Source organism: Dermacentor variabilis, chromosome 7, assembly GCF_050947875.1.
Source record: "Dermacentor variabilis isolate Ectoservices chromosome 7, ASM5094787v1, whole genome shotgun sequence".
NCBI classification, from domain to species: Eukaryota; Metazoa; Arthropoda; class Arachnida; order Ixodida; family Ixodidae; genus Dermacentor; species Dermacentor variabilis.
In genome coordinates this window covers 104847047-104919135 of record NC_134574.1, presented here as the reverse complement: position 1 = coordinate 104919135, position 72089 = coordinate 104847047, and positions in this window count along the sequence as shown.

The following is a 72089-nucleotide window of genomic DNA, read 5'->3' as shown; positions in this document are numbered from 1 at the left end:
AGGACGTAATGCCCCATTCAACTTGCGCTCTCCATCAAGCCCAGTTGGGACCGACTGGCTCTATTGCGATTGGCTACCGATTTGGCTTCGCCGCGATGGAAAGTGCCCCTAGAAGGGTATTTTTTAAGAGCCCACCTAGTGGAGTGTTCAATTCGGCCACTGGTGATGCGCTGATTGAATGGAGCTGTGCTAGGGAGCAGGAGACGAGCGGCCCCAGCCAATCAGCGGTGGTTGAAATGGACAGCTCACTATGTGTGTGTGTGTGTGTGTGTGTGCGTGTGTGTGTGTGTGTGTGCGCGCGTGTGTGTGTGTGTGTGTGTGAAAACTTTTAGTCCAGAGGCTCGACTTTTTAAGCCAAGGCTCCCACGTTGGCAATATCAGGCCAAGGCCCTTCACAGACATCATGGGCCCTCTGGACAGCTCTTAGTTAGTCTTGAAACAATGGCCCTTGAATCCCTTTTTCCCATTGTGTCCATTCTTCAACGGGGTTGGGGAGAGTCGCCGGACACCCCGCCAGCATACAACATAGAACATGGAACTAAAACTGAGTTATAAAAATTTACCCCCTAAAGATTTCCTGGTTGTCTATGATTTATTGCGTACACTTTCTGCCTTTTTGGAAACCTCTTGGAGACCGGAAATTACTCTATAGCCGTCAGCGATCATCGAAATTTAGTTCAAAGAAAGAAAAAAAAAAGTACATGCTACTGGGTTAGTAAGGCATGCCAGCTGATTCACAGTTTAAGTGTCACGGCACAGAACTAACCTGAATTGTGAAATGACAAGGAAGTATGCAATATTTAAGCAGTATCTTAATACTGTATTAGACTTTATAAGGCTCAGTATTGTATGCAAAAACCTTTTTTATAGTTACACTTTTTGAAGCAGCCGTTGAGCGTGGTGTCGGAACATTAAAGTGAATATCAGGTAGGGACCAGATCCAATTATTGAGGTTGAAATTAGGATAAAGAAGTGCTCAACCATGAATTCACATGCATAGGGTAAGTAGCACGTACTGCTTAAGCTATCGTATCTGTAGGAGAAAAGAATCATCAGAAATACATGAAAGGGGCACTGCTACATTAAAATAGCTCTCTTTTTTCCGGATAACAAATCAAAAGAATGAAAAAGAAAGGAAATGTTAAATATGTAGTTACACTTGCTTAAAATTTTGCTTGTTTTGTAGTCGGTACATACATATGTTGCATGCTGTCTTCGGCCAGCCGCTGCGAAGTTTCAAGCAACGACGCGCACCCATTCGCATAAAATTTGTATCAGGTGCAACAAGCGCTGAGCGTTCTGCGAAAGTGTCTATTATCTGGACGGCACTTACCCCCAGGTACTCATCGTTTATAGAAATAGGCTCAACGCGTTCTGAACCTCGGGGATTCATCAAAAGGAACCCCGCACTGGAATGCAAAGGAATTTGGTTTTCATTATTTACCATTCATAAAGTTGTCTTGTTACAACTAATGTTATCCCCATTGTTGCCTCCGTTTCTTTTCTTATTGAAAAAACAAAAGAAACATCGATCTATCTACGGAAGTTGTCGTTTAGCAATTGGATGTGAGCGGAGCAGCTGAAGAACACCCAAAGCTGAATTGCCTGTCGCCATCACCGTCGTCATCAGACTGCATACTTGCTCATATACATCACTCCCCTTCGCAAAAGGCCAGGCCTTCAGGAAAGTGCTTAACAAGAGCATGTATTTGAAAGGCATTCAATCAAGATTTTATATTATTGCCACCCGTATGAACTGGCACACCTCACAAAAGAAGGAGAGATTGAGTACCTCTTTTATTGAAGCTTGCTCATTCTTTTCCCAAGTGTTGAGTCGTGTCGGCTATATAGTGGTATTTTTACTCGCATTGTCGTTTCCAGACAGAATGATTATTTCCCTCTTATTTCCTCGCGCCACTGAAACGTTCGATATTTTAAGAATTTTGATGAAGGGCTGCGAATTTACCGTGGATAACACGACGCTCTCTTGCAGCGACGTGCGGGTATTGATTCGCATTTACGCACGACTGGTGCGGGCGATTTCAAGCGAAAAAACCCGGCAATCGAACTGTAGCGTCGGTGTGGGAGCAGTCGGAAGCCCGGGATTGAAATAGCAGTCGCTTCTCACGCGGTGTTTCCACAAAATCAGAAGAAATGACAAACGTTTGACAGCCCAGTAAGCAACAGCCCATTTTAATGTGAGGGGTTTTTATGCTTAACTTCATGTTTCGTTTTCACGAACGGGAAGGAGCCTGTCGCACGATGAAACGCTTTAGAAGCTGCACGCTTCCTACGCCTTGTTTTGAACGTTTTTAGTGCTCCTATTTCAAGACAAAACTTAGACCTAGTCGTTCTATTTCGGGCGACTGACTTCAGGAAAGATCCTCCGAACGGCGAATTTTCCCCCCTTTGCAACTTTCGCGCGAGGAACTGCTCGGGAGTGATGTGACCGCCTCATGAGGCACCGAGGTGAGAGATGAGACGAAGCTGAAATATTTGTCTATAGCCGATTGTCTCTTTCCTGCAAGGCTACCATGTCGTATACGATGACTCCAGCCTATCAAAAAGTCTAAAGCAATCAAAATTTATAACTCCCTCTTGAGCGTATTATTAGTTCAAAAGAGTCCCATTTCGTAACTCTCTTTTGTCTATGTTTTGATGTGATTAGCGTTGTTAGCCTGTTTAAAGCACTTTGCCCCTATCTACTGTGTAGCCCATTTATGGCACTTTTCAATAACAAGAACACGAACACCAACAACAACATCAAAACTTTAGAAATTATCTGGTGCTGTGGCAGAACTGAACCAGTGGTGCACGGTTTCCTCAAGCACAGCAGTCCGGCGCGCTCTAACATCCTGCGCAGTAATCCTACGCATTAACACTGTGATTAACACTGTGATTAATTAATCCTGCGCATTATTTCTGCGCATTAATCTTCAGCGTTAGTAAGCCCCGGCGTGCCGCCGGTGCAACCTTGCCTGCCACGGGAACTTCACGCCAGTTCCGCTAGATGGCGCAGCATATCCAGAGGGAAGCGCGCAAGAGGAGCCTAGCGGCAGCCCACAGCTCAAACATGACGCGTTTTAGATGCGGCAATCGGGTGTGCCGCTAACTTGCTTGAATGATAAGGTCATGTTCGACGCCGACAGTCATCGTGAGATGAGTGGTGCCGGAATTTTCTTTTCGTCCACTATGTCTCCATGTTGGATCAGCTTACGGCGTTTAAAAGCGTCGTTTGGAAAGTGTTATTGATGGAGGGGGGGAGGGCTGCGGGTGTTAGCCGTGCTAAATATTTGAGACACCGATCCAGCTAAAATATGTGATGAGTGTCATGAACTGTTCTTTCCGTCTTTCGTTTCCCTTTACGCTTCATCCAGTGCAGGATAACACACCAGAATCTATCCGGTTAAGCTCCCTTCTTTTCCCATCGTGTTTATCTGTCTTTGTCTGTCTTATGATGAGGGAATAAAACCGGCTTTGTTGCGTTTACGTGCATATGTGTAGCTATTCGTCATGCTTTGGTTGTTTAACCGCATTGAAATTATTGTATTTTAAGTAAACACTAAAGGGGGTATTTGTTCAAAGTTTTACCTTTTGTTGCTTTCTGGTATAATTATCGAGCAGAATCAAGGGAACCAAGGTGCTAGATTTTTATGGGTTGCAATCATAAGAAGCTAACAGAAAATAAATTCGAGTCAAATGTACCGGAAATCACTTGTGTTCATTAATGGATATGTCCAAACAAACAGTAAGGAGAAAGGGGTGTGAAAGAAAAAGAAATCAGTCCCAGTTTCGACCTAAAGGTGATGCATCGACTGCGACAGCAAATTAGTAGACAGCTATACGAAGTAAGGATAGGAGTTTTACTGGCTGTATAAACTTGGAAACATTCGCTTGCTAACTGAATTAACAAGCATGGTTAACTAACTAAGGTATTAGCCGTCTGCAAATAATTTTCAATATATGGCTCAGACAAAACACGCACTTGGTGGTGGAGTCGCAGCCGCCCCCTTGCCTCACGCACTGCCTCCCCGCTTTCCTCGCGCGAGATGGAGCCGCGATCGTCAATTCCCCTTGAACCCGGTCGCGAAACTCGCAGTTGCTGCTGGAACGCACCGCCACCCCCGCTCCCTCCCCCCCCCCCCCCATATCCCCACGACCTTTCGCGTCACCGAAGACGACGCGTTTGCTCTACGATTTCAACGATTTCTCATTCGCGCGCGCCAGATTGAGGCGCGATCGTAGGCTTCCCTGGCGTGCATGCACTAGCACGTTGAGCAGACGACGTGCGGCGACGATGTTATAGCCCTTGGACTTTATACTGAACATCACGCGACAGCAAAAATGTGCCCGGCGTGACCATTTCATAGCTGTCGCAATAAAAACTTGCCGCTGGTGATAGTTTAAACGTATCCTCAGCACGGCGCTTGAGGTGCTCTACCAATTGAGCTATGGTGGTAGCTGTATACACCCGTGCACCTACATTGCGAAGAGCAGGTAGAAGATATCAATGAGCACTTCCCTTTGGCAATGAAAGACATGCATACAAAGCTTACGGCAGTGTACGTCGGAAACTAGAAAAACGAGGCAGAGAGTACTGGCGTGGGTTTCGTTCCTCAATATCGCCGATTACGCCACAGCCCATATTTTGGAGGGGTATAGCTCTTTCAGTGGCGGAGAAGGCTCTGCAGCAGCTATCCATGGCACTAGCGCTATCCCAAATGATCTCCGAGATAACCATTGCCAATCAGTTTGAATGTTGATTACACGACCTTGTACGCCAATGAACACAGTGTAGTTCCAAAACTCTGGTCAGGAAACTAAATCAATAGACTCAACTGTCATGGCGAGCCATGCATATTTTTATCCACCTTTTTTTCCTCTTGTTGAACTAAACAGCGCTCTTTCATTGTGCTGTTGCAAGACAGCTGCAGGATCTGACGGGGTGGCTTATTGTGGTTTGAGTAACCTCGGCCCTGCAGGAACCAACGCGCTGTAGAAGGTACTTATTGATATATGGATTTCAGAGTACCTAACGATTTGCGAGAGTAGTTCAGGGACAGGAACCACTGGCAGGACACCACTTTTCTTAGACCGCTTTCACCCCCTCTGAGCCTTATGAGCTGCCTGTGGAAACTAATGAAAAAAATGGTCGCGGCTGGATTGCAATGGCGGTCGCAATACAGTCAGGTGGTACCCCACAACATGGCAGGCTTCGGCAGGCGTTAACCAACTATAGAGGTGGCTTTTAATATGGTGACATGTGTGGAGCATGTATGCAGCCGCGGTAGAATAACCGTTCCTGTATTCCTGGACATTAGGCAGGCGTTCGACAAAGCCAGTCACACGCACGCGGGTTTCTTCAAACGGGTATATGTGGTAGAACTGTTGGGCGCATTACAAAGTTCTTGAGCAGCCTTATAATACTTATAGAAGCTGCTTAGTAAAGCAATGAGTTCCACAATATAGCGCGCTTATTCCACTCCTATTTAATAGTGTAATGACCTAGTTGTGATCATCTCCAGATCATCTCGAGCTGTGATCATCCAGATGATCATACATGTGATCATCAGGAACTAGCGTACAACTAATTCAGCAAAACCTTCATCGAGAATAATACACAGTGAATACGTTTCAGAAAGCCAGACATATGATACTGTCTCTGAAAACAAAGAACTGCTGCCCTCCCTGTTACTAGAGAATGTTTAAAACTCCTCAAGCTATCATTATATTCGAGGCATGTACAACTGGCTCTACCGTTCAGGTGATTTTGCGTTGGCTCTTGACATACTGTTGTCATGAAGCCCACCAGTGTAAGGGATTGAAGAACAAGTCAGTTCTCCTAATAACGACCTCCGCAGAAATGCAGGTATCAGATGGAGAAGCAGGACACCATTGTGCGTACAGTTCGCCCTCAGTAAGCAGTGGATTGCATAATGGGCCCCATGCTCCAGCCCTTCACGACCCCTTTCAAGCGCCTCAGAAGCAACCCATCTTTAAACGATTCCCAGCCAGCAGCCTCCGTGCATGTTTAGGCGTTTCTCAGGCATCCCGCAGTTCATTACTTAATGCCGAGTCTCGCCAACTATCTGTCAACGCATTGAGGCTTGCGGAGACATGTCGCAAGTATTTTCATATATCCGCTCAACATTACAATCACCCTTTTTACGAAGCGCTTAACAGCAAAGATAGGGCAATAGTGTGCGAAATTATAGAACAGTACAGTAGGGACCTACCGGCGCAGCCCTATTGGCAAGTAGAAGTCTTTCATCTTCCCCGGCTTCTCGACATTCCAAATATTTACCCTTTCAAGGGCCCCTCAAGAGGCCACATAGCAAACTTTTGTTATACGCTGTGAGTTGTTACGTGCCTTCAAGGGAGAGTTCTGCCGCAACAATTTTTCAACATGATTCTTTAATAGTCTCTGCATAGCAATCTTTCAGCGCCGCGAACCCACGATTTCAGAAGACGAGGGCCAGTACCAAAACGCTCTCTCCCTTTGCGCCGTCTAGCTGCCGCAAGCGAAATTCCGTCCGTCTGTTCTCCTATACCGGAGCTCCAGGATCGCGTGAGACACACGTCATGGGCCCCGCCTTCATTTCTTCCCCTAACTCATTGGTGCGCCGCGCATTTCCGCTGTATGTGTCGAGCCCGAGCTGTCCCGTTTGTCTCGTTTCGTGCAGCAAAGGATTTTGCGCGCTGTATGCGAGAAAACAGGACTACGCTCTTAAAAAAAATCATTTTTGGGGCTTATCTTGTCCCACATGAATAATGGTCATCAGTCTTGCCCGTATTTTCATTTTTTAATGCTGTGAGCCCAGTACTTCCAAGTCAGGAACGGCTTGCCCGTTATCAGCGTGGCGCGGCGTTCTGGACAGGAAAGTAGCGAGCGCAGCGTTTTCAAGAAATGCAAGCGAGGCAGATGACGATTATTCTTGTGGGACAACCACACACCCCAATCGCTGCAATTTTTTCAAGAGTGTAGCGGTGTAAGTCATTGCTAGGCGAATACTCAGGCAGACAGAAGTGGTTGACAGAGCATGATTACGCACTAGAACACGCTAGAAAATCACAAACTTTCGTTGTCTGCGCGCGCGACTGCACGACGTGGGAAGAAGCAGACAGAACGGTAGGACATATCTCTTGCTGTGATGCAAAACAAAATAAGAACCCAAAGACATTCAGTTGGTCTCTTTTTTATTATTCCTCGAAAGTTTATTTTGTTTATTGAAGCAATAGAATATAGAAATACGAGATGTTACCTTGAATAATTCTCGAAGTCACATGTCACTACGAGCGACGCCGCAGCAGTGCGATGTACGTAGGCGCACCTGTGCGATATACGTTGGCTTTTCGGCTAGGAGTGAGGTGGCCGTGAGGTGAAGGGTAAACGGCGTTCGGTTTGAAATTTCAGATCTTTCTGCGGCGTGTAGCGATGTTATACTTAGAAGACACGATTATTAGCGCGCCTTATGTGCAAGGTGCTTGTCAGCTCAAAATGGCCAGACCAGGGGAGGGGCCCTTTAAACAAGGAATTGCGTACACAACTAAGTTGCTGGTAATAGAAACAAAATATCTAACATTGTCACAAAATTGCACTGGATATCAAGACCGCATTCAAGTATATACAGACAGATCACGCATTGATCAAAGTTCTAACGCAGCATTCTTGATTCCAATTTACGTAGAACGTGCAGAATACAAACTGTGTCACAGTACTCCGTCAGCCAGTGCCGAACGTTACGCAAGTCCCTTTGCAGCGGAATTTATATATTTCCGAAGACAGCTACGACAATGGGCTGTTTTAAGCGATTTTCAAGCATCGCTATCATCTGTACGAAGCACAAACTTTGACTCAACGAATGATGCTTTAATATACGAGATGCAAAAGACTTACGCCATGTCATAAGAAGAACAGCATGGCATATAGTATTCTAACGGGTACCTAGTCATTGCGGAATTGGGGGGAATGATACCGCTGGAATTGTCTAATAGCTTGGGCGCAACGTTACTAGACTAGCTTCAGTTGTAAAACTCTCCGCGGGCGTGCCTACAGCCGCTGTCGCCACTTCTGTGACAGCCGCGAGGTGACAGCGCCGTTCTATCGAGCTCCACTGCAGACGCCTCGCCGCAGCCTTGGGTTCGTGCGGACGGGCAGTTTGCGCGTGTTCTACGCTCGCTGCTATTCTCCCTTGTCCGTATTAGTGATACCATGAGAAAGAGGTACCCACTTACATCAATAAGATTTATCGGGTCAGTTGGTTCATACTGAAAGAAGGGTAAACTGCACGAAAGCAAGAAACGCATACAGCGAAATGCACAAGCTGTTTCTTCCTGTCGTCTTAACGTTTCGCGCAGTTTAGGCTCAGGAGCCTGAAGACCTGGTCAAAGTGCGTGGCTGTAGGATGATCTTCATCCCCACCGAAGCTTCTCACCACGCCAAAGATGTGCTACAAAAAGAAATATGAGATCAGTGTTTGAACACACAAACCACACACACAAAAAAAAGAAAAAAAAATCGTCGGCTCTTTCACTCCGTGAAGATGGTTAACCAGCGAATCCGAAACCTGCGGCCCCTGTGTTTATCACAGGGTTAATCGCGAGGGTTCATTAAAGTATTTCTCAATTAAGAGGTTACACACACAATCGGCTGCGACAGAGGGAATGACGTCACTGACGGTATGCCCGCAGTCCGCCGTTGTCGCTTGCGTTCGATATCTCGAGTTTGCTCGGCGGCGTGGTTAGCAGCCTTCGCCTGCCATTAGCCGCTTGTGATTCTTCGAAAATAATTTCTTCAAAATTAAATATGTCCGTTATGTAAGACTTGGAGGCTCATACTCCCTTAAGCACTGGCTCATACCCCCGTACAAGCGGCCTCCCCAGTACGACGGCAGAAGTGAAATTCTACTCTGGAATGATAAACGGCAACGCCGCCTGCTGTGGAAGACGGCGACGTTCGCGGGAGCAGTACACGAGCGCGTGCCGTGGATTTCGCAGAAACCTCGCGGTCGGCACGAGGAAACGCTCTGTTCCACGCCGAGCGAAGCGTCGCATTGCTGCGAACACAGAAAAAGTGTCGGGAACACTGAACGATGTCGAACTGTCGACATTGTTCCCATAGCCGCCTGTGCAGCCAGTTACGCAGCACGTCGGCATCGTCTGCTAATATTCTTAACAAACTCGGCGAAGGCTACAGTTTCGAGGATGGCATGCTTGCTGAAATTCGCAGAAAACAACGAACCAAAGAACACACCAACGCTGCACCACGTGCTTAGTCCAGCCTGCCAGCGTAGCCGGCTAGTGATGAAGTGAAGCTGGGCGCGACTGCAGCCCCACGAAGACGCGGGCGGCTGGCGGTTCCGCGCAACGGCGCCGAGTTTTAAAACTGAAGCTAGTGTAGTAAATTTGCTTGGGCGAGTATGTGTGAGCTCGAGGTCGTGATGACGTCGTGTTCGTCGCGTCACTGCCATTCCTTCTTTGTCATCCGACACTCGCAAGGTCCTCGTCGTCACGCCTTCGTCGTCACAAGGTCCTCATGCATTTGTCGTCACACAGACATAGCAATACCATCGTAGTTGTTCAATCATCGTCCTTCAAGCTTCGTGATCTGACTCGTCATGTTGTGTGCGTCCAACTTTCTATTCCGACCCAGTGGACCATAGCATGTGTCACTAGGTTCATATTCACGGTCGTGATGCAGTCATGGTCACGCTGTCATTTTATCATTGTTATCACTTCATTGCCAGGACCCCATTATTGTAATGCCGCCGCCGTTGTCGTCCCATCGACATCAATCATTGTTCTTGATTGAATTTTTGTAATATTGACTTCATTCGATCGTGATTATGCCTGCCGCCCTAGTAATGTCATCGTCAGTCGCTATCATGCCTCCATTGTCACACCACCATCGTAGTGCTGTCGTGGTCGTGGCATCATCCTCCTTGCAGCGTCGTCATCCGACTTTCGTCATGTCATTGTCGTCGGGCCAATGTGATTATATAGGTTTCGTGATAGTCACAGTCACGCCACTGTCTTCATACAGTCGGCGTCAACCTATTCTTCTTATGCCGTTGTCATGAAATCGTCCTCACTGCATCGCCGTCATACAGTCGTCATCATGTATTCGTCGCAATATCATCGTCGGGATGACGTCGCGGTTCTTGCATCGTCATCAATAAAACTTCGTCATTTGAATATTGTTATGCCATCGTCGTCACGCTGTCGATTCACCATCGTCATCAGTTCGGTATCGTCAGTCCTTGTTAGTGATTCTATTGTAATCATGCCGTTTTAATTGAATCATGATTACGCAGCCGTAATCTATATACTGCAAAAAAGGACATTGATACCAAGAAGTGGCTACATGAGTACCGATGTAGCAGGAACGCCACTGAGAGCTAGTCATCTGTGAGTCAAATACGATAATTGAGTGAGCACTAAGAAAGGAAAATAATGAACCGGGAAGGCAAAAAAGGAGAACGAAGACGTCTGCTGTTAGCTGCAGACGGAAATTTCCGTGTAAGTCGGTCATCAATGGGTTCGTTCAAAAGATGTGCATCATGCAAGGTAAAGTGTGAACCCCATCGATGTACATAGTTGTCAGGCTAACGGCGAGTGCGGCGTTGATCTGGGCGAAAGAGGTGTCGCGCCGCCGTAGCAGCAACAGTGCAATGTGATTTAAAGCACGGACTAGCAGCCTGTGCACCCTGCCACTTCAAACAGTCCTCAGTATTTGAATTTTTTAAAGATAGCTGTTAAATGCAGATGATGTGGGATTAGTGACTCACATATCAGGGATTCTCGTCAATTTACACTCTTGAATATTTCTTGGACGATGTCGCCAGAAGGGAGAGCTCTTCTTCAAAGCGAACCTTTCTTTGCAACTTTCCCTTGGGTTGGGGTTCGTCGTTGGTTTTCTGGCCGGATATGTTCGTGAGCATATATAAACAACTTGGGCCTCTCGGCATATGCAGACTTTGTTGCCGAGGGCACAACGTGGATAAAATGGCTGTTTGCCCGAAAAAACAACAACTTGCTGCTGGCGGCTGTCTCGTCCAGCAGAAAGCTCGGGCCACTAGTTATGGTTCACTGTGTTTGTGCCGAAGGAAGAAAGTGGGCACTAGGTATCGCAAATCCACCGGAATCAATGAATCACCGAAATTCAACAGGTCTGATGGTCTAAATATATTTTGCATAGAAGTGCCGTACATTGTACGTACACGTACCATTAACATTCTTTCCTCAACGAACAGGAGAAGAAAAAAGGAAGAAAGCAAGTGAAAAGCGACAAGGTTTACAGATTTCCTGCGTCGTCCTGACGCACATAGCTAACACATAAAGACAAGGAGGCTGTGGAAGTGTCATCTGCTACAGCAGCTACCTCGCTAACTAAAGCACTGAGCTTCGCTTCCTTTTGAGGGAAACATGCCCATAGACCTGCCTGTTTTTCTTTTCACCATTAAGACTTTTCTCGCGGGCACGGGCCATTGTCGTTGGGGTCCTTATCATCGTATCATCTTTGTCGTCCACCTTGTTTTCATCGTGGTGGTATTGGCAGAAATCTTGGTCCCTATCATAATGGTCATCGTCGTCGCCCGAGTCGTACTGTCGCAGTCAATGTCACAGAACCTTTGGCGTCGTTAAAGCTGTTATATTTGTCAGTATCGTCTTTGTTTTGATGCTGAGCGTTACTGTCGTTGTCCTCCACAAGCATCCTTCTTGCTGCGCCCGTCGTGATGTTGCTATCGCACTCGCACCTTATTTCCTTAGTTGCCGTACTCGTCCGGCCAACTGTCACTAAGTTTTCTCGCTTAACGCCGATTGCCTGGCGCGGCCCATCAACAAGACTTATTCGAGCTTTCTTGCCTGTCCCCTTTTGGTGAATGTAAAACCCGACGAGGCTTGCTGCGCAATTTCGCTAAGCCAGACGGTAACGCTTACGCAAGAAGACATGTGTACGTTGCATTCACGCAGTGGGGCTAGAAGTGAAATTGTCTGGCAGGGTGCCACTTAAAAAGCTGCGCGAACGAATTTTTCGTTCTATTTTGAACTCCCCGATGCAGATTTGCATATGTTATGCACGCCATTATTTCGCGCACCATTAGCGAGAAAACATCGCAGCCACGGCTCGTAAAAGAAGACCCTGTCTCGGCAAATCATTTGCGTGGAGCAAACTAAGCGATTCGAGACACAAGTAAACCCGCAGAAGACAGCTGCGGCATGCATAATAATCTTGTGACTAAGCATGCTGCAGGCTGCGGATGGCTTTCATAAATCACCGTGTAATGGCGCAAGCAAAACGATTTGCACAGCTCTTGCCGCTGCCCCGGGGAAAGAGAACCATGTTTGGTTGGAAGAAAGGAGGGGAGAAGGAATCGCTGCAAATCCTGCACAAGGAAGACTTCTTAAGCAGCTGACGCTGCAAGAGCTGTCGGTGCATGCAGACGGCGAATGTCTGCTTACTAACGCGCATACCATAAATCTGCATATTTTTCTTTGACGCCATGCATTCACAAAGCTTTCTATGGGATATCTGTCGGCCATGAAAAGTAAATTAAATTCTTCCACGTAGTTCGCAGAGGTACACCTTAAACTGAACATTTTGAATGGAACTGCTTGCGAAGTCCCGGCGGTAGTTATTAAGAAATGATGAAATTGCTGCTAATAATCTGGCTCTCCCCGGAATGAAATTGCATGGTTTTGCTTCTAAGAGAGTGCCGCTTGTTTATTTTTCTATGCCTTCATTTTGCTTCACAAAGATCTAGCAATGGAGTGGAGACTGAGAGAAAAAATAATGCAGAGAAAGGCAGGGAGGTTAACCAGAGGTAGTTCCGGCTGGCTACCCGGCGCAGGGGGAAGGGTTGAGGGTCAAGCCAACCAGGAGCGCGATCTCGTGATTGCGAGTGTACATGCACCACGGGCCACTCTTGCGGAGCCGTAAGCCGTGCCTCGAACAGAGTTTGAAGCGTGGTGCCAAACTGAACAGCATGCGCTCGTAGCTTCCCGCACAAATTATCGCGAAACGGTACACTGACGTACGTGTCACGGCGCTCTAGACATCGCAGAGTTTGGCTGCTGAACATTGAGACATCCGTAAGTGCGGGTGGCACGACTATGAGATGTACCATTCTAAAGAAAGACATGAAGTTAGACGTCATTGAGTTAGTCTTCAACCACTGCAATTACTTGCAGTGGTTCATGTATTGCCTGAGGCTGAGGCGAGTGAACTGAGCAGCCTGATTTCTTAAGGGTCCCTAGTCTGACTCAAGAAGGAAACCCTTTTCAATGCCGGGGCATGATTGGACCTTTGTCGGCTTTTGTTTTAGACAGTATACTCGAGCGCCAACCTCACTGCTCTTTGGCTTGGAGGTAATGAAGGCCCTCTTGTGCAGTTTGGAAACTGGCGTCTGTTAGCGTCTTCGAATGCAGGGTGGTGTCGGCGCGCGTGAGCGCATTATTACCTCGTATTACACTTCCACCTCCCTACGTGATTTCGACTTCCAGGCTGGATATTCTCCTCACCTTGCCTGCGCATGAAGTAGTAGCCAACCAGGAAATTCTCTCGTTTTTCTCTTTTTCTATCTCTCTTTCTCTCTCTTGGTCACTTAATGTGGTGTGGCGCAAAACTTGCCCGAACCTGAGGTCGACCTGTCGAGCCCTAGTAAAAGAGACAACATACAAGGGCAAGATCCAACGCAAACGATAGGTCGCGAACCCGAAGCTTCTACTCGAACGTTCCGAGAAAGAGAAAACCGAGCAAACCAAAACAGGACAGTAAACCAAGCAATTCAACCCATAAATGCGGAACTGATCCACTATCTATGAACGAATGCTATTATAAAGTAAACACGGAAGCTTATACATATCGTTGAATGTAAAAATATCAATCATTTTGTTAATAAAATACAATTGACAGGTATGCGCGGCACGCGCAGTCCCGTCAAAGCGTAAGCTGGAGCAGAAGGCTGCATAGGAGCTTCATTTTCGACACTGCGCACTACACGTCTTCGCGGCGAAGTAGCTTCGTGTAGTTTCCACGAGAACGATCTGAACTGTCTGCATGGCGTCAACGGCGAGCTGCGGCTTGTCGTACTCTCTGCACTGCGGCTTGCTGAGCCCGACATTGCCTGGTTACAGCCGCGCGCAAAGCTCTATGAATGGCTTCTTCAGGTGTGTAACTTGCGAGGAAGCGCCATAATGTGAACCGAAGAGTAAACACAGGTATCCAGGCTAGGTGGCGCAGATGTCACGTCCCTTGACCCGTGGCAGAGTACGTTGCTGTTTATGATGGTGATGATAACGAAGGCATCACCTTTGAAACGGGATGGTCACCCAGCCTGCTACATCCAGTGTCAGGTATACCTGCAGCATGCGAGTGTTATATGCAACTGCTGCATGTCGGGACAGCTTGTTTAATATAACAAAATTGCAATGCAAAGTTTGTACGCATCGACGCTACGTGGCACGCATGTCAAATAGCGTGTCAAATGGAACGATACAATGGTAATGATGACGATGGCGATTTAGTGTCGTTCCCTTTAAAACGGTTTGGTTAAAAACAGTCGCTTAGCCTGCTTCAATTAATCAGGTCTATCATACATGTTTTTTCATTACATCAATGTCTATAGATCTCCATAATCTTTATTTCCCTCCTCAAGACTTCGCCATCCACTTTGTAGCGCTACCAATGCAGCTTCTGCATGGCGTGCCACCTAATAATATGCAACTTCAATGCCATGGGCGCACGTATAGACGCTCCTCGGCGCGAATCTCACATTGCAACACAATTGGCACGATACGATGCTAATGACGATCGCGATTAATTGGCATCCCTTTTTAAACGCGGCGGTGACATAGTCGCATAGCCAGCTTGATTTAATCAGGTGCACAATGTATATCTTTCTCTAGAATTTTTGTATACATGCCGCTAAATTTCTATTTCTTCCTTAAACCTTCTTTGACTGCCTTGTACCGCTACATGTGCATCAGCTACATGGTGTTCTACCTGGTGTAGTAATATGCAAGTAAAACACAAAATGTGTACGTACCCACGCAACGCAGCCCGCATGTCACGTCACGTGTCTCCTCGCGCACTAGGACGCGTTTATGGGTAATTTTCTCGCTGCATGCTACTAAGACGCCGAATGATCGGCAGACACGCCGAGCCACCTCGCTCGATAAGGCCTACCTATTGAGAAGAGACTGCTCAAATGTGTAGTGTGGTTGCTACCTTTGATCCCGTGCATGAATGGATTTCGCTTATGGACGCTTGTGTTTGTTTGCCCGAATTTTGAACTTTCATTGGACTGCGTACCATGTGTGAATTTGTTTCTCATGTATGTGCGAATGAAACTGAACAACATTGGTTTGAAACTACTCATAATTCCATGCATTAAAGAAAAAAAAAGCGGTGGCGTGGCTCAGTGGTAGAATAGCTGAGTCCCACACAGGGGACCCGGACTTGATGCCGGCGGGAACTGGGTCTTTTTTTTTGTTATCCTTCCCGGCGATAGCTACTACGGACGCCGGCGGCGGCGGCAGAGACCATCGCTACCTGAAACGGCTGTTGGATTGAGCTCATAACAGCTTACGCTGTAGAAGAAAACGGCTATGCTGGCTGCACAAATGCTGCTCACGCAGGTCGCTTGCGCATATTGGCGGAAAGAAGTTTCTAGAACAAATACAGCCAATAAATGTATTAATTAGCAATAAATTGTTAATTAACATTCATGATTACACGATTGTCAGCTGCACTAAGTTTTGTAAAGATTGCAGGTAGCGCAATTCGAACCCTTCATCTTAATTACTCCTTGAGGTGGCCATTCATTCTACTAGAACTCAAAATGTCGAACTGTATAATAAATTTATTGGAATACCAACAAGGCTGCTCTCGCACATTGCCGAGATTTTAATTTTCAAAATGTCCGACGAAATGCGTTGGCGTCACAGTTCCTTTTTTAAGGAACCAACGTTTCGTGCACTGAAACACAAAAGTAACTAGAACACCAATGCATTTCGACGGACACAGTGAAAATTAGTATCTCGGAACTGGGGCTGTCCAGAGAATTCGTTCCAAGTGGATACGCCGTGCGAAATCGGGGGATATAATTCGTAGATTACGACATCTGGCGTAAGCTAATAAACTAACAACGTTAATTAGCGTAATTACGTTAACTAGTCAATTGAATACTGTGATTTATTGTAAAAGTAATGGTCACCTCATCGAGTAATCGAGTAATTCATATCAAGGGTTAGAATTGTGCCATCAGCCATTCGCACTCTTTAAGAAAAAAATTGGCGCAGCCAAAAGAACAAAAGACACCCTGTGTATATTAGACGCCTACTTACAATCGTATTCGAAGACAACTTCATTTTGTTTGGTACTTCCAGACCGCTTTTTGCTGAGATATTCTTAATCAGATTCACATTGAGAGCGCGAACTTCACATTTAGATGCGGAAGTCTGTATCTGCGGCGTAGCTCATTCTTCATGCGATGCTGGTGTAAAAGGCGGGTTGGGGAAAGAAAAGGGGCTCGACTGCATTTTGCTGATCTCAAAGAAGACCAGCCTCCCCCTCACCCTCGCAATGAGCTACATCGCGATGAAAGTTGTCACTGCGTAGCCACTGCTACTTCTGTGAGCTCAATTATCACTACAATCTGTCAAATTGATTTTCCCATATTTCAGATACCGGCCTGCTACCTGTCGTGATCTCGCACTGGATGTTGCACTGCCCTGATAATTCTGAGGGTGCGGGATCAAATCCCGGCCCACAGGCAGCCACATTTCGATGCAGCTGAAATGCAAGAACGCCCATGCACACCGCATTGGTTGCACGTCAAAGAACCCCAGGTTGCCTAAATTATTCGGAAGTCCCTTACTACGGCATGCCTCGTGGTTAAACCGGGGTGGTGGCACGTATTACTTCATGATGTATTTTAATTTTGGAACCTACCTGCTCTGGCAGTGTCAAAGAAGATGTAATTCCCGTCGAATATATATGTCTTCAAGTTTCGTCTTCAAGCCTATACGACAAGCTGTGCGCGTGAAAAGTAAATAAGCAGTAAGGTTACATTTATTTATTTGTTGACTCCAACTTGTTCATGACAACTGGGTGTCCACCCAAGCGCATAAAACACCTGCGGAAGCAGAATTGGTGCCACCAGTATGGCCATTGTAATAAAGGGACTCAGGAGGGTCCTATAACATTATGCAAAAAAGCGGTGAGAACACAAGAGTAGAGAAGTGGACAACACGAACGCCGAATGCCCCTTCTCTAGTCTTGTCTACACACCCCTACTCTACACGCCTCACCTCTATTTTTGCACAATGAATCCTTACCAACTAGCTCAGCTTTCTGTCGCTCTAAGATCCTATAACATCACTGTTGAAAACACCACAGGCAATGACACTAATAATACAATTGACAAACTCTCATTATTAAGGCAAGCAGCGAGTAGTTATTGTAGCAAATACCTGATGGAGACTGTCGAAGTATCTCGAAGTATTTATGACCCATCATTATCATCATCAGCAACACCAGCCGTAGCTGCAGCAGTGCTTTAATGCGACAGCAAATATATGGACACTCCAGGTGCATCTCTGCCCTCGCCGTCGCCGTCATGTTCCATATAAAGTCAAAGGCGATAAAATCGTCGCCGCGTAGTGTATGCTGTATGTGCGAGTGAAAGCGTGCGACGGTGGGCCGGCGAACGCGGCTCAATCTCGCGTGCGCTAGCGAGGAAGTTGGGCCGGAAGCGGGCGTCCTCTCCAGTCGCGCGCGTGGACTGCGTTGTTTGCCGAGCGCGCTTTGTGCCGGTAGCTTCGTATGAGCTGTGCTTTCGACGTTTCGTTCGCGTTGAAGCGAGAGACACGCGAAATCGATCGCTGCTGCTGCCGCTGGCATTCCTCACCCGAGTATTTTGACAGCGAGTTTCCGCGCTCATCGAGCGACATGTGTTCATGTTTACCTCTGCGCGCGTGACACTGTGCTTGTTAATTTAGTTAAAACGCGATGGCGGGCTACTTGGTTTGAATGCACGATAGAATGTGTAAGCGCGACCGAACGAAGAGGTCGAAAGAAACTGACACGCAGAGACAGCGCTGTCTGGGTGTGTGTGTGTTTCTTTTACGTCCTCGTTCAGTCGCGCTTACTCATTATATCGTTGCCAATTAGAAAGCGAACATATACAAGTTCATACGGCCAACCAAACTACTACCCTTACTTCGTATAGCTGTCTACTAATTTGCTATCAAACTCGGTGCTTCGCCTTTCAAGCGAAACTGTGACTTTCTTTAAGGTCCACTGCAGGGCGAGCACCTTACCCAGAGATCACCAGTTACCCCTGCCTGCATTATCCGATCCCTACTTGCGGCCGCACATTTTCTAATTTCATCACTCCAGCTAATTTTATGCTGCTCTCGACTGCACATCATATGATGTGCAGCCGAATTAGACACCCCGTTTATGTGCCCTGCGCAATACGTGGCCTGCCTGGCCACATTTTTTTTCTCCTAATGTCAACCAGAATATGACCATTTGCTCTTCCATCCACGGCGCTCCCTTCCCGCCTCTTAGCGTTACGCGTAAGAATTTGGAGCACAGCTGCCGCTCCTGGGTCCCTCGGTGTAATCGCGTGAACGCACTTGTGTCAATGTTTTCGCGTTCGTTGTCTTCTTCCTACAATGCCGCTCATCATGTCAGCGTTCCCATAGTACCCCTTCCTCTGCGAAGGTACTGAAAACAGTGGCCCACTGCCAGTCGGTGCGATGATCTCAAACTCAAATCCTTTGCCTCAATATATCGCGAACGGAAAGCACCAATCTAGCTGCGTTCAGATTTCACATTAGGTAGTATCGTAATCGTCGAGCGCATTTTCATCCCATTGCTCCTTGCGCGGTCCTTACAACTTGTTCTCGAGCTTCATTGCTAACCTCTAAGTTTTGGCCTGATATAATAGCGCTGGTCGAATACTAGGATAGCGCACTTTCATTTTACAGGACAGTGATAAGCGCCCAGTCAGGATTTGTGAACGCCATCTGTATGCATTCCAACCAATTTTTATTCATTTGTAAATTTTGTTCTCATGATCAGGGTCCCGGTGAGTAATTCACCTAGATAAGCGTACTCCTTTACAAACTCTAGGCTCACTGCCAATCATTAATTTCTTTCCCTTGACAGGCTATTGAACATTACCTTTGCCTTCTGCATATTAATTGTCAACCCTACACCTACACACCGTCAGTAAAGGTACGCGATTATTTGGTTCGATTTATACCCCGTGTTATAGCGCCTAATGAAAGACAAATGGAAGAGAGAAACGCCACGCACAGCGCTAACGTGCAATCGATCTGATTATTCATATTAATAATATTACGCACTGACTATGCAATGAAGACGCCAAAAACAAGCAACATTGACAGTTGAGAGTCACCGTTCTTTCTTTTCTATTAGGCCTCTTGTCCGTTTCGGCCGATACCATGCCACGCTGTGTCAAGTTCGCATTATCCGTAATTTACACTACCGAAATCCAACAGTCAATGCTATAAAGCTATATAAAGCGGTTTTCAAAGTGACGTTGAATCACATTGTGATTCTCAACTAGTTTCTAACATCTATACCGTTGTACTGTGGAACCGCAATATATATTTACGAAACAGGAGCATAATTGGTTCTAATCCAATTAGCAACGTTGCCCTGAAATTATATACTAGCATTTGGATGCTTTAATAGTATGCTATGTTTCGGGATGTCAGTTAATTTTAGAAGCAGACTAACTAAAATAAATACCGGCTGCAATACATGCGTACCTTGCTATCGACTGACTCCGTACGGGGTTTTACGGCAGTATGATCTTAGGTAATATTGAAAATTCCTTAAGAAAAGGCACCATACGCCAATAACGCAACTCTTGAACACCTATCCAAATTTACATTGCTATTTCATAATAAAATAACCAATAAGTTTAATAACTTTCTGCGGTCGAGCCTACTGCCTATAAAATATCTATACAATAACGATGAACAGTTGCAACCGCGCCTCAAAACTATGCTGCATCAACAGCGACAAGATAACTGCGAAGATTCGGAGTGGCTCCTGCAGTCAGGCTTTTTTTTTTCATTGGTTGTGTCTTAACTTTTTTCTCAACTAAAGCAAAAGTAATTGTCGCAGACACTAAGAAGGCTGCGTTCACAGCACAGCCGGAAGAATTCAAAAGGAAAAACGAAAAAAGTCCAGCCCATTACTAGCACGTCCGGTGAACGCCACTCTCATCGGTTTCTCTCAATGGACGACTAAAGTGGAAAGCTCTGTCATGCCCGATCGATCTACCTCAAACTTGAAACTGACATAACCGAGCGCTTTCAGTCTGGCTTTGAACTGGCCGGCTGCTTGTATTACAGTGATTTTATTTTCTCCGAAACTTTTCGTCCCTTTAGGTGTTCCAGGAAGACCACTTCCAACCTCTTTGGTGGTCTTCCAAGAATAATAAAAAAAGAACGCTAGCCCTAAAGCTGTCAAACAGTTACATAGAAAGTCGCTAGGCGTAGCTGACGGTTCATGTACAGTAAATCAAAACAAGCCAGAAACATGGGAACAATATTAAAAATGCTTATATTTTGCTCTGTAGACGTCTGAAATTAGGTGCGAAGTTTCCACGTGCGCGTTTCCACGAAACTTAGTGCGGGGACGAGGTTGAGAAAGAAAAAAAATCTGCAAATAGTCGTTGGAGTTACTTGCTAAGTCTCTCACTGCTATACGACTATAGTATATATAAACGATTGAGCCCCAAAGTGGACGGGTCGGTTACTGTTGCCGTATAGACCGATTCATAGAACATTGCAGTCATATTTCGGAAGAGGTGGGGTCGGCTACCGCCGACGTCACGCTGTCCTTTCGCACAGGTTTATCTTCAGTTTTCTCATTACTTCTTCACTTACAATAGAAAGATAAACAAATTTATATTACGAATTTCTTGCCTCTACAGTTTCGGCTGCCATGTTGGTGTAAATAAAAAAATGCCCACCTAAGGTTGCCTTATATTTGGTAGTACTTTATAACTTTCCTGCTTTCACTTTGTGCGTGCGTCTACGTTTCTGTTCGTGTCCTGTCTTCGTCGCGCAGTTTAAATTTTTCACAACCTATGAACTGACTTGCCCAACAACATGCCTTACTTCAGGTCCTAGAGGTTGTGGTGAGGTGAGTGCTTTTCTGAAGGGCTTCTGTGCATCTATTTTTATTACCTAAGGGCTAATTGCTTTTTATGTGCATTGTGCAGAGAAACTTCGAAAGGCCACAGTGCGTGAGGAGGAGTTTTGAGTAAACTTCGGGAATGGTGCAGTTCTCTCTTTGTCGCTCTCTCTCTTCCCATATATATATATATATATATATATATATATATATATATATATATAGTATACGTGTTCCAAAAATGGTATTTCAATAGTGCTCGTTTCTTTCCCTGTCTAGAACCTGAAACAACATGGCCTCTGGAATAATATCCGCAAGGCTTGCTTGTCGGCAGTAATGCGAATAGCAATCAAACAATGCAGCGACAGTCTGTATGTCTTAAGTGACGTTCATTTAACACGCGTAGTGGTAATGTTTCGACTTTCGTTGTTTCGGCTGTAAGCCTCATACACCGTCCCACATTCCTGAGACACTGGCTAAGGTCTTTCATCAGCATGGAGGCATGAATTCAACTGTATGACGCCGGCGCAGTGACAGTAAAATGACAAAGATGGAATCATACCGATGCAGCGAAGTAGGCATATGACGTCGATTGCATGACGACAACCAGATGCCAATAAATTATGACCATGGTGTAGTGACGAAAGCGTGACGACGTCGACATGTCGACACTGAGATGACGACGACCATATGACGAAGATGCCGCGATGACAGCGGCACCAGAACAAACGGATGTAGAAGCGTTAATAAGGACGATAGCACGACCAAGATAACATGACGACGACGATAAGACAACAGATGCATGATACTCTCGAAGTGATCGCCACGCAATGAGAACGATGGCATGACAATGGCGGCAGAATCACGATTTATGAAGAAAGCATGATTGCGTTGGGGAGTGATAAGGAACGACGTCGATAAATCGATGGATGCGGTATCGCGACGATATGACAATGGGATGACCATACTGAAATAATGACAATGGGCAACGGCAGCGTGACGATAATAGCATGACGACAACAGTATGTATGACTTGCGATGGCATGACTTGAGTTGGATGGCGAAGTTAAAGCGAATGCATGACGACAACTGTATGACGATGATGCAGTGCGGTGATGGTGGGACAACGGCATGAGGACAATGGGATGATGACGACTGGATTATGATAATGGCGTCATAATGAGAGTATGACGATAGTGGCGGGTCGATGACAAAATGACGACCGTGGAATGACTTACTGGAGTGAGGATAACGGCACTACCGCGATGGCATTACAACGAACCGCCTTACACTGGAGTCATGATAGCGACTCTCTGACGATGACGATATCACAACGGTGGCATAATCTGACGATTGATCGGTGACAGTATGATTGCAACACAGTGGCGAAGAAACACTGACGTCGATGGAACGACGAACCCGGTATGACAACGATGGTATGACGACAATGGGATGACAGTGACGTCGATGGCGCAGTTACGACGGCCTGACGAGAGTCGGATGACAAAGCTGGATTGACGACTATGCAACAACGATGACTGCATCATGACCCCTAATACATACCTAGCGACTCAATTTAATACGCAAGTGGAACCACTGGGTTAATATAGAAGGCGTGACAACGGCCGCATGACGAGAGCCAGATCAGGAGGCTAGAATGGCGGCTATTGAAGAAACCCGACGACGTGAATATGACAGTATGACAACGAACACATGATGACGGTGAGACGAGGATGGCTTGAAGACGACGGCATTACGAGTGTCGGATGACAAAGCTGAAATGACGGCCAAGCAACGGCCACAACGGCATCAGGACCACGAATCCGTACTTAGTGGCCCAAGCTATTGGACAACTTGGGCCAGTGGGTCATGGTAGAAAACGTCACGACGACGGCGTAATGAGAGTAAGGTATCACGAAGCTGGAATGAAGACAATGGAACGACCACGACGGTATCGCTACCAAGAGCTCATACCTGATGGCCCAAGTAAACGACAACTAGTGCCACTGGGTTGCCGATTGGAGAACTTACGCCATTGGGTAGGTCTGAGAGTTTAGATAGATAGATAGATAGATAGATAGATAGATAGATAGATAGATAGATAGATAGATAGATAGATAGATAGATAGATAGATAGATAGATAGATAGATAGATAGATAGATAGATAGATAGATAGATAGATAGATAGATAGATAGATAGATAGATAGATAGATAGATAGATAGATAGATAGATAGATAGATAGATAGATAGATAGATAGATAGATAGATAGATAGATAGATAGATAGATAGATAGATAGATAGATAGATAGATAGATAGATAGATAGATAGATAGATAGATAGATAGACAGACAGACAGATAGATAGATTCAAAACTGACAATCACTGCATGGTTATCCGCAATCTGTGGTTGTTGTCTCGACAGTTTCGTGTTCTACGTTAGCCTTTGGTTACGAGCGAAGGTTTGACAACGGTTTCAAGTGTTGTTTTCGATTGTTTCAATTAGTTGCACTTAGTGTCTGCGCTAACAGCTCGACATTTACGGCAAGCTGCAGGAGTTACCCGATCGTAAGGCAATCACACATGTAATGAGCACGTACCAATGCTGCTTTAACTACAAGCCGCTGTTTATAAGCGGCCATATTTTCCTACACAAGATTTTGTATATATGTTATTAAACGAACTCATTCAATGCAGTATAATATCGCCATGGGTAATCTACTTATATACATCTGAGCCAGAACACCGAAAACTGGACAGCCGGAATATTGTCATATTTGGCGTATGTATGTGTCTTCTTTTTTTTCTGTGTGACGCTGCCGCCCTGAACACAAAACATTCTTATGTTTTCATTCTGCGGATAGTGAACGTAAATAGCTGTGTAGGGCTGGGAGTGGGACATGGGCACTTCGCTTGGCCCAGAGGGCGAAACGACGGGTTCGCAATACAAAAGCGCTGGGATTTAAATCGGATGGAAGCATTAGGTGGTCTAAAGACGAGAGAGCAAAATTCATTTATAGTAATAGTAAGTAAAAAAAATCAAGAAGAAAATTCATATATCTAAACTCAATATTGACTTGGGTGACCGTACAAGGTGGGTATCTATCTTTTAAAGAAGAGTGATAAAACTAAGGAGACATTGGCAGAATCCTAGACGGAAAAGCATGCATAGATTACCTGATTAGTTCAAGCATACTACGTAACTATTTCTCCCGACGCCTTTTTTAAGGAGATGCCAATAAATCGCAATCATCATCATTATTCTTCCTATGTTACCGACGTCAACAGCTAGAGAACTATTTCAGATAAGAACGATCCATTCTTCATCGCTCGTCTGAGTATTACGCTCCCAGCTTTGTTGAATTGTTTGCGGGGGGGGGGGGGGGGAGCGCTTCGCTTGTCGTTAGCAAATTTGCCTGGTCACCCCATTCACGGGAACACCGAACCTTTGCGATCTGGGACACTCGTGAATTGAGATTTATGACGGAGAGTGTCACGGCGAATGTGTATTCCGCCCCCTACCTCATTTCTTTCCACCGCTCGCTATGCTTTATGATCTGCTGCTGTTGTCACTGGGATAAGCTTTGGCACAAGCTAAACATTGGGCTGTGGTCATATGTAAGACAAGCGTTTCCAAGAGTTCGGACTGCATTGGGGCTCGTGTGTTGGTGCCGCTGAGGCAAATGAATTCTCGGACCGGTATGGCTGACTGTTAAGGTAGCTAAAAGCTATGTCCGAGCTCTGTGCCTCACACTTTCTTTTCCTGTCTTACTCCCTCGCTATATACCCCCACATGTCTCACCAAGCCAGAGTACGCCACACTTCACTGCAACTGCTCTTCATTACACTAAAACCGCCCCGTCAGCCGCTTCGCGTCATTCCTTTAAACCTGCTGATTCGCAAATTTTTGGCTTACATCTCATTATGCCCAGCGGATACCAAACGAAGGGAAGGAACACGTTTGCTTTTCTTCCACTAGGAGCGTCATCGCGCAGTGAGCCGGAAGCGAATTTCAGCGAAGTGGTCCGGTCTCTGGAGCGCCTCATGCAGGCGGCAGATGTGGTTATTCAATGAACGGCCGTCGTTCCGAAAGAGGAAAACGAAATTAGGCTCGCGCGCGATCACCGGAATTAAATTTTGCTCGAAGGGCTAGGTAGGCGCCGGAGGCGCAGGCAGACGGGTTTGAGCCGGAGACGCGTTGCGCGTGTCACTGCACAAATCCAACCCACTGCATGAAGATGCCGCGTATTCTTTCTGTCTTAGAAAAGCTATGTGCACCACTGCGCGATTTCAGGACAAACCACAAGTTCGCTGCTGAAACTGCATGCGTATGTAATAAACGTGCCGAAATGTCGCTATTCTTTCATTGGTACTCGGTATTTGCGCCGTATGGCGGATACTCAGCTCGTGAGTGAAAAATACTCGTGCTGAACACTCCTCCAGTCAACACGATGGTTTCGGCTTCAGCGAGCAACGATGAAAACTGATTGATGCTGACAGCGGCGGACAAACGCGAAGACGGATTATTTTAAAGCCGCATATCTCATTAAACAGTTAAGAAACTGTTCACCGTAGCAATCTAAGAATTCAGTACAAGCTCCTCCCACAATACTGCACTGCCCTTGGCCATATTTATGCGCACAGTTCCCAATGCACGCAGATATCGAAACTTTCGCATCTTTAGTTACACCACAGAAATTAGTGGCACGTATTGTTGGCTAGCACGCTTGCTACAGCCACTGGCACAGTTGAGCGTATATCACGTAGACAGTTCACGGCCATCACCGCGTCTCTCCCATAAAGATCGTCGATATGCCGTATTACCAATAAAGGAAAAAAAATATTGCATTTTCATTTGTATTATGACGGAGGGTCCCTTCCGTGTGCAGCATACGAACACCTGCTGCTTCAACATCTTTTTTGTATATCTGGACTATCATGCCTTCTTCGTGGTTTCTCCATGCCACGCCGCAAGGCGTTATTTTGAAAGCAAGCTTCCACTGCGTTGTTGGACGGCTTTTTTATGTTTGTCTTAAGAATATTTACTTAAGTATAAACTCGTGTTAGCGTTGCAGTTTTTTTTCTCACAATTTTGGCGATGTGCTGCCCCTATGCAGGACCGAACGTTTTCGTCAAAATGGCGCTGACGCAACCTGGACTCGTGCAAGCACCGGATTGCATCAGAGGTCAATGCGCAGCTGTCGCCATCTAGAAGCGGCATGCGGGGGGGGGGGGGGAGGTGGCCCATACTTGGGCGCGGCCCTTATACGCCTCTATAGGGTACATTTGAATTATGATTTTGCTTACATTGTTATTTTCCTTGCTTTTGTATTCGCACTTTCTCTGGACCTTAGTTCATAACTTTTTGTGTCCCCTTACCTGCTTTACCTGCCGCTGTCACCCAGTGACGACGGTGTGGTGAGTTCCACCCCAGCTGCGACGGCTGCGTTTAGATGGGGGCGAGATGGAAAAATGTTCCTGTGATTCATGTTTAGGGGGCACATGTACATTCTGGGGCACTGCAATGGCGACTCTAAATTGAAGACGATGGTGCAATGACGACACTGGGTCGTAGGAGCTGTCTCGATTTGTGTCAGATGCCAAGAGGCCGACGAAATATGAAAACTGCAAGCCGCTACCCACACCTTAAGTCTCGGGTGTCGCCTAAGTACACCGCTCGTCCTTGAATCCGGAGAATCATCAAGATGGGCACAGTGAAGACTTCATCAAGTCGTTCATCCTGAACCACTTCCCGACAACGGTGGTCGTCTTTATTTCAAAACATGCCTGAACACAAACCGAATAAACTAGGCCCAGCCTCCGTGGAACGAGTTGGAATCAAAACACAGCTGATTCAGCAGGAATTTGTCAGCTGTCTGGGCCATCACCTCCTGCATGTCTTGCCCCAATCATGCTATGTCCGAAGTACCTCTCGTCTCTGAGTGTACAGTTACGTATGTCTCACTCAGTTTGTCAGCTTGCTGTGCTTTATATCGTGCAATTTATTGTATTGTTTCGTAAGGACTTAAACACGTGCACCGATGTGATTTTTTGTTTTGCACAGTGCAAACGCGTGTGCACTGCACAACCTACTCTGCATGTGGGTAAATTTCCCAAGCAAGGGGTCATGTTATGGTGTTGATTGTGCGGCTGTGGAAAGAAGGGGCAGAATCGGCTGGCCACGGGATATACGATGATCACGAGGAAAGTAGTTTTACAAGTATTCCAAAACCTTATCCTGAATTTGGCTCCACCGGTTATTCTTTCTGTCGGGGCTACCATACTATTAGGTTACAGCCGCTAGAACTTACGTGAAGCCATCTGTAACTTTTTGTGCAAGATGAAATAAAGTGCATACTAAAATTGTTTTTTTTTTAGAGCGAGAACTCTTCTACGCCATGTCTCGCACGATCATTCATCGCGTCGTGAAGACCTTCAGCCGTCGGAGCGCAAGTGTAGCAGGTGTGACGTCATGCCATGTGACCCGCTGCGGAGAGGCGTCGCAGCTGCGCTTGTTCGAACCATCGCCACTGCGGTACCTTGTGACTAGGCTAGGGCCGGTTCTTGGTCAGTCTATCACGGCTAGGTCAGCTCATATACCCCTCAGGTAAACAGGAATTGCGCCACGAGCCCCAATTTCTCCCCTGGTGCTTGGTAGGCCAAACTTCGAGAGGAAAAAACGAAGAAAAATTTAAGCCTGCTTCCATGGCAACAGTTTTGCTGATGTGCGACGGGGAAACGCCATCCCTCTTGTCGTCTGCTACGCCCTCGGAGCAAACGACTTTCTCTGTAGGCGCCAACGGAAACCAACACCACTGGCATTATTTTTTTCAGATGATTTTCCTCTTTCAGATGTTGTTTTCGACACCCTTCGGCTTCTAATTTTCTTTTCTGGCGCACAACGTGCAACCCATCTGTGTAATAATATTTTTGTTTCTGTTCAAGATGCGCGAGCCAGCATGCCATGCCACGTGGCTATTTCGTTTCAGCAAAACATAAGTAGGCAGGAAAATGTCATTTATTCACTTTTTATTGGAAACCTATAGCGCTGCAAGGCATGCAATACACAATACAATAATGTAGAGCTGAGTATCTCATTAGTCAATACAAATAGGCGTATTCCGTACTGCGATAATACGTACATAAGTCAGATTCCTACAATTACTCACGGACAGAAAATTGCTACACAGGTCATGTTTGTTTGCTGTGCACAACAGAACTCTACCAAAAAAATTTTTGTCACAACAGTGCATAATAAAATGATCATCAAGAGGAACAGATCCATATTTTTCGCATACCAGTAACAGAAACTTCCTTTTTTTCATTCTATACAACAGGTGTACTTGCTAGTCCAAGGAGCATGCTATACCTAGTCAATTGTATGCATAGCTGTCCTTGTGCTAATGTGGCGATAAATATCTATCCAGCAAATTGTATTGAAAATGTCTATAGTCCTTTTTTTTCATATGTGGTTTTGTACGACAAGTAAGAGTACTAGACTTTCATTCAGATCTGTAACATTGCGAAAAGAGTATTAATACGAAATTCCTCGCGCGCATTTGGAGGTATCTTTTTTTTAAGTATGTAATGCACTTTGATGTATCACCATCTAGACATAAATGGCACAGTTGCAAGACAATAACAGCAAATAGCGCTAAGCTTTTTGTTGAGAAATAGTAAATGCAGGAGCAGCATGTGTAAACGGCGGTTGATCGTCAGTATAGAGGTTGGGCAAGGACATAGTGATGCACAAAGGTATTATTGAATGCGTAGCTTCGGAACATGGACAAATATTCTGTAAAAGCAACGCAAGTCGGCTGCATTCAGTGCATCAGGGCAACCTGCTCAGGACAATTATGTTTTGAATGGTTTTTCAAGACGTTCCTCTATTATGCTGAATGTACACGGCCACTTCTGAGACTCTGATTGACTTATGCCTCACAAATCTTGGTGAAAACGATAATAATGCTGGTGTAGATACTACTGCTATCAGTGACCATATGTCTCTTTATTGTTTTGCTCCGAAACGCTCGGTGCATAGGGTGACACCCATAGCAACAAGCATTACTTTTAGGCCTATAACATCGAGTTGTATTGATAATTTTCGACAACTTGTATCGTTGATAGGCTGGGGTAGATTAATGCAATAGACTAATCCAAATGACCTCTATGATGGATTTCTTGAAAAAAATTATTGAAGCATGTGATTGTGCGTTTCCGATCAAAATAATTAAGAAGTGTAAGAAAGCAAGAAAATCTTGGATAACCCGAGAGCTATTGCGTCGAATAATAGAAAAAAGCTCTTCCATAAGTTTATAAAACACAGAGACTTAGTAATGCGTATAGAATTTAAAAAGATCAGAAATAAGCTGAGCTCGGATATTAAGAAGCCCCGAATTTATTATTATGCTAGTAAAAGTGCCGCAATATATTATGAACCTCAGAAAACCAGGCGCACTTTCAAATACTTACTACGGAAAACAGGAAGTGACGTCCCTCAAGAAATGAAAATATATGGGCAGAGATTAACTGGTAAGGCTCTCGCTAATAAGTTTAACCACCACTTTTTGACTTTTGGAGCGTTTTGAAACGTATATAAAACACAATTTGCCACAAACATTATTTCTTTACCCGGTTGCCGAAGTTGAAATTGCTGGTATAATTAACAGTCTTAAAAGCAATGTTTCGTGTGGTTTCGACGGCATTAAAGCAGCCCCAACGAAATCGGTCTCAGATTTGCTATCGGACGTAGTTTGCCACTTAATGAATACTATTTTGTTGACAGGAATATTTCCGGATAAAATGAAAGTTGCTAGGGTTTCAGTTCTGCATAAAGGTGGTCCTCTTGACTGTATTTCTAACAACAGACCAATATCAGTACTTCCGCTATATTCCAAAATAGCAGAGAAAGTTATATATCCTGGGATTTCTCAGCATTTATGTAAGCACAACCTAATATCGGAATATCAGTACGGACTTCAGCAAGGCAAATCGACTGAGGCAGCATTATTAAACATCTTAGAAAAAATTGTAACTAATATAGAAAATCATCGGTACACAATAGGCATTTTCTTAGATTTTAACAAAGCCTTCGATTCTATTAAACATCTCATACTGTTTGTAAAGTTACCGTATTATGGAATAAGAGGACTTCCACTTAAGTTACAGCGTAGTTACCTGACTAACCGTACTCAGTTCGTTGTAATTAATAATGTACAGTCGGATACGGAATTCATAAGTTACGGAGTTCCGCAAGGATCTATAATAGGACCAAAAATATTCTTGCTGTATATAAACGATATTGTCAACATCCCTCTGACCACAGACATTGTCCTTTACGCAGATGATACAAATGTTTTTTTCACATCTAATAACCTTTCGTCTATCACTCGTACTGTTAATTTATGGCTTCAAAATTTGTCCTGCTGATTAGATTCAAATAAACTCTTATTGAATGTCAGGAAAACCAAACACATTGTCTCCTCATGCGTTAATAAACCAGTTCACCTCGATAGCTCTATAACGTTTAAATCATGTCCATTAGAGCAGGCTTCAGAATATAAGTGTTTAGGGGTACTATTTCATGAAAATCTTCGATGGACAAGTCACGTGAATTTTATAAAAGGTATCATTGCTAAATCAATTCAGATGCTAAACAGATTTCGGACGTTGCTGCCAATAAGATTAAAACGGCAACTTTATTGTAGTACGCTATGGTGTTGGGCTGCTGAGCACGAGGTCGCGGGATCGAATCCCGGCCACGGCGGCAGCATTTCGATGGGGGCGAAATGCGAAAACATCCGTGTGCTTAGATTTAGGTGCACGTTAAAGAACCTCAGGTGGTCAAAATTTCCGGAGTCCTCCACTACGGCGTGCCTCATAATCAGAAAGTGGTTTTGGCACGTAAAACCCCAAATATTATTATTAATTTATTTTAGTACTGTACATTGCCCGTATACAATATTGTCTACTAGCTTGGGGGGTTACATCAAAGTATAATTTGGAGCGACTATACATAATGCAGAAGAGAAGTATACGATTCATTCAAAACCTATCTAGTCGTGATCATACGTTCCCATACTTTGCCTACAACCGGATACTTCATATAAAAATGTTATATAAACAGCGTTTCTTGGAATTGATATTTCTCGATTAAAAGCAAATCGTGAGCTGTTTGTTCATGCATATACAAACACGAAGACACCATATTATTTCAAAAATAAAAACTTTGTAAAGATTAAAACGAGAACTAGATACGGTGTGCAATTATTAAAATGGCAAATTCTGAACCTTCTTAGTTGTTATCCATCGTTTTTAGATACAATGGATTGTTCTCCCTCTTTGCTTGCCTTCAGAAAACTAACTAAAATGTATTTCCTCCAACAGTCGTAATTTGTTGTACATTTGGTTTGTTCTCTTCAATCCAATTGTACTCCATTGGCCTTAAGAGTTATGTGTCTTGTTGATGATGAATGTGTTGACGATTAATTCTGTCATTCTTCCTTATCTTGCTTCATCGTGTTTGATACTCTGTACGTGCATTTTTATTTGTATGTGTTTGACATTTTGCAGTGTGTTTTGAAGCATGTTGCGCTCATGTTGTATGCGGCGCGTGCTGTCTGGTGTCAAAGGCCTAGTCAGGTGGCTTTTAGTGCCGCCTTTGCCTTGGCACCAAGAAACACCGCTCTTGAGCGTTGTTTTCTCAATAAACTAATAAACAAACAAACAAACAAACATTACGCACTTCCTTTAACACAGCGCATAGGCTCAGTTTTGTGTGAATCGTTTGAATCGTAGGACAGGTGTTAGAGCAATTTTATGAGTTTCATCATTGGCTAGAGGTCATCCGTCGGGAGAACTTCGGTGTATACAGAATAAGCAGGCGAAAACATTTAAACGTTTCTATAACACTAGTTACTGGTACAGCATGCTTTCTCTGATATAACGATTATTCGTGACTTTGCCGAAAGAAGCCGCCGCCCCTCTTCTTCTCCCACTTTTGCCATAATAATGAAACCACTTAGGTCAATAGAGCCGAGCAACATTACTACTTGCACAAGTTCACTGAAGTAAGCTCAAGAAGCTTCTAGCATCCCAAGATCCATGTATGGTAGCTATGTAATAATATTTTAATAGGAGGCTGCAAGGGTGGCAGCAATGACTGTCTGCACAAAAAACACGTTGCGCAATGTTTATGCAAATGCTGAAGTATGCCGAAATATTTTCCAAAGATATGCTAATCAGGAGATTGCCCTGAGAGCTATCGGAATTACAAAAAATGAAAATGTCAGTAAAAAATGTTTCGTAGTTTTCAAGTTTTGGAGCTTTCTTTTTGCAGCGGGCATTCTTTCACGCTGTTTTCAAGATCCGGATTGATGTCATTTATGTGCAACACAAGCGACACATAGCATAGCTTTTGCCGCAAGTCTATGAGACACTTACTAGAGCAAAAGAGGGCTTATATTAGACTGCTGTTTGGCCTATCTTTAAGTATAGTGGACCCACCGCACAGCTGCGCGACCACACCAACATGCCCCGGAAAACATTTCGCCATGTCATTCTCTTTCTCTTGCGATAATAGAGCGTCACCTGGCACTGCAAGAGTTGGTAGAACTCTAAGCTCACATGATGCATCAGTTTTCTGGTGCTTCCCTTGTGGTAATCTTTCGGCAGCTCTTTACCTTCGCTGACTTGCGACACCTTTGCACATCATTCCCTAGTCGGCTCATGATGCCTGCGGTCTCTGGTGAGTATATTTCCCGCTTTTGGCCTGGGTGTGGTGGTGTAGAACATATAAAGAAAGATACATCATTATAACAGTTTGTTCGTCCAGTTGGCAAATTTTCGGAAGAGTTACAGGTTGTGTAAAGCAACATTACACACAGGCACACAGGAAAAGCGCAGTGCCCTGTCTATGCTTGAATGTAATGTTTCATTGTAAAGCGAATTCCATCGGCGATAAACCCGTACTATATGACAGCACTTCACATTTATAAAAAACGCGACATGAAAATCCCGTTAATCATCAAATTTCTAGTGCACGAGACAAAAAAGATAACTATTTTCGTAAAATAGTAGTTTTAATCTATGCGGGTTAGTTCTGATTATATTTGGTTACAGGATTTCATATAGGAATACGCCCCCAGAATTTAATATGCAATGTCCCAAGTTTCAGTCCTGCTATATATTCATGTAACATTTTAAGCAGTGCTGGTTTCTCAATAGCTGGCTGAGAATACTGGGCATCAGTTTTTAGAGCTGTTTTCTGATCGATGAAAGTTTTGATTAATCTTGTTAAGGATTACATCAATGAGCGTCATATTTACTTTAGGTTGATTTTTCTGCTAAATAGCCATAAGAGCAAAAGTTCCTGTAGTTTAGAGCTGCTGGGCAACTGGGCATTGGAACTTCCGCTGCGGAAGAATTTCTGCTATAAAGCAGCAAGCCAAGCTTAGGAAGAAGGCGGCAGCGCGGGGAAAGAACTAGCTTCGCCTTGTCGTGTGCTGTAGCGCCAAGCGAGGCGCGACTTTTCACGAACGTAAATTCGCTGATTGTCAGCGAAAACTGCTCAGCTCTTTAGTTTAGCCCATTATCGCGAACATCGCGCACCGCAGAGGAGCAAGCGATAACTAGAAGCTGGCAAGTACGCGGTTTCTTCGCGCACGCGGAGCAAATTTCGCTGCGGAACGTGACAGGGCACCTGGCGCCGTAGCAACCGACGAAGAGAGTGCTGGTCGTTCTCAGGACACTTGGGCCATCGCCTGTAAAATGGTCTTTGTACGAAAATAAAAACGGCCGTGGCTTAGCTTGGTTAAGCCTGGTGATTACGAAGCAATAGTGACCGTAGCGCCCCTGGTGAGAGGAGCGGGAGTTAGGCCGCCGTTGGTGGCTACCGCCTCGGCTCGCGACGGCGTGAGATGGGGCCCCGTTTTTACACAGCTGGTGTGACGTCACACCGACCGTAGCGCCCCTGGTGAGAGGAGCGGGAGTTAGGCCGCCGTTGGTGGCTATCGCCTCGCCTCGCGACGGCGTGAGATGGGGCCCCGTTTTTACACAGCTGGTGTGACGTCACACCGAAAGTAGCGCCCCTGGTGAGAGGAGCGGGAGTTAGGCCGCCGTTGGTGGCTACCGCCTCGCCTCGCGACGGCGTGAGATGGGGCCCTGTTTTTACACAGCTGGTGTGACGTCACACCGAAAGTAGCACCCCTGGTGAGAGGAGCGGGAGTTAGGCCGCCGTTGGTGGCTACCGCCTCGCCTCGCCACGGCGTGAGATGGGGCCCCGTTTTTACACAGCTGGTGCGACGTCACTCTAGGTAACGTGGTGTGACGTCATGCTAAAGCTCAATGGTGCCTACCACCGCCTCGCCACGGAACGGGCTGAAGTGCGACCTAAAGTAGTATTGCTTTGCAATAATATACGGAAGGACAGATCGGTAAACACATATAATTTGTTTTCCTTCGTCCATCCCCCCCAGTGACTGCACTTCCACTCCAACAGTCGGTACAGCCGACCACGACAGGGTCGGCGTAGTCCCCTCCTCTGATGCTATCCGAGAAGAGGCCGTAGCCGTTATACATCTGCTACCATGTCTGCCCCGCCAGGATTTCCTATTCAGCGTAATTTCGCCATATGTCACATCTGAAAAATGGGCAAAATACAGCGTGTCATGATCAAAGAGCACTTCAAGGAAACTAAAGTTCATAGTATGATGAAGCGACTAATAAATTTTGCCCTTTTGAGCACTGGTTGAAAAGTGAAGCGAACCTATGTCGTCACATAGGTAGCTCGAACTTGCTGTAATTCGTAACGCAAACGGTGACTGCCGTTTCCTTATTTCTTAATTCTACTAACTGCCGTTTCTTAATATTCATAATTCTACCGTGTTCATGACCTTGGAAAGGTGTAATGTGATAAAAAAAAACAGGCCACTGGAATGCTCTCCAAAGTAAGCCGTTTGTGCCTCGAGTATTCAAATACCTTCGGCAGATATAACTCGCAAGTTTTCTAGTCGTGTAAAAAATGAAGCGCAACCGCTAACATAACAACTGGAGAAAAAGTGTGCTTACTTTTCGGCCGCTGCGAAACGGAAAAAATTCTTCCTTGTGTTGCTCCCGGAGTTGCCACATCATACAGCCACGCAGCAAGCCTTATATCCTTTCCTCAATTTTTCTGACATTGCCAGAACATCGCAGGCACAGAAAAAAAATTTTAAACATAAACTGCAGAGCATACGAAAAAAACGTGCACGTGCATAAACAGCGTCGGGAGCCGACGAAGAGAATGGCAGCCTAAGCGGTAAGAGCAAAAGCGCCGCCCGTGGCGCAACTAATGAAGCAAATGAAGCGACTAAATAAAGATATAGGGCGCTAAAAAAGAAAACAGCCGAAAACACATTTTATTTCTACGCAAAATTGCATTACCTTACTTTATTGCTATGCAGATTGAAAAGATACAGCCCCATATGCAAAAGTTACTGAAGTTTTCATTGGCTACCAGTGTCCTGGCGGCGTTTTATATACCGATAACGAAACTAACCCCACTGTCCACCCACTGGCTCAGTCTCGCCATGGATGACGCCGGCTCGGCCGTCCGTGCGTGCGCTTCAGCGCAAGCGACATGCTGGATATAATCGTCCAGTCGATATAGCTAGGCGGCAAACTGCGAAATACCAAGTAAAGCAAAGTTGCCTGCTGAAACACCGCAGCAAAGGGAGGCCGCCTTAGCGCGTTATAGAAAAGCTTGCCAAACGCGGAAGCATGCCAAGATCGAAGCTACTGCAACCGCCGCCGTCGTTCAGCATCACGAACAAGAACAAGCGGAAGGAGATGAAGCCGTGAATGCAACCAACGACACCTGCAACGATCGTCTGACGAACAACTCTTCGGCTGGCAGCAAGCTCGACTACGACGGCTAGGTTTCACCGCGACTTCATCGACAACCCGTTGTAACGTGTGTGAAAAACTGTGGCCTAACTTTAATGAAACACTGTGTGCACAGCTTTTACGAAACCAAGTCAAGAATCCTTTCACTCGCGATAACTAGGTTTACATGAGTTAAACGCATCATGTAACCGCACAAAAACAAGGGACAAAAAAGGAACACACAGGACAGGCGCGCTTGTCCTCTGTGTTCCTTCTTTGTCCCTTGTTTTTGTGCGGTTACATGATGCATTCCAATAACGACCACCAACTAGCCCGCTTATCCCTGTTAAAAATGAGTTAAACCGAAGCCATACTTTCTTTTGCTTCTTCTGCTCACATATGTTTAGCACAATGATTAGGTATTTGATCTTTCAAACCTGTAACAGTGGGCGTTTTATTTCACATTTGCAAGACGCTTGTTTCGTTGTAAATTATTAAAAAAAAAAGGAAACCCTATAAAAGTTTTTTCAGCGCCCGATTCATGGCGGATCTCCCAGAGCAGGTTGCGCCATTTCGCTAAGAAACAAGAACATCAAGAACATCACGAGAGATAGCTGCGTCCCTCGTAAAAGAACGAGCGTCGGAACCTGAAACAGATTTCCTGAGCACCACAGGACTGCTGAGCTCTTCCCGCAACTGTTTTCGGACCAGACTTATCCATTAGGTGTGCTCACGCTGGCATGCAATGTGGAATCCATCCTTCACGGCACTTGGACAATGCGCTGCACTTGTGAAGCTCAACATTACTGAGGCTTACGATAGCGTCGAACGTACAATTTTATTGGACATAATCAATGTTGTAACCCTTCCTAGGTAATTTGTGAACTGGACGGCTGAGTTTTTGAGAGAACGAGAATTTTTTTTTGTTTTTGCATCATGAATGACATCGTCTTAGAAAGGCTTAAGCAGACGCAGGGCGTTCCTCAAGGTGGCAGTTGTGTCTCCAGTGTTCTTTTAATACGTCACACTGTGGTACAACTTGTCATCCTCACGTGAACACACAGAAGTGCTGTTTCTTGGGCGAGTCGGAATTGCATTCTGGAAAAGTTTACGCTCTCTAAATACGGACGCTCCCGTTTCTCTATCCGTGTGCCTTCCTTTTGTCCGCGTTTAGAAAGCGCAAACCTTTCCAGAAAGGAAACACATTAGCCTGCGCTGATAACATTCCATTCTTTGCTTGTGCGGATCATGATCAATTTGTTTACTAGAGGTTGAATGATTACCTGATCGCCCTTTAAACAATGGCCCTCGGAGGTGTTCATTCACCTTTCTCTCAATGTCAGCAAAAGTGCCTTTGTGGTCTTTCTCCTAAAATGCGTAGTGTATCTATATCGCTCTCTAATGAGAACAAATTCATCCATCAACTTGAAAATAACAAGTACCTTGTGGTGATCTGATGAACTCCGTACACTCTGCAGACTGCGGGGAAAGAAAGCTCTGCTTTTGGAATATTACGACGGCTGAGGAATATTGGTTCAAAAATGCGGTGACACACGCTGCTAATAAAATACTGCATGTATGTGTGGCGAGCATTAGAATTGGAGAGAGTTCTATTTTTCTTATTGCATCCATCTTCGTTTTCAACACTCTTATTACAGAGCCTACTGAAGTGGCACAGACTAAAGGCTTAAAATGCTTCGCAAAGGCCTCTGACCCTTTACAGTTTGGTAAGCGGTTTAAGGAAGCTAATATGAACAGTGATGCTTTCATCACATGAAAAATGCAGTAAAACACAGAGAACATGATTATTTTATACTTTCATACGAATCAAAAAACAGTATCACTGTGCATGTCTATATATTATTGACATACTGTATAGAATATATAAATATATATATACGAGGTGTTTTTCTTTTTAGCTGCACCAAATTTTGTAAACATTGCCTATGACAGGGAGAGAGAGAGAATACAGAAAAGGTAGGGAGGTTAACCAGAGGTAGTTCCCGTTGGCGGCTACCCTATACGGGGGGAAGGGCTAAGCGGGATAAAAAGAGAAAGATAGTGGAAGGGGGGGTGGAAAGTGAGACGAGCCCTAACAAAGCACGTACATTATAGAGCGGCAGGGGGCGGCGTTCTTAATGTCTATCGTGAAGCCCCGTAGACCGCGGGAACCTTAATAACGCCATTAAGGCCTTCAATGCGGGTGTTCTTTCAAAGCACTGACCTAAAGCTTTCAGTTCTGATAGTGGATGATTGTCCAACTGGTCCAGTGCTCTGCACATCACTTCTCTTTGGACACCATATCGCGGGCAGACACAGATTATATGTGTGAGCGTCTCTTCGTTGTTGCATGTGTCGCACGTGGGGCTATTGGCCATTCCAATAAGGAAGGCATATGAGTACGTAAAGGCAACGCATAGCCACAGACGGTAAAGCATGGTATATTCACGTCGTGGTTATTCAGGCAGGAGGTGCATCCATATGTCCGGATAAAACGAACGCGGATGACACATGGTGAAAACGTTCGAGTTCCACGTGGGCATGTACAATCATGGGACATCAATCGCAGCCCAGCCGCAGCGTCCGTTCGCGAAAGCAGAATGAAGACTCGTTGACCACTTTCATGCGCAGACTGGGTGGCTTCGTCCGCGTGGTCGTTGCCACCGAGGTTGCAATGTCCTGGCAGCCATTGAAAGATTATGTTGTGTCCCTTGTCATGGCTGTGATGACATATGTGTCGAATTTCTGAGGGCAGTTGTTGATTGGGTCCGTGGCGCATACAAATCCTATGGCAGATAACTCCATTGTAACCCTTGATCTACATTACTGGATGAAGTGGCCACTAATTCTACTAGAAATAAAAAAGTTCAAATCTATAGGTAAATAATTGCGCTAATTAACATTTTATTTAATATTCTGTTCAACGTAGCGCCAAATACAGCCTCCTTGACGAAAGCAATTGTTGCTCAGTTTGCTGCAAGCCACAGCAACTTTCACAACAGTCCACAAGGGTTTCGAAAACATGACAGAAGTGTGAAGGAGATCTGAAGGCGTGGCGCAAGTCGATGTGGGAGCTTTGAGTAGCTGCCCGCGAAGCTTTCAACTATCAAAAGTTTGCTTTTATAGGCCCCCGCGCAAGGAATCCGGGTTCTGCGTTTACGCGATAGGATCAAATATACGTACAACCACAAACTTGCGTGTGACCCTTTCCTTGGTAAACATCATATAGGCTGCTTTTTCCCGGGCTGCCAACTAATTCATTCCGTTGGCCGGAGCAGACCGTGATGCAGGGAGACTCAACAAGTGCACCTCAGGGACTTCCGAGCTTGGCGAGCTCGGCAAACACAGAAACGAGTGCAAGGGTCCGTGCACGCATGGAAGCAAACAGGACAACACACACATAGACGTGGGTAAACACACACGTGAGTTGAAGCAAGCACGCTTGCCAGAGGAGACTGCAAACCCATTTCCTGCCCCCTATAACTTTCCAGCCTGTCAGTGCGCTCCCGCCTCATCATCCGGAAGCTCTGCTTCCGTATTCTGGAACGGGTTTTCATTTCCATGGAAACGGTGCGATGTTTTCCCTCCGACTGTATCACTTCCGAGCGTGGTTTGAATAATTACTGCACTAAGCGGAGTGTTAGCGTGGAATTGGTGTTGCCCAGTCAACTTAATTGCATACCGCTTTTGTGCCTGGCACTTCTTTCTCGCTTCTTGCGTGTTTACCTAGGTATCAGGTATTTGGTTCACTCATGTGTTATTCGTGAAGGTATCGGGCATGAAGTCACGCAAAGGGGGGAAGAAAAATTGATTTTCGCAATCGCGACTGCTAGGCATCCACAATCTTTGTTCTAGTTCCGTGAGAACGTCGTTGCTGAAGATGGCGCTTTGTCACCTAATTGCTTTGATAGAGAGACTGTCGAAATACGAGGGAAAAGCGTTACAAATGAGGAAGTCTCTGCGGCAAAATACCATTTACTGGAACTGAGCTAGCCTCAAAGGCGCATTCTTACAGTCGGTTTCTCCTAGTTGGTAGACGCCGGCTCCACGTGAAACGGAGAAACAAAACAAAACAATGTACGCTAATCTTGCGCACATGTTAGAATCTATATGAAGCGGAGCTTTATTGAACCTGATAATTACATAATATATCGCTAAATTCAATACAGGCAATTGCCTTTGTTTTCACAATACAGGCTGTTTCCGCGAACACTCAAAAAAGATTAACGGTTGCTTGTGGAAGATCGAAAATTTTCATGTTCATGAGGCGCTTTAGTCGAAGCGGCGGATACTATTTGCAAAAAAATGAAATTCATAATCGACGAATTAACAAAAACTGATTAGTTGACTTTTTAACAAATAACATTATGGTCCATATTGCAATGCAGAAATTCTAGCCATGGAGATCGGAAGGCGAATCCGCTGGGAACGGATTCTGAGGATGACACCAGTTTCGACATATTAATTCCGTAACTTTCCGGGGCTGCGTCCCGGGACAGACAGACAAATGCATTTGTCTGTCTCTCTGTCTATCTGTCTATCTTTCTTTCTTTCTTTCCTTCTTTCTTTCTTTCTTTCTTTCTTTTTTTCTTTCTTTCTTTCTTTCTGTCTGTCTGTCTGTCTGTCTGTCTGTCTGTCTGTCTGTCTGTCTGTCTGTCTGTCTGTCTGTGCTCTTACTCTGACACAGCGGTCCCAGCTGTCTGCTAGCCTGGGTCACTAAGCATGTGGTCGTCATGCCGTCTTGGTCACTCCGTCGTCGTCATTCCAACTTCGTTATTTAACTCGTCTTGCCGGCGTTGTCGCGCCGTCTACGGCGACCCAGTGGCCCTAATTGTATAATAACCTGGGCACTAGCTATCCGCTCGTGGTAATGGTCGTTGTTTCGTCCTTTTTGCAGCTTTGTCATCCGCCTGTTTTCCGGCCGTTGTCGTCACCTCATTGTCGCCGCACAGTCACCACGCACTCGTTGTCAGACCACCGTCAGGATGTCTTAGTGGTTATTTCATCGTCGTCAATCTAACTTCATCATCCTACTTTCATTATGCGGTGGCCGTTAGGCCATCGTCCACATTCAGGCTTCGTGATACAGTCGTCATGCGCCAATGTCCGCATACATTAGCCGCCATGCAATTGTTGTCATACCATCGTTATGATGTCGTCGAGGCCGTTTCATGGTCTTCATTTTAAGTTCATCCCACTCTCATCACGCCATCGTGGTCACACTGTTGTCGTCATACCGCTATCATCATGACATAGTTCTCACCCGGTCGTTCCACAATCGTTATCACTTGATGATCGTCTTTGCACTGTCTTCATGCCGTTGTCGTCATACAATCTTCGTCGTTCCATAGACGTCAGTTTTTCTTCATCATTCTATTTTCCGTAATCATGCTATCGTCTCTGAATCGTAATTATGCCGCCGTTGTCGTCCCATCGTGTTCAATACGTTGTAGCCAGTCGCTATCATGCGTCTGCTGTAGTATCATCGGCCTGATGCCGTGGTGCTCGTGCCATTGCCGTCATTTCAGCTTCGTCATTCGATTCTCTTCATGCCATCGTCGTCATAGAGGCTTCGCAATACGGTCGTTATCCCACCATTGCCATCAATTCAGCGTCTTCCCATTGTGCTAATGCCGTTGTGATGCCATCGTCGTCATTGTGTCGTCATAAAACTTTCGTCATCAAGCGTTCGTTGAGATACTATCGTCCTTATGCCATCGCAATCAGTCCATTTTTGTAATTCTAACTTCGTCATCCAATGTCGTCCTACCGTCGTCATGAGGCCATCATCGTCACGGATTCATCGCGATAAAACTATTTTCATTCGTTTCCCGTCACCCCATAATTTTACCATTGACATCATTCAAGTAACGTTTCCGATTGTTGCCATGTCATCTGCATGTATCGCTCGATGTCTATCATTCTTCGTCATACTAATGTAGTTATGCTGTCGTCATTCTAAAGTGATTACGCCGTAGTTGTTCCGCCATTGTCGCCATTATGCCTTCATATTACAGTTCTTAAATGCGTCCATTGTCATACCGTCATCAGCATGCCATTGTGGTCATGCTTTCCCCGTCATTCCAGCTTTTTTGCCCGGTTGCCTTTGCTAACGACATACCGCATTCCATGTTGCATTCAACGTCATTCATTATTGTTACTGCGCCGGCATTATACATTTGTTGTAGTGTCGTCATGCGCAATGGCGACCTTTACAAGCGAGTGTCATAGCAAAGTTGGACGATAATAGAGTGTGTTGTGCAAAGCTGAAGCAACTGAAGTCTCCCTATGAGCACCGCAGATGTTAAGTAAACGTGACTACAGTAGTTCAGTGTATCTGCACAAATCGTATGCTAATCGCGTTGACTTTTACAGTCCTCTTGAGATGAGTTCTGCTGTAATTTTATTTCAATAGGAATAATGTGTACACTCCAGGAACATTTCTCCCGTCGCCGTCGCCGTGAGGGTCCGTATAAAGTGCAATGGCGACATTGTCGTCACCGCACACCGTATACCTGCATGGGCGAGTAAAGGCATGCGAGGGCGTGTCGGCACACGCGACGCTCGTCCTCATACGCGGCTCAATCTCGCGTGTGCGAGTGAGAAGGCGAGCCGGAAGCGCGCCCTATCCTGTCGCGCGCTAAGCACGGGTGTGAGGGGAGGGAGCGGTGCGTGGCCGTGCGGGCTATTCTCGTACCTCTGCGTGGGTGTATACAAGACTGGCCTGGCGTTATCGCCATTATGTTCAACGTGTGGTGTGTGCGGTGACATAGAACATTACATAATCTGCGGTACTGTGTATAACGCGGAAAGGAGGGTGTTATTCGGGTCCCTCAAGAAGACAGGAGTTCCTCACAGTTCTCTTCAGGACATAGTTTTCCCGCGCGGGAACCGGTTGTGTAGGAAGGAGGTATCTCGCCTTCTTTTAAGTTACCTACAGGACACGGATTTGGCCTCCACGTGGTGAACTTAGGAGTGACGATTTTTATTTGTGAGGTCTGTGTCTGATTATGTGATTTATTTATTTGAAGTGTCGCTACGGTGGAGCAATTGCCGGCAGCAACTGCAAGGCTAATCCCACCAGTAGCCTACAACAACTCAACTCAACTGGCCATGCGGGAGCCGTATCTCGAAAGCGATCTGCGACGCGGCCAAAGTGGGCGCCCGCGCGGGCCTCATCTTCGAAATAATCTGCGATGTTTGTGGAGTGCTCGTTTAGCCGGTAGCTTCGTATGCTCTGTGCTTTCAACGTTTCGCTCGCGTTGAAGCGAGCGATAAACGCTGCTCCAGCCACGATTCCTCACTCCAACATTTTTACAGCGAGTTTCCGCGTGCATGGAGCGACATGTGTTCATGTTAACATGTGCGCGCGTGACACCGTGCTTGTAAATTTACTTAGAACACGTTGGCGGGCCAGTTCGTTTGAGGCCAGTTGGTTTGAGGACTACGACGACATTACGTGGAGTGGCTGACAATCCAGGCCTGATAGCTACTCTGATGATAACGGCATCAAGGGTGGCATAATTGCGCTTTTTTTAAACTGCGAGGTTTAATGCTTCAGCGCATACAGGGAGGGGTATGAGATGCAGGGGAATAAGGATGAATAAATGAAAAAACAAGATTTCTAAGAAGCGTGATTATAAAATACTTTATAATCACGCTTGAATGGTGATGAACTATGAAGAAATATTTACCTTGATGGAACGACGAAGATGTGCTGACGACTACATGACGACAACGGAAGGACGTTACTGAAGTGAGGACAATGCTGAACGGCAGCATGAACGGCCCAAGCTATTAGATAGCTTGGACCACTGGGTCGGAGCAGAACTCGTGACGATGACAGCATAACGAGAGTAAGATGTCACGTACGTAGAGTGAAGACAATGGAACGTCCACGACGGCATCCCGATGAGGAGCCCATTCCTTGTGGCCCAAGCATGTAGACAACTTGGCCAGTATGTCGCCGTAAAAGGATAGATAGATAGATAGATAGATAGATAGATAGATAGATAGATAGATAGATAGATAGATAGATAGATAGATAGATAGATAGATAGATAGATAGATAGATAGATAGATAGATAGATAGATAGATAGATAGATAGATAGATAGATAGATAGATAGATAGATAGATAGATAGATAGATAGATAGATAGATAGATAGATAGATAGATAGATAGATAGATAGATAGATATGGTCAAAGCTGCTGAAGTAGGTAAAGAATGGTATTCGCATAAGTAGCAACTATAGGAAAGTTCAATTCAGGATACTTTACCATTGCGTGAAAGTGTCACATACTCTTTCCGGAGGTTCGGCAAAGAAAGAGACAAAAGCAAAGGAAAGACAGGCAGGTTCACAAGACGGTGTCTCTAGTTTTATGCCCTGTACAAAGGAAGGACGAAAGGGTTGCGAAAAACGAGTGTAAAGAAAGGCAATATCAATGCAGAAATGTCTTGGCGGGTGTTGCCACACAGGGTGCAAAGGTGCCACATACTCACACACAGTGTCAACGTTCCACTATTGCTTTCCACGTTACACGGTGAACAGTCACAATCCTCACACGGTCTATTATCATTCAAGTAATGCAGCAGTGCCGTTGTAGCGGCTCACGCTGATTTCCGTGTGGGTCCGTGTCCAAGAATTCCGCTTGCCATCAGTGGGTGCTTGTCCACCTGATCTAGCGTGTTTGTGAGCAGGCTGCTCGTGGCGGGTGGAAAGGAGGCAAATCGAAAATATGATTGGTTCACTGCATGCGAAAAAAGTCTCATAGTGGGCTATTGGCCAGTCCAATCATAAAGGAATGCGCACTGGTAAATTCCATAGGCGGTCTAGAAGGTTACAGTCACGCCGTGTAGCACGACCTGGCGCTCATTTGTTCATATGAGTGTTCAACTCGAAAGCGGGTCTTTCAGAGATTCGCAAAGAGCATCTGGGCGCCCCTTGTCTCACTGCAACTTTGGTGGAACAGGCGCAACCCCGCCGCTGCTGTAGGAGGCAAACGATTGCTGCCGCCTGTACTTCCCGGTGAAATAGGTACTAGCTAGGTCCCGGTGCGGTGCTCGGCAAGCACAGTAGTTATAGACGCTTGGAACGACACCCGCCTGGTGGGAATTTGGCGGCATTACACCGCCAAACTCATTCTCAGCCAACCGGACAGTGGGAAAATTAACAGATTGATATCTTTTCCCTCGATTTTGTGGGTGGTGGTACATAGCCGTTCTTAGTTGGTAAGCGATTTATCTGGGTAATTTCGATAACAAACGAGTCTCTAGCTAATTAAATACGCGCGGGGTTCCTCACAACCTTCTTAGAGGGACAAGTGGCACCTAGTCGCCCAAAACAGTGCCATAACAAATCTGTAGTGGCCTTAGATTTCCGGGCCGCATGCGCACTACATAGAAGGTAGCCTATCTTTATCCATGCCTGAATAGACTGGGTAACCTATGGACCTTCCTTCGTGATCGGGATAGGGCCTTGCAATTGTTCCTCTTGAACGAGGGATTCCCAGTAAGGGCTCGCGTTCAATACGTTCCTGCCCTTTATGCACACCACCCGTAGCTACTACCGATTTAATAATTTATAGAGGTGCTCGCACCAATGTCCTGCGCCGCCTTTCAGTTACGCCAATTTGCTAGAAAGATTACCAAACTTGATAATTTAGAGGAAGTAAAAGGCGTACCAAGCTGGTTGAATTCCGTTGATCCCATGTTATCCTACGCAAAAGCGTGCTATATTTTCTCGCTGCATTGGTTCTCGAAAGAGGAATGACAACACAGTTGACGCCGTCATGGGTAGACCCGGCAGCAGCGTCTGGTCGTTACAATGCATGCCGCAGTGACTAGGCAACATTTGAAATATTATATTTCTCCATGGTCATATACACGATGTTGGACATGTCTGATTTGATGTATCGGACGAGCTACTCATGTGATCGATGACGTAGCGCGAAGAGGACACTTTGCTGGACTGTCTTGTAATCACAGAATATTGGCCGGGGGTGGGTTAGCTTCCCTGAATGAAATAAAGAGCTGCGCGGAAGGCTACAACTTCAGCAGCTGTTGCTTATGATGCATGTGCCCTTTTAAGTGGTATTTTGACAGATATTGCTCAAAACACAACCGCGGCAGCTGAAATAGTAAGCGTGAAGGAGGCATTGGTGTAAACATGCAGGTGGCCACTGTGAACTTCATGTAAATGTAATATGGCCTGGGTTTGGCCAAGAATGGAAGCATACCGAGTGGGCTACAGATGGGTAGTCTCAAAAGTAAGAAACTTGAGTAAATTAATTAAGCTGTTTGGACATAATACACTTCGTCATTAGGAAAAATATTTAGCGATTAAGTGAGTGAGTGAGTGAGTGAGTGAGTGAGTGAGTGAGTGAGTGAGTGAGTGAGTGAGTGAGTGAAAACTTTATTGAGCTCTAGAAATTCTATTCTGCGGCTGGGGCGGATTCTTGAGGGGAGTCTACCTGCTTGTGTCTTCCCCGGAGGTCTTCACCTGCTGCTTCGTCCGTCCTCTATCGCAATAGTCGGCTGCCCTCACTCCAAGGCTCCCCTGGTTTCTGCTGTCCGTCGTGCTAGCTGGTCTTCAGCAGTTCCTTCCCATTGCTCCGCACTTGGGTGTGATATGATTGCGAATACGTCAGTTTGTTGACATGCCCATGTTATGTGGTATAATTTGGTTTTCTCACTGCACCATGGGCATTTGTCCTTATATAATGTGGGGGGCACTTTGCTGAGCACGTTAAGATTAGGGTACCTCCCCTTTTGTAGTTGTCTCATTATGGCAGCATCTGCCCTGCTAAGGGGCTTGTGCGGCTGGGGGTACCGCTTCCTGCTGCCTCGGTAACTGTCTAAAATGACCGAGTATTGTCGGGGTACAGGCGTAGGTTTCTCGAGGCTGTGGAGGTTGGACGCTAGGTACTTAGTGTACTCTCGAGCTATCCCGTCCGCCTCTTGGTTCCCTGCCACACCCGCGTGTCCCGGTACCCATACGAGCTTGTGTGTGATCACTTCATGTGGTTCAGTGCCTGTTGGTTGTTGTGTTTCACAGTCTACTGAGCGGCATATTCGGAATGCTCGGCGATTGATTCTTCCATGCAAGTAGTTGCGGCAGGCTGTTTGCGTTTCCGAGAGTTTTGTAGCCCTCCGCTGCCGCTAGAGCTACGGCCACTTCTTCAGCCTCGACTACGGTGCAGTCTTGTAGCGAAACGCTGGTTCTCTCTTATATGGCCGAGTCGGCCATAGTTGCTACAGCATTCTTGGTTACCCTTTCTCGGATCTATATGGCTGCGTCCACATATTTAGTGAGAACAGCTTCGCTTTAAAACATTACTAGCCATTCCCAAAATTGGCCAAAGTCGGTCTTCAAGTGGTCGTGGGTGCAATGTAGTGTGACTGATGCTTCAAATTTCTGTCTGGACTGAACATGGTATAACGAAATATCGAAAGAAAACAAAGACCGAGAGATAAATAAGACGCGCATCCAGTATAATGTTGGAGAGGTCTCCTGCCTACTGCGAGCAGACTAGGCAGCAATACCAAAAAGCATGGCCGATTTTTTGTTTGCATTAGTCCTTACGGCGTCGGCTTCCTCCTCTGCTCCCGACATTTACAAGGTGGGATGCATTGGGTAGGGAGGGGGGGGGGGGGGGCTTTCTTGCACACTGATACCTAATTAAGCTTAAGCCGAGCGATATGCTTATGTAATCGTGGATGCGTAACAGATCTGAGACGAGCAGCTGGCTATATCTTGCACAGAAATATTGGTTTCGTTATGAATGGTCGCCGCCAGAATTGAAAAAAGTGCGTTTTTTCCATAATAAAAGGGGCTTTTTTTTCAGCTTTGTCATTAAAATTTACCCTGGAAATATGTGGTATTCGCTATCATCGCCAGAAAACTCTTACCGTTTGCAGCACAGAACCTTTGATGCCTTTCTGTCGACACCTTCTATGACTCAAAAGCTCTCCGCGGTTTACATTTACCCCAGCCACATTGTGCACTTTTGCAGCGCCCCTTTTTGTTAGCGTAGGATCGTCAATGGTTGATATGGAATAGCTACAAATTCTCGGGTATCAAGAGGAGTGTTGAGACATATGACATTACCAAACGGAATCAAACACTGCATTTCCTGTATTTAGAGGTTGGCTACAAATATCTAGCGGCAGTTCGTCGTTCTCTCTCCCAGCGTGCTGCTCACGAGTCAAGGGGCTGTTCAATTTCCTGCGCTGTCCCATCCCAATAGGGAGCACCATGTGCCGCCTTCTTCGTTCTGTTGTGCTCAACCCCTTCGGCATAGGACCGGTCAACTTACTCTTTGTCTCCTTGCGAAAATCGAATGCATTTGGCGCTGCAACGGAAGAAACACAGACAGACAATAAGTGAATGAAACCAATCGTGCATCGATAGCCCTGGGAGGCGACATTGCAGGCGACCTTGCAAGGCGGGCGCTAGAAGTGAAAACTGTCCCCGCGTCTTGTCCTGGCGTCTGCTTTCTTTTCCTGTCGGAACGCGAATGAATGGCCGTCTGCTCGGTGGGAAGCTTAGTGGTTCGATTTTCCTTCAGAACCAGGAGGTCGAATTGGCAGACGCGCTACCTCCTATAATCACACGGACTCAGCCCGAGAAAAGTAAACAACCGAGCAGGCATGAAGCCCAAACAACTGGTGGACTGCTTCTAATTAACCCCGACCTTTCCCTATACTGTATTTTGCTTCTTCAGCAGATTTCGAATAGTGTCGAGACAAATGTTCGCCGACAGATGTGACGGCGTAACTTCTGCCTCTCTCATGGCTTGCTGCAGTGAACGATAGCCCAAGAATACATCGACAGGTGCACCGTCGATGAATTGTAATGAAGTTTGTAATGAACGCGTGCAGGCCAATTACGATTACTCGTTGCGGGGAGGTCATGGCGGGTGCAAACCTTCGTTTATTGTCGGCGTCTTTCAAGCAAATAATTTTGGACCCCGGAGACACGGGGGACAGTTGCACTTCAATTTCTACGCTGAGCTCAAACTTCTTAGTTTATCACGACATACGGATGTGTTCACATTTGCTTCTTAAATTTAGGCCAAGTTTCCTTCGGATTTCTACGATTCGCTAGGTGACTTTTCTCTATTGGGTGCCACGCACGGCTCAGGAGGAAGAAAAGAAATAGGCACTGTACAACGGGAGGCCGTTATGAAGCGGGGCTGTATTGTATTTATCGATATTAATTCGTTACAGCAAGTTTACCTAAGAACCGGTTTTTGTGAAGAATCGTGGCAACGGGAAAGCTCAGTGTTGTATAGGAGTGGGGTACTGCTCGCCTTTCCATGCAGTAAAAGCTATTGCCATCAAACGCCGTTCCCAGCGTATTCGGTATTTGCGCTTTGAGAACGTTTAACTTCGCCCTAGCATCCTACAGGCCTGGCCTTTGAGATTTGGAACCTCGCAAGCGGCACCAGACTCCTTATCTTACGTCGCCATTCTTTTTCCTTCAGTTCAGATTGCCATTTTCTGTGGGAGCGCAAGATACAAAGCAACCACAAGCAAGATACAATTGCCGGACTCACTGCGTTGAGCTTGTGAAGAACGCCCTGGGCACACGTGTGATAATTTCACTTTTACAAAATGCAGTTCATCTTAATGTTCTAGTCGGTACGATATGTAATCGTAGGAGGTAGTTGCCCGATCCCTTCTAATCAGTGCTCGAGCTCTGCGGTCGAGTAATTTTCACGGAGGTGGAGTTGGTGGTAGTATTGATCCATTTCGGAAATTCACAAGCTCATCCATCACGGGTCGTCAACAACTATTTTGGCCTACGGTAAAGTAACGCTGCCAAAGCGATACATTGCTGTAATTTTTTTTCCGGAAAAATTTGGCCCACATCTGACTGCTGCGTGGGATGCGTCGTTCATTTCGAATTTCAAATGTAATCTGCGCGCATTGTAAGCGTGCATGTCCGATTGTTGTTCGCTCTTCGCACGTCGTTGCATGGAAATACTCATGCAGGAAGAAGTGTAGCGTGAGCAACAATTTACGCGTTATTGAACCTCATTAAAAAGCACGCGCATATTACGGGCAGAAAACTGCGAGTTCGGCTACCTTGAGACTGTGGAATGCTGTACAGTTATTTGCTTTAAAGTCCCCCACGTTATTATCTATTCAAGGCTCAATTTGAAAACTTGTAATCAGGTAACCTAAATTAGCTTTTGTTCTTGAAAATAGTTTTATTTCGGTCTTTTCCCATCATACATCACCTGTGCTCAATGTCTCCCATATAGAATAAAAATTTGCGTACTAACATTAATATACTGTTTGCTGAGTGATTCCGCGTGACGTGTTTTTGTTTTTGCGCATGAATAGAACATGTGCATTTGAGAGTTTTGCTCTTTAGGTAGTTTCCTTGTAATGCGTTCGATCTACTACGTTTTTTTCTTACCCCTTGTGCATATAATCATTTAGTTGTGTACTTTAGGGTAAATATTAAGCCAATCACTTAACACGGGCCGTAAAATTAATTAGGTATTAAAAAGTTAGTTTGTCAGTTTTGTGAAAGGCTAGTGTGCCCTGGTCTTTTTCTCTTTTTTTGTAGTTGGTAATATTACGCGTATACTTTTTCCCATTCATTTCTGTTTTAGTTATTGAAATCCTGGCCTGTTGCACTCAGGTGCCACCACACACCGAATGCATCTTTCTTATGTTCCGTAATTAGTTTTCTTCTCGTATTTCTGTTACATATACAACAACACAATTACAACATATATTACAACAACAGATTCCATTGCAGTGCTTAACTAAGGACAATCTTTTGCGTATATCGTGCTTCATCTGTATTATAATGCAAGGCTATAGTCAGTAAACTCAAGTTCAAGTTCCGCTTACTCACTGCATGCACGCAGAAACGCAGGAGCTAACGTATAATATACGGTAGTGCATTCTCAAAGTGCCATAAACAGCGCATTGTTCAGGTGCCCTCCAGGCACGTAGCGAGGCTTGCGCATCTCAAGACTCCCTCCTCGCAGCCACAGTCCTGCAGTTTACCTCCATCAGTCTCCTGGCTCTTAAAGAAGCCAATCCTCGCCCCGCTGACGTTGATGTATTTGCTAGGCTGGAAAGCGACTGTGGCGCTGGCGGCGCATTGCACCTGTGCGAACGTACCAACCCTTTCGAATTGCCTATCGCTGCGTTGGCGTTTTTTGCAGAATAAACGAGGAAATTGATGTGTAACCCTCTTGCACTGGCTTGCGTAATAGGTGCGTGGCGCACGTGTGAAGTTTGTGGAAGATGTATTAGCTGCAGGAATGCTCGTAGCTGTGTTTCATGTTATATTTACTTTTTAAACCTCCTTGCACTTTTTTCCACCAATAGGCCCTAGTCAACTTGTTATTTTTAGAAAACAGCACTTATGCTATACGCTCAGTTTGAAGAATGTTGAAGAAGTGGCGGAGGAAAAAAATTACATTTTCAGAGAATCGTATACAAGTTTTCCGAGAAAATCGAAAAGGCTTGGTCTTGAAAGTCTGCTTAGGTTAATAAGTCCCTTATTGTTTTTATTTTTATGTGAAACTTTCCTTCCCTATCTGCCCAGGGTCGCTCATAAGTCGATAGGTTTAGGTATCGCAAAGGAGGTTTCGCGCGGGCTCATCGGAAGTGTTCACTCAATAAAATGTTGTAGTTTGACCCGAACGGCCAAGAATTGATAGCGATAGCAAAGTATTGGACAAGTACATGAATATCGGCGGTATAACTTTGAGCAAGCGTTCTATCCCTAATTCAATAACCAACCGTGGTGCTACGCGCAAAAGGCAAACATCAACATATCCTACTCCATGAGAGCGAAAACTCGCTGCAGCAGCAGTTGTGTGACATATATTGTCGGCTGTGGAGAGCTACCGCTTCGTGAGACCTCTCGCTTCAGAGCGTCTCCAAAACATGACATTGAATTACTTTTAATCGTAGGCTGGCGTGAATAATGCGTACATGAAGCCACCAGCCATCTCGGCTCGTCCGCACTTTGCACCCGCCACACATTACCTCCTAGGTAGGGTGAGCGGGCTGTGTATGCGAGTGACTGCCTATACATCTTGTAGGAGGCAGGCATGCATCTGACATTGTGGATGGCATATAATAAGCATTTGCGAAACTTTATTCAACGGCAAAACCTTGAAGATACAATTCGATGCAGAAACTTACAGTTCCGGGAAAGACGTGCTAGGGCGTTCATTGAAGGAGGTGAACAAACCAAATATCATGAAGGAGATTCGCTTCGCTGGTATTCGAGCCTTTCATATTATTCCTACATTTTCTTTGACAGGTAATTAGGTATTTATATTATATACAAAGGCTTTCTATAAACATGCGTACTTGGGACGAGGTATTTCCCCAATCGCATTCGCTAGACCTGACAGTGAGTACTAAAGGCCTCGCATCTGCTAGTCATCTGTAACATGTTTATTCTAGACGAGGATTGAACGGCTATATCTACATCGTTATCAACGGCAATCTTGTTGCATATGGCGCCATGTTCTACAATCAGTATCAACGCTTCGTGAGAGGCTCAGCAGTTCAGGGACTGCTGGCCAATTCGAGAGTGGCTCCTCTGCGAAAGATGCCTGTGCTTCAATTGCAGCTCCTGAGAGCCCTGGTTGCAGCTTGCAGATCGACTTACTGCAGCCATGAAACGTGCTTTAAACCTAGTGAACATTGGAACATTTTGAATGGTCTCCATGATCGTGCTACATTGGCTACGCAGCTCAACGAAATGCTGAAAACAGCTCGCGCAAAATCGGACACTTTTTCTAACTGGTTTGAACACCTCTTGAGATGACGGAAAAGCTCATTCACAATTAAAAACGCGACAAAACCTTGACTTGGGCGAGTTGTTTCATATTGACAGGTTTCATAAAGAAGCGCTAAAGACACGTCGTGTTTAGTGCTTTTTAGGAAAACTGTTTAGAAACGCGTTAACGCGTCTTCAAGGGCATCGTTGTTAACTGTCAGCACTGCCACTGTTTGTTTGTGGTGGCTTACCCAGCGTGTCAAGCTAGACGTTATAGCACGACATTGAGAGCACTGCAAGCAAAGTGCGTCGTTGGGAATAACGCTTCGTCTAAACCAAGAAAGTTCGTGAAATCTGCGTGAATTATTGAATTATTGTTAAAGTGGTGTGTGCGGTCGTGAGTGCACTAAAACGTATATGGCTGAGATGACTTATGTATATTCTAAATGTCGACACACGTTTTCCCGCTCCTAGGAGTATGTTCCGGCGTAGATATCTTGACTCAGTATCCTTTTCCAACTGAATCTCATATGTGCCTCAATTACCTTACACGTACTGCTTTTAATAAGCATGTAACCCAGTTGTCCATTTAAATTGCTGCCGCATTTTCTTTATTGTCATATGAAAATTGTCCAGTACGCTTGAATGTGCATTATTGCATAATTGCGATTACGTCAGGCCACGCATGAAGCAATCGGAGATAAATTTACTCTGACTCATCGAGCAGTGCGATTATCGTTCCTAGCGGCAACGGCCGTGGTTTAGAGGGCTCACTCAGCAACAGCATACGCGCAATCAATCAAGCTCAAACGTGTGCCCATCAGATGTCACAAACCTTACTAGAATTCGATTTGTGGTCAGAATTTGACGGCTGCTTGGCTATGGCGCCCCGACTTACTAAGTGCTGCCTTAATGCACGTTGTTTCTATGCCTCTCTTAATCAATTTAGAATGTGCGCTGTTGTAGCGCAACAAGGTTTTCTTAGATCTGGGATGGTATTCCCAGCATACATGTTCGTCCAAAAAAAAAACAGAGGTTAATATCTAGAAACTGAATACGGTTGTTAATTGGCAATTCAGTGGTTATGCTTACTTAATTGGCAATTGGAATGGCTATGGGAGTCATTTAGCCGCACACTGTAACAAGTGTCACTGCACACCCATATGTGAAAAGACGAAATTCATAGGGAAAGGAAAAGGTAAGAGGGAAAGGGAAATAGTAGAGGCTTTTTACATTAGGAAGGAAGGAGATAAATGTGTAAGCACTGCCTCTCTTGCCTTGTCGGGAAAATAAATAACATTTTTGGAAGAAAGATTATAATGTTGCTGATTTGCAGATGTTTTTGCGACTGGTGTGCGCATGCCTAGGCTGAAAAAGGTATAAATGTCCGGTGAATTTCAAATAAACTTCCACTTGGCAGTACGCGCTTGTCTGTGGTATTTGTTTCCTTGTGTCCTCGTCTTTTTCGCGCTGTTTAACCTCAGTTCTAAGTATGAACCAACTAGCCCTCATCAATATGTTACTAATACTCTTGTTGTTGGGGCGCTTCGGTCGTCGATCATCGTGTTAGGGCTCACGCGGCGGCTGCTGCGGAGCTCCGTGTTGGTACCTCGCACGCCCACCAAAGTGTTGCGAGGCGGAGACAAGCACGAATGTTGTTTATGCAAGGCCAATGCTGAAGGCACCATCTGACACTAGAACATCGCGGCCGAAGCGCCCCAGCAACAACAACACTCCTTCGTCATCGTCGCTTGTCTGCACGTCCTGTTCTGCATCGCGACAATATGGTGTTGAGTTATTGTTGAAACGATGGACTTTCAACAAAATTTCAATGTGATTGAGTTCGCTCGACACTTGAAAAGAATATTACCGTGAGTTTATCTCAATAAATAATTTAATGGGTAATTTGCGCTGATTTTTGTAGTTTTGTTGTTCTGTAGCAGTTGAGACCAGCGTATGATAATTACGACTCCCGTATGAAGACATTCCACATTTCTTTATGCGCAGCGTTGTTTGCCTCATTCTTGTAACTTTGCAGCAGGTAGGTAGGTTATTGTTTGACCTCGCTTTCATAAAAAGAAAATAATGTGTCGGCCATCGAGCCCGGTGCTCTCACAATCGGGCCACGAGCACACGCCTACTGCTCTCGTTCGAAAACCAGTAAGCTCCGAAACGCTTGGCGCGTGCGCCGCGTGCCACTTCCTCGTGCTGTGTTACAGCTCGCACTTAGAAGCGCCTATCTCCGACACCGGCCCACTTTCGTGGCTGTTTGCCCTACGTAGCAACTGCGACGTTGGACTAGTTTCATGATCGCCCAAGTTCATAATGATTTTACATTTCTTCACCATCCCACAAATGACATCGCCTTTTAACATGCAACAGATGGTGTATCCATGGGTACGATCCAAAATGAGCGCATTTCAGGGAGCAGCAGAATGCGAAATTAGCCTGCGAACACTTCAATTGCGCGCATGTCGAGTTCCGCAACAGTACACAGGCGGCAGCCTGGCCGGTGGCGAAAGGCGCCGACACGTGGGGACGCTAGCTTTGAGCATCGAACGCGCTGTGGGAACCGTGGGATGCAAGCGCGCACAAACTGGAAACATACGCGTGAGAGGTCTTCGAATTTCCTGCGGCGCACCTCCTGTCTGGAAAGCAAACATAGCTTTTCTTTTACCCAGCGGCCCCGGTACTAGAGATCAGAGAACGAACGCGCTTTGGAGATCGCAGCGCGCAGCCGCTGTAACCACTGACTTGAAAGACAATCGGATTGAGCAGCAGCCGCAAGGGTTTCACAGTTAATCGCTGTATCTGCGGCTGCTCCCGACTCTTGCCTTACAAGAAGCTCGCGATTTATTTAAGCCTCGCCGAACTGTCATCCTGTCGCCTCCCAAGCCCGCAGGTCTCGTAGTGAAATAAGAGAAGGCCAAAGGGAAATGAAAGAAATACAAGTAACGGACTGACATTATACCTTACTTGTCACCTCGTCATCTGCAAAGACGCAGCAAAAATTTTAAAGCGGGATTTTTTTTTGTAAAGGAAACGAAATTAGCAATATTCCTATTCCTAGGTAGTGCTTTAAAGGTCAAGTTGGTGCTCGGGTGTGTGTGTGTGCACGCATTGGTTTGGAGCAGACTTTTGCAACAGCACGCAGTGTACTGCTAGTTCTGTAGTCGCATTTGTTTATCGTAGTATTTATTGTTTACGCTACGAATTAGGTTGTTCTTTAAAAAGGATAAAGTGTAGTAGGCGAAAAATTGTCAGTAATTTTCAGCCTGGTTATATTGCGTTGGAAAGCTTTTATTACTCAATACGATAGTAAAGCTGTGAACCGCCTTTAAATTCAGCTACTGGGTTACAGTTGCGCGGTGGTTCGCGCCTCTCGCTTTTCGATGAATGTACTTTTCTTTTCGGATATGATGCACGTTTTAGTGAAACGCTTTAAGGTCGATAAGTAGGACGTTTACCTGTTGAAGTCGTTCGCTGACCCATCGACTGGTCTTCGACTGGTGTATGAGCCTGGCTGTTTTGCTGAGCTCCGCGGCACAATTCATGTCTATAAGAGGGAACGCACCCTGAAACAGCCGCCGCAGAACTTCGGCACATAAGTAATCTCGTTTTCTTGAGCACGGAGCCTCATTTTCTATTTTGACTTTGGCGAGCGTGAGATGTTAAGCACGCCGTTCACTTTCTTCAGGCAAACCGCGTGCCCCGGAGCGAAAGCCCGCGAAGCTAACGCTTGCTGCCGCTGCCACTTCGACTGAAACAATGGTAGGCGAAGAGGCAGCAGCGCCCCATGGGCACAAAATTGTATTGCTTCATATGTCCTTGTCTAATACCTTTAGCTTAGCAAACCTTAATTATTATGAGAGAACACACTTGGAACATAAGGATCAGCTCCTCAGCGCAGTGAAAATTTTGTAGAGTGGCCACGCCGTCTTTCATAGGGGCTCACGTGGGCGTCAGAGCGCTTGTTACCGCGTTCCGATACGTGAGAGGCGCGCTGATTTTCAAGGTATTTAGGCAGATATTAAAGAGCCCAAGAGAACCGCAACAAATAATTTTGCAGCAAGTGTGCAGCTATGTTATACTTGCACCACACTCGTACCACAATCATACCGGAAGGCAGTGCTGCACTTCACGTTTACTCACTTCGTGTATGACGGCCGCCGGGGGAGCTTAGGGCATGTTGGAAGCACTCCGCCTTTCCGGTATTCTCATGCACTTGCGATATTGAAAACCTTCACTATGGCGGCCGCATTGGTGGTTTTTGTTGCGCGGAGAAGCTGACTAGTGGCTCTGCAACTTTTTTGTTGAGTGGCCTCAAACTCATGTCAGGCATCGAGCCGAATAAATTGCACATGGAATCACTTCACATTCCTACCTTCGGGCAGCACTGTGTCACGTAAGTAATTTTGTGTGGATTGAGAGTCTTGTGAAGTGTTATGAATGATTGATAGTGTGGGTCAATGAGGGATGGGAGTTTGTTCTAAAGGTTCTCAAAATTATCCAATGATGCTTCCGCAGTCGGAGTAACAGCATCACTCCCTTATGTTGGCGTTACCTTCAGCCGCAAGTACATCGCTGTATGTTACATGGTTCGCGGCTATCTGCCACACGCTCGCACTTTGCATTTTGGAAGGCTCGGGATGGTCACGAAAGCTGCGCTTTAAAGTCATGCTTGAAACATAATATTTGAGACTCTCGTTTTTGTGGAATACGAGTTGCACATTGTGTTAAATGTGGGCTTGAACGAATTTTGCGGGCGATATACATGCGTACCTTGTATATGGCGCAATTTCCCTCGTTTCCACTTTTTGCGTTTATTAGTACACTGTCTACGACCATGTACTTGCTCGAAGAGGCTGAAAGAGCTCGAAGAAGTAAACTAAATCATTACAGTTAGTTCGAATGCGTCTTGCCGACTCATGGCAAGTGAATTTTGCTGAGTAATCCATAACTTTTCTAGTCCAAGGCATGGAGATAGGTATTATTTGTTCTTCGTATCTCTCTTAGATGTTTCATGGCCTTGAAATATACTGGTTCTTAATACTAGCAATAAAATGGGAGAATAAGACTCGTTAATACATGCCAGAATAAAATATACAAATCGTTAAAACATGGTTGGGACAAATATTGCTAACCTGGTTTCCATAGATCTTAGCGTATTGGCAGATTGCTTAATGGATACTGGCGTCTGTTGCAATATTCCGGTAGCTGTGGCAATGCGCTGCCAAGCTCAAGGTCGTGGGTTCGATTCCTGCTGTGGTCGCCGCATTCCAAAGGGCCGGAATGCAAAAACGCTTGTGGCATTGTGCATTTTGTGCACGAGTAAGATTTCCAGGAAGTCAAAGTTAATAAGGAGTCCCCCACTACGACCTGCCTTGTAATGAGATCGTGGTTTTGGCACGTGGGACACCCAGAATTATTTTTTCTTTAATCCGTAGTGGTTCATCCTATACGATACAGTTACTCTGATCACCTTTTGTGCCGCAGTGGTTATGTGCGCCCTGATTTACGTTGCGGCTAATGATGCGGTGCGTAGCAAAATATATTTCTCCTTTTCGGTATGTGCGGAGATAAGCGCAGCTTCCGCGCGGTGAGTGTACACGGATGCACATTGCAAATGCACAGCGCTGTGGCGACGATGTCGGCAAAGAACACAGCCGCCGACGGTCTCGCCTAACTACCGCAGTGCGCAAAACGGCCGCAGTAAGCATCTTTGTGGCTTGTTGCCGTTGAAGGCGTACTGTACACTTTCTATAGGCGATAACCAAAACACGCCACCGGTCTCTGCTGCCTCTTTGCGCTAGACCAATCCGAATGTGCATTGCTTGCAGAAGTGAAAGAAGCGCCAGTCGGCGCATTGGTGCCTCAAGCTAAGCGCCGCGCTCCAGCACCGTTTGCGCGGCGCAGAGAAACGCGTGCATTAAGCTCACTGCGCAGACGCTACCGCGCAATGCGCTCAAGGGAATGCACGCGACGCACTGCACACAAATCGCGCGGCATGATGGAAGCAACGCGGAAGCAGACTCTAAAACTCATATACGCTGTCCCTGTTCTCACTCGTATACAGGTACTCTCCCTCTCGCATTCCTCTCGGCCTACGTTTAGGTCTGTCCTGCTGCTGGACGTCTGCCCAAAGATTCGATATCAGGCTGTGCACTGTCCCGCGGTCTTTGGTTCTGCGAGAGAGACGAATATTTTTCATCGCTGTGAAAGAAACATCTATGTGCGTATCTTAGGTAACATTTACTGTATGAACTCGTTTCTATCTTTTCTCAACGGCCCTCGTAAAGAGACGCAAATGCTAACTCGCCCGTATAAAGTGTACTTCCATTTCTTGCGTAGTTATGTGCAGCGTGTAGCAGATTCTTAATCTGGGCAATCTCATTTTCTCTCCGCATTACCATTTCACAATTAGACATGCCGCAAATGCCTGGGTGCTAAAGTGTCGTTCGTCAAGAATAGCTTGGTGTCGTGCAAGAGACACCCGTTGATATGCGGCTGATTCACTAGGAAGCTCGCATCTTTGTTGTCATCTTTCCTTGAAGTGCCATTTTTAAATATTTTGTTGTGTTCCTCTGTGGCATAAAAAGTGCCGCATGGACGATGTGAAGGCTTAGTTTCGATTTTCCCCCCATTTTAGTTGTAAAGGATGGACTATCTTTTGAGGTGAGCTATTTCCCTTTTCTTGTGTTGATGTTTATCAGCCTAACCAAGTGATGCATGCGCGCTTGGAGCAGCAGCGCGAACAGAGGAGGGTACGACGAAATAGGTAGGAACACACACGTGTGCAGGCTCAATTATATGTTTAGTCTTCAAGACAGCGGTATTAAACGCACTGGTCAACTTGACAAATAGCTAATAGCCAATGCGCGCGTGGCAGAAGCAGCCCCGTGCGACAAAGAAAGAAAAGGGAAAAACCATGTCATGTAGAGCAAACGTGCGTCAAGAACGAAAACTTGTAAGATTTGTCCGGCAAGTGATACTGCCCAATGAGAAATACTCTTTTAAGAACTGCAAATCTTTCCTACTAAGCGCAACAGATAACTTGGTTATGCATTTGCTTCATTTAGGATCAATAAATATTGCTTCCGCAATTACTCTGGCGTTGCGGTCCTTGTGATAAAAAAAAGCTGTTGTTTTCTCTGGTGTAAAAGACAGAAAGAACGATTGTTTAATCACAAAGACCAGAACACTAGAGAAATTACGGAAACATTATTTATTGATCATGAACAAGACAAATACATAAGCAAGATTGCTGTGCCACTTCGTGGAAAAGAGCTGCTGCAGCATTTCTCGTTATGTATTATGGCTTATAGGACGAACCCTCCAGTTTTCATCTCTTTTTTTGTTTTGATGCACATGTTTATTCTGCGGGTCATGTCTTCTTTCGTTCGTTCTTTCTCGTCGTACCGAGCCGTTTCTGCCGCGCATGCATGGCTTCTTCTTTGTGAAGTTGGTCATTGTGTTTAAAATCTTTGTCTTCACGAATAAGCTTCTAGTTGAGTCAGCGTTCACGTGTGTTCCTACCTCAATTCATACTTCTCATCTCTGTTTCGGTGGTTTATCAAATATGTATGTACACCAAACTGCCGAAGTGTCCCTAGTATTGATACATGAAGTTACTTGCATTATTTATTTCTGCAAGAATGCTATAGGGTATTATATTCTTTTTGTTTTTAACATTGATGTACATTTTTCCAGTTCAACTTCAAGGAGTTCCCTGAGGCAGCAAATAAGAGGGATTGTAACTTTATTTGTCTGTAAGATTGATGAATTTCATCGATACAAGGATGATATGTCACATATCTGTTTATATATGCATGCAAGCATTAGTAGTTTTTAAACACGCTAAGGTCTACTTTTGGGATGCTGCTTTGTATTGAACTGGATTCTTCTGGCGCAGGACCCTTTTTATGCTGTAAGTACATGCGTTCGTTTGCTATATATTCGAGGAAAAAGTGTCGTGAGCTTAAATATGCATGTATATCACTTTCGTACCATTTCTTTTTCAACACTGGGTGCTGTAGCTCCCTCCGTCCTTCAGTTACTGCTTTGTCCCAGTTTTTATGCAACCTTTATGTATTTTGTGCAGAGAAATTCTGGTGGCATTTTATTTACATTTTACATGTGCAAGTGAGGTAAATGGTGTTTTCTACATGCGTTTATTTACGTTTTTCACTATCTCACCAATCTGGCTGTCCAGTCATTGGAACCTCTTCTCATTCTTTATGATGACTATTTCTGGGCTACTTGACGCTGCAAGTGCACGTGACCAGTTATTTGGCTGTTGGGAATTGTGTTAGCTGTGTGTTACTACTAGTTTTCTGTGCTAAATAACTATTTTTTCTTATGTCATTCAAATTATTAGCTTTGCGTTATCCCTTTATTGACAGAGGTACCACTTCGTTGCTGCGTATGGTGAAAAAGGCCCAAAAGAGTGCATTCATTAGCTTTGTTCGAGTGCAGTAAAATGAACTGAAAAAGAACTCACTAAATGGAGGAAATCCCGCCGATAAACTCTTCTGTACCCCAAATTAACATAAGAAATTAAATGGTATGTAGTTAGTTCTTGACTTGTGCAATGGTGATCAGCTGTATTCAGTACACAGGAGCTTTAGAAGTTTATTTCTGAAGAAGCCAAACCTGGGCCCTTCAGAAACACGTAATTCAGGTGTTCCTCACCATGCCCGACAACTTTCTAAATGATGTGTCGTCAATGAATGGCTATGTTGAATGATGTTATTTTAGGGAATAATTGGGCAACATGAATACACACATTTCGAGGACAAAAAGCTCAAACCAGCAGAGAAGTCTACTTTGGTATTTCATTGAATTTTAATTGTGCTGAAAGATATATGCTAAAGCTCGTATATATTTACGTGAAGGTCATTTGTTTCCAGTCTATCTGTTATTTTGCTTTCTCACAGGCAATCTTAATTGTTGCTGTAATGTGTTGGTGTGTGAAACGTAATAACGTAACTATTCAGATGTATATTGTGTGTTCAGACATGCAAACCAGCTTCAAGAGTTCATGCGTTCAAAATTAGTTGTTAGAAGAGCATGCTTGAGCCCTGCCTTTTGAGTCATTTTGTCTTCTAGTCATACACTGAAGTCACAAGTGAAGACTACAATAATTGATCTGATTGAGTTTAAATGTATAGCTTTTTCAGATGTCTTTTCACTCTTGAGAGTGCTGTAGGTACTAGCCACGGCTGCAGGTTCCATGCAGTTGTGAATTACGTATTGTAATAATGCTTCATGTGCAGTCATATTTAGTGCAAATCAAAATACTTGAAATAAATTAGTTCTTGTTGCTTTAATAAATAAATTAGCTCCTCTTTGCTTTAGTTTGTGTTAGGAAAAGGTATGAGCAGGCACCGGGACATGGAAGTATAAATAGCAAAGCAATTTCAAATTGAAATGAGCAAGAATGCACACGCCCAACGAAATATCAATCATATTTCAGTGGCAAGTTATGAAATTTTAATGCTATCTGAACTGGGCCACAATGTACTTTTCAGGGCTGTGGCAATAATGACACAACAGGTCAATGGAACCACCACAAAGTCACTTCAATGCAGTATCAATGACAACACAACAGCTATTCAATAAATGAAGGCAACCAAGTGTCTAAGCACAATTCACTTTCAATGGTAACTTTAAAATTCAACAATGAGACACCCAGTGGTGTTTCAATAAAATTTTGTGGGCCAATATTCAAGATCCCTCAACAATAAACCCAATGATAATCCGCATAAACTCTCAACGACTTCTTAACACGATACTAAACGTTGATCAACGGTATTTCAATGCCTTCTCAATGAATTGTTTGTACGGGATGCACGCATCCGTGAGGTGAGTGGATGCCTAGAGGCAGGATAAGATGGTTAACATACAAGAGAGCCACGTGTTCGAGGAAATTAACCAAGCAAAATGCACCGCATTCCTGAAACTACATTTAGGCACATCTCGAGTTCATTTATTATGTGGCTTATGAGGGATCTTCCTTGAGCGAAGCTATTTTTACTCTAATGCACCAATGTCATAAGAGCTGCAAATCAATGTGCACATAAAAAGTTCCCACACTAACTATCTCAGGATGACTATCGACGTTACTGCACTTGCTATTAAGGCAATGTTGCGACCCATCGTATTGCCGCTGCCAAGGTGCCTAGTGCATGAGGCGTTACTGCAGCCGGGCATCCATCTAACACTTCTCTTGGAAGAACTTCGACCTGGTTGCAATTTCCTAATTCTAGTCGCTTTAAAAGAGTTCGAATGAAAGGAATGAATTAGCTTAGTTGACATGACACGACAAAATGAATTATAGGGAAGGTGCGCGCTAAACGACTTCTTACAACTCGAACAGCCAAATCTCTTACTCGTCTTTTGCTACACAGTGTGAATAGCTAGCCACTGTTTAACTTCATTACTGCACTCCACCGAACGACGGAACTGCCAAAAGCTCTTTTTTTTTCAAAAAAGAAGTAGGGAACTTGGAGATAAAATAACAGAAACACGTGTAACCCAAACAGCTTCGCGACCCACATCTATAGCCATTCACGCGGCCTGCCCGCAGTTGTGAATGGCGTTCCGATACCGCTCCCACCAGACAAAAGGCGCCCAGTCTGGCTCTATCACTTCCCGCCTCAACCTTTTCGGAGCTCTATAAAGGAGCGCCCGGCTATTCAGCTGCCTCCGTCTAGGGAGATCCATTCTTTTGCCTTTCACATGCCTTCACCTTTGCGTGTATGTCGACGCATTCCCACTTTTTTTTAATGCACGGCACTCGGTTCTTCACGATTGCTTTTAAACCAGGTCAGACAGCTCACAGAAAAGTTCGACTCAAAGTTTTCAATACTGCCGCGTTAGACAAACACCGCAAAAAATAGAGAAATATGTGTGCGCCGGAGTTATGTGCAGCGCAGCAAAAACTGATGGGAGCACGTTCGAAGGAAATCTGACTCCATGGTGAGCGCGCAGTTTGAAGACTTGACAATAACACGTGCTATTTTGCTTTACGGCAAAGGCGTCGGAGTGAGCTTGGCAAATTTAGAGCTGTTGATTAACCTTTTCACGAAGGCTTCGCTTTGTACAGGTTTCAGGACCTGCTTTATACCTGCACAATATTATTAGTCAGCTTAACGACAGGTCTTTTGAAGTCTTACCGACTTTTTAGGGACGTTACAGAGAAGTAAATAGCCGATAAATTACTCAACATTCAAGAGACTTCAACTTGGTGAAAAGCCTCGTCCCCGTTTTATCACAGGGAAGATATACGTGCCTCCCTTTTTCACTCCTTCTGCAGGCATATCAAAGAGGTCATTCGAAAGACATAACGTTTGCATGAAACCAACATTTCTAGTAAAAGGAAAATATGGAGATCCGATATTGTTTTAGAAGTTAGAGAAAATTATCTTCTCTGTTCACATTGCGACGCCATATGGAGGATTATTTCGCATAAATGCCTAAATTCCCTGCAAGTCATCACCATCATTATATTGTTAATTTTCCTTAAAATTGTAGTGTTTTCAGACTAACTATAAGGAAAGCTACCAACTTAGACAATTAAATACATGGCCCTCCTGCCAATTCTCCCCTAGGAAGTGGCTTCTCCGTCTCGCTTGTTCTGCAGCCTGATTGAATATGCCTGCCTGTGAATGGAAGTACATTCTCGTTGAGTTTTGCAGTAAAGGTTCGTATTGAAAACAAACACACCACCATTAAGAAACCCGACTTCATGAAGGGTTCCCTCATCGTGTGCTTTTTTTTATTGAAGAAACTACCCTCAGCAGTTACTATATTGTAGGAAACGCAATTTTTTTCCCAAAATCTAACGTTTAATATATAGCACGATCTTCATGAACTTTAGTGATAAGAGACCGTAGAAAACACGGTGAAATAAGTTTATTCTATAACAGCTTTCTTCGCAAATTGTAAACTTTCCCATGATATTGTATGCCTGGCTTTGACCAATGATGCGGAGCTTCCTTAAGGCAGCGCACATGGGGCACAGGTTATAATACCCTCGCATAATTAGGTATCTAATTGGAATATTTTCCTGTCGTCTCAGTCAGGAGATAGATTGTTCTCTTTTGCTTCTCTTCATGGGCCTTTCTTGAAATGTCCCAATAAAAATGAAATAATTACTTCTTCAAAGGAACATATTAAAACAGTTCGAATGATGATGGTGCCTTGCCTTCGGAGCGATTAGCCTGCCATGCAGTCTGTCTTACCATGTTGCCCCACACGGAAGCACTAGTATTCGCGTTTGAACATTGAAGAAATATTTGCCAAGCTTGTTCAATAACGGCTTACCCGAAAGGCTGCATAGCAAGAGCACAGCCATAACGAAGGCGCTCTTGAAGAAACGCAAAATTATCTTGAACTCGTCGCGTATTCCTGAACGACAGATCGATTTCGCACGGCCTTAACGTGGCACGCGCAAGTAGAAGGGCGTCGCTGTTTGTTCATTCATCATTGAAATAGTGCAAGCGTCGTAATCAAAAAGCTAAGGTTGCCAGGACTTCTGCTGACCACCGAGATATTTCCGGTTCGTTAAAGTACGGTTGTAGGGTCCAAGATGACGCTCATGCTCTTTTCTCTTTTTTTTATTCTTCTGTCTGCGCGGAGGTAACAGAAAGCTTAGGGCTCGAGGCGTCGCCTGAAAGAAAGGCGCATGTCAGCAGTTTCCGAGCGCCAAATGCACCGGTGAAGAAACCAAGCCACCTGCCGTTCTGTACGCTCGCCATAGACTCACTTCGTCTGCTTCCGGATAGCTGGAGGCGTACCTTCGGCAGTCCGCATATACCCAAATGCGGATTCTTCGAAATTTCTTTTTCCAATCCGGTCGTCCAGACAACAGTAAAACAAATTGTTGACTCGCCGAGATAGCGTATAGTGAATAAAAAAGCTCTTTCATAGTGCTCGCTCAACGACATTTCACTGTTGACAAGGGCACTGATGTACCCTCTTGCTTGGTCACTTATGATTAATTCACGCAAGGCATTCACTTACGAGCTTTCGTTAGTTTTAGTTCACTGGCGAATCTGTTCTGCGTACCGATATATGGATGAGAGAGAGAAAAAAAAAGGATGCATAGAAAGACAGGGAGGATAACCAGAGGCAGTTCCGGTTAGACTGCAACAAAAAGGTGCGTGGTATTTAGATGTGTATGATGTTGAATTGCGCCAAGAAAAAAAATTATATTGCCTGCCGCTTACATTACGTAACATCAGTGCTATATTGCCTGCTTGGCTGTCTGACCTGGCAATTCGATGTTTTTCGCTGTGACTGAAGAGCTGACAAGAGGAGGGCCACGCAGTCAAGAGCAGCTCGGGATTGGGCGGAAATGTGAAACTGAGTAAACGGTTAAACTTGTGTGATGGTGTTTTCGTTTACTGTGTTGCAACGGAAAAACGCAGCGCATCTTTTAATCAATATCAAAATGGGAAATGAGTTGGAGCATTTTGGGGCGGTTGACGCATCATGAGGTCAAGTGCAAACCCCTCGGCGAATCCTGTGTTGTTCATTGGGTAAAAAGAAGACGATGGACATGACGATTGTGAAGGAGTAAATGCAACATGTAAATATTTTGCAGAAATATCTGCATTGTCTCGAGGGCTGAAAGTTGCTCGAGGCCGCAAATAGCTGGTCGTAGTTTCCGTTAACAAAAATAAAATACATAATGTTCACAGCAGCAGCTGCCGCGAAGCTGTTAGACAAACTTGCGAGATTTGAATAACCGATTGTATTTGCGTTGAGCAGGTTGATCTTAATTTGGAACGACAAGATTTACAAGTAAAATTGATGCATGATGAGTACACATGTCAGAAAAGAAGACTAGTGAAGGAGAAAAGAACCAGGCAGCAGAAGTAGGAACACTTTTGCTGCAATTGTAACATCAAAAAATTATTGCAACAATAATATGATACTTAAGCGCAGTTGGCGTGGAATAGACGTAATTTCTGAAAGCTCCTTGACAAATGATGGTAAGTGAAAGTTCAGCGCTTGTAGTATTGAATTGGTTAAACAGTATAGCATAGTTAGCACACTAGTCTACAGTTAAACTTGTGCGTGGCAAGTGGTGGCTGCTGTGTGTAGCTTGTTCTCGTCGCTACAAATTTTCTTTCGACCATGAATGAAAACTCATGCCAATTCAGGCCATTCAGCGGCTATTCTAACAAATGTTCCTATAATTCGCATTCATTTATGCATTCCGCAGTCTGATCAAATGGAGCAACCTTGTGCGTAGCACGCATGTAATGATCGTGCTCCGTCAGCAGAACCGCCAGTCACCCTTCGGCGCATAAGAATAGCAAAAGCGTCAACGTATTTTTCCAAAAAGTGAAAGGCGGAGAAGTTCAAGTAGTCAAGCATATAGTGAACATTTTCACTACATCGAAGACACTTAAGGTATGTTACACAGGGTATCTACCAACCGGAAAAACCGGGAATTCTCAGGGATGTTGAGTAGTGTGGAAATACTCAGGGAAAATACAGGGAATTTTCGCTTCTACCAGGGAGAATTAGCTGCTATTTTATTGAAAGGGACCGAAAGTCGCTGTAATTTTGGCTCGATTAAGAGAGAGGAATCGCAACGAATTGTCTCTGACGCCGTGTCATCAGCTGGAGCAGTTCCCAGTGTACAGTCAACGGCCAACTTTCCGGATGCTCGATAAATGCGACGGCTTCGCGGCACCACCGGGGCATCTCTGAAAACATATCTGAAATTTTGGACGCAAGAACCCTTCGCTGTCCCATTTTCCGGACTTTCTTACCGTGACCGTAGGTCCGAAACGGCATTAATCAAAGCCACCACCGCTGCCGCTTTGATTACCTCGCCGCCTCGACCCGCCGCCTCGCACGCCGATCCGCTGATCGCTGACACTACTGCGGCGATGCTAGGCCTAGCTGCTTTGACGCTCGTTATGAAGCTTCTTACCGTTCGGTGCCATGTTTTTTATTAAATTAATTGCCGCTGTCAGCAATGACAGCGACTACGCATTTGTGGTCATCGCAATTCCATGGCTGCTAAGCTCGGAAAGCACAATGCGTTGAATAATGCTGGTTTCCGAAAGTTAGCTTTGCCTTTGTACAACTTTGCAACGCGGTGAAGCTAACGCAAAAGTATTGTGGTGAAGCATAACAAGCGTGGGAATGGGCAATTGTCACGGGACACATTATGTTGAGGCAAAGCGAAAGAAAAAAAAAACTGGATGACAAGAGAAGGAAATGAAGACACAGCGCTAGTTATGCAGAACCAACTAGCCCACCAGTCTGTTCTATTGAACATAATATCTATTCATTAATTCTGCACGCGTGCACCCGTCATCTCCTGTCAAAGTACGAGGGCCGATATTTCTGATAAGTGTACTGGCAGGATTTCAGAGCTTTCTCGGGTGTCCTGGTGGCCATTTAAACACTCAAGAACCATAAAAAACATGCATTCATTTTTTAAAACGGCCATATTTCTCGGATGTCTTCGCGGCTCTTAGGGAGCTTGACAAATCGGACGTTTACTTGTACAACTGACCGAGAGGATGGCTGCTTGAAATGGTCCGTGGGGAGAACGTGTGGCGGAAGAAGCGCGAGAGCACAAAGGACCTACGCATTGAGGAATGGGTGGGAAAGGAGGCGTGCGATTGCTTCTTTCAAGCATTTCGAGCACAAAGACAAAGTGTTGGCTGACCGCCGAGATGCAGGTGATCTTCATTTAAACCAAAATAAACTCTTAAAAGCAGGGAAAGGCCACACTGAGGCTTTGTGCGCGGGCTTAGAGTATGTCAGGACAGTTGAGGTTGACTTTCCAGTTGCTGAGAGAGAAGCACACTTCTGAGAAAGTTCGGGGATCATACCAATGAGCTTGCTGTAAGTTGATAGAAATAGCTTCTATCTGAAAATATTTCCTTATGTATGCATCTCCTTTTTATTCGCATTTTAGAATGTTCGACTCGATTTGCAATGGATTTAAGCATTCTTTTTTCAACGATATTTTATTCGCTGTGCATTTTACTAACCCCTCCCTTCTGTTTTCTTTTGGAGCAAAATAAACTCTCCTCCTTACTATTCAAACTGGATTAAGTCTTGTTTTTTTTATTTTTTAACATGCTTGCTAGAGAGTGACAGCATTTGGCGACATGGTGTCATCCCGTCTTGACATAAAACAAAGTTCTGGGTCACTCAGGGAATTTTGCAAAGGCACTCGAGGAAAACATGTAAATTCAGGGAATTTTGAAATGTCAATTTGGTAGAAACCCTGTGTGTAGTAGAGCGCTAAACATCTCCCAAATTCTGCCCTTCATCTGGCTGCGATGGTATTACGACGTGTGGGATCAAGTAATCTAATTCTCTCCTTAAGAGTGTGCGCATCAACAACCGTGCTCTCTACAGGAGAAAGTAGAAGATACGACTGGGGGACGCTATGAGATCGACTAAATGTACAAGCTATGCTTCAACTGCCGCATTGTAACACACACACACACACACACACACATATATATATATATATATATATATATATATATATATATATATATATATATATATATATATATATATATATATATATATATATATATACGGCAATTTGAAAGCATGAAAAAGCTGCAACAAATTTCAAAAGTGAACCATACAGCAATTTACAGCACACTTACAATAAAGTGGATGTCACATGCGATGAAATGACTAGCGGTAGGCCGTTCGGAGGTTGCTTATAATTTTTTCTGTGTGTGTAGCTCTTGAAAGATATGGGTACCCTGCCTTAGAATATCCACGTGCATCGTCACCCTTTTTTTTCAGGCACTCTACCTTTTCCCCTCTCACTACGCCAACCTCCTGATTCTGCACGTATTGCTATATTATGCACTTCGTCTTTTAGAGTCATCAAGCAGACAGGCGAAATGTAACGCAAACACACCTTTACTGGACAGCTGTCAATACATCTTTTTTTTTATTTTGACATTATGCAAAGCATCCTGTCCTGCCTGCTGCACAGAACAAGGTCATAGTTGCCCTTGTCCTGAGTATGTGCCAGCACCCTCATAAGAAAGGTGCTCCCGCTCTATCACTCAAAGTCGTACTTGCAACAAAAGAGGCAGGATTTGCGCAGTAGGGTGAATGACATCGGAGAAAACCACCGCACCACAAGAGGACTGCTCGCTGAAACGAAATAAATATGAAGCTCTGAACGCCACTTTATTTTTTCTTATGTTTTAGTGAAGCCACCAAAAGCTCAGGCCCAGTGAATGTAAATTTCAAACATACAGAACATCGTTCGTTTTCCATACATTGCAAAACTTTTTTCCAGAGGGAGAATTTTCAAAACATGATCTCCCTTGATTGAATGAGCTCGCTTAATTAGTTCCGAACTGTTTCCTACAGCACCTGCCGCTTCAGACTATAGTTTGAAGACGTTAAGCAAAAGAGAACACTGCGCCAAGGCAATTAACACCTTCGAATGTAAGTGCGTCAAGCATGCGCTAATTGGTGCAAAATTTTGGGCATATAACTAAAGTACTTTTTCACAATGGGAATGAAGAGTGTCAAGGGAAGTAGCTGCATGCCCGATCCCACTGTTGGTGTGCAAATAGCAGCACACTACATGAAAACGTACATCAAAACATACATGACTTCGGACAACATGGCACATGACAACACCAAAACGTACATGACTTCGTGAGGCAGGAAACAATTATGCCGCTCAAATTACGTTGATTATAACGAGACATGAAGAATAGAGAGAGTGCATATATTGGTATGAGTACAAAAATGTACTATAAATAAAATATATCTTTTCATGATATATTTGTGCGGTAGTAGAGAAGGCGTTTAATAATCAATAGTCATCATGGGTCAGCACCATAGTATTTAAGCAGTGCAGCACAAAAAAACACCCAATAGCAATTGCACTAATTGAGAGCGACAGGGCGAACATCAATTCGGTGATTCAGGTGCTCAAAGACATACTATGGCATCACGAATTTCTGTTCTCAGATATCTCTTACCCTCAATGGCAACTCGTAGCTCCAAAAGTTCAATTTTCGCTTGAGGGAATTATTCGCAAACAACGTATGCTTATGTTAGCAGCACAAGAACTGGCCTTATACCAAATGTACTTTCGATACCCCGGCTATATTCAAGCGTATACAGATGGTTCTTGCCAAAGAAATTCTTCTACAGCTACCTTTGTCATTCCAAAATGGAACCAAATACAAACGTTTACACTATCTCCCATGACGTCATCAACAAAAGCAGAGCTTATTGCGATATTGCCTTTGTTACGCTACATAAATTCAATGTAAAAAGGGGAACAATGCGTCATCCATTGACTCGAAGGCATCTTTGTCTTCACGTCATATGGAAATCAGCATTTTGCGAAACGAGATACTTAAGGAACTCACAAATGCAATCGCACAGTAATGCTTGAATGGATGCCTGGCCACTGCAATATCCCTGGGAATGTTGTAGCAGATAAGGCATCTGGACAAGCGCATGTTAACGCCACACAAGGTCTCCCTCAAACACAAGGCGAATGGCGCCGCATACTAAGATGGGTGTCAGCCCGTGGTTGCAATGTGACATGATTTGATCAGAACTCTAAATCTTCAAATTTATTTCACATTGATGCATCACATCAATTTAAAATCAAATAAACATTAAATACAATCAGAACCTTTGAAACGCTGATTCACCATTTGCGGCTCGGTACCGCGTACACAAAACACTTTTTACATAAAATTTTAAGAGCTGATAGTGTGGAATGCACTTGGGGCCGTGCTGTTGAAGATGTACATTGTCTTCTGCTAGAATATCCCCGACACGACAGACACCCAGCGCTTGGCATTTGGTTTGGCGGTATTAGATCGCATGCCCTTCTGCCTCAGGAACATCTTAGGTCCGTGGCCGACATACTCATTGCAAAGACGGGCGTTACTGGCCCTTCGAAGGTTCCTAGAAGCGAGCAATACTCTCCATAAGTATTGAGGAGAGTGTTTAAATGTGATAGCGCATTCTATGTTCTTATTTTACCCTAATTTGGCTAATCCAATGCCTGGTTTTTTATAACTTTATAAGAATTTATTCCATGATTTCTTATGTGTCCTTATTTTAGTCTAGTTAAGTGACCGGACTTTGTGTTTACTTTAGTGCAACTATGTGACTCGACTTTGTGTTGTTGTTATTTGTAGTTGTCTTTCAGTTATAGTGTGACATTAGTGCACTTATGTTACCGGAATTTGTGTTATGCTTTTACATTTGCTA